At 41.7% G+C, this 56583-nt stretch overlaps 1 protein-coding gene and 1 long non-coding RNA gene across 3 annotated transcripts; one reads left to right on the top strand and one right to left on the bottom strand.

Annotated features, from left to right (window-relative positions):
• Window positions 1-1077: 1077 nt before the first annotated feature.
• On the bottom strand, window positions 1078-19269 carry LOC114806875. Its single transcript, XR_003754979.2, has 6 exons — window positions 19087-19269; window positions 13878-14001; window positions 13213-13388; window positions 9534-9686; window positions 8829-8894; window positions 1078-1137 (listed from the first exon to the last, which is right to left on the bottom strand). It is a non-coding gene; the product is annotated as an uncharacterized LOC114806875 (long non-coding RNA).
• On the top strand, window positions 19259-55635 carry FAM81B (family with sequence similarity 81 member B). 2 transcript variants are annotated; one of them, XM_039911165.1, is made up of 10 exons: window positions 19320-19420; window positions 23341-23405; window positions 26506-26519; window positions 31652-31895; window positions 34285-34403; window positions 37796-37925; window positions 40177-40283; window positions 45612-45747; window positions 51672-51867; window positions 55321-55635. In XM_039911165.1, exons 3-10 carry the CDS (start codon window positions 26506-26508, stop codon window positions 55452-55454), a joined length of 1080 nt encoding a protein of 359 aa, XP_039767099.1. In that variant the 5' UTR covers window positions 19320-19420; window positions 23341-23405; the 3' UTR covers window positions 55455-55635. The 2 variants fall into 2 exon arrangements, with proteins under 2 accessions (XP_007663049.3, XP_039767099.1); XM_007664859.4 differs by lacking the exon at window positions 26506-26519 and having other exon boundaries at window positions 19259-19420.
• The last annotated feature ends 948 nt before the right edge of the window (window positions 55636-56583 follow it).

The following is a 56583-nucleotide window of genomic DNA, read 5'->3' as shown; positions in this document are numbered from 1 at the left end:
CTCAGAACCTCTTTCAGAATTATGAACAGATGGATAATAATAATAATAATAACTGTAGTATTGGTTAAGTAGAGAAGCAGCGTGGCTCAGTGGAAAGAGCACGGGCTTTGGAGTCAGAGGTCATGGGTTCAAATCCCGGCTCGGCCATTTGTCAGCAGTGTGACTTTGGGCAAATCACTTAACTTCTCGGTGCCTCAGTTACCTCATCTGTAAAATGGGGATTAAGACTGTGAACCCCACGTGGGACAACCTGACTCCCTTGGGTCTACCCCAGCGCTTAGAACAGTGCTCGGCACATAGTAAGCGCTTAACAAATACCAACATTACTATTATTAAGTACTTCTAAGTGCCAGACAAGCAGCGTGACACAGTGGATAGAGCACAGGCCTGGGAGTCAAAAAGTCATGGGTTCAAATCCCAGCTCTACCACTTGTCTGCTATGAGGCCTTAGGTAAGTCACTTCACTTCACTTGTGGCTGTTTCCTCACCTGTAAAATGGGGATTGAGACTGTGTGCCCCATGCAGGGCAGGGACTGTGTCCAACCCAATTTGCTTGTATCTACCCCAGAGCTTGTGTAGTACCTGGCACAAAGTAAGTGCCTAATAAATACCATAATTATTTTTATTATTACTAATAAATATTGGAGTAGACACAAGGTAATTGGGTTGGACACAGTCCCTGACCCACATAGGGCTCACGATCTTCATCCCCATTTTCCAGATGAGGTAACCGAAGCACAGAAAAGTGAAGTGACTTGCCCAAGATCACACAGAGGACAAGTAGCAGAGCAGGGATTCAAACCCAAGTCCTTCTGAATCCCAGGCCTAAGCTCTATTCACTCAATCACATTACTTCCCTATTATGACCACAACACCCAGATGGAAGATATTTCACTGGACACTCTTTGTAAGCATTGCTTCTCTACACAAGTGAACGAACTGTATTCATCCATCTCCCAGTAGTTCTTTGGGCCAGTGAGTGCAGTAAGTCATTAATGAGACTTGGAGAGCCCAATCCCTTCCAAAAATCAGAAAAAACCCACATCGGCAACTATAACTTCATTGTTTCACTACATAACATTTGAATTATTTATCTGATGTCTTTTACTCAGCAGGCAAAAATCCAAAGCTCTTAACCTGTCAGGGCACAAAATACATAATTATAGTTTAGTGGCTTTTTTAGGGGGATATTTATCACAAAGGCATTGCTGCATCTTCTTTTTTTAGAGAAACCCCTCTAGTAATGCCTGATAATAATAATAATAATAATGTTGGTATCTGTTAAGCACTTACTTGTGCCAAGCACTGTTCTAAGCGCTGGAGACAGGTTGGGGTAGAGGAGGAGATGAGTGCAGAAAATCTGAAACTCTTTCCTATCCACAATCCCTCCTCCATCTCCACTCATTGCCTGCTTCCCCCCGCCCTTCCTCCTCATCTTTCCTTGGTACCCTAATTTTACGGGTGGTCGAGGGTATGGGACTGTGAGGTCTCAGCAGGGTCCATCATACTGGAGCTGTGGAAGGGAAAATGGAGGGATTGGAAGCTCCTTGTGGGCAGGGATCACATCTGTCAATTCTATTATACTCTCTCAAGCACTTCAGTATAGTTCATTCATTCAATAGTATTTACTGAGCGCTTACTATGTGCAGAGCACCGTACTAAGCGCTTGGAATGTACAAATCGGTAACAGATAGAGACGGTCCCTGCCTCTGATGGGCTTACAGTCTGATCGGGGGAGACGGACAGACAAGAACAATAGCAATAAGTAGAATCAAGGGAATGAACATCTCATTAAAACAATAGCAAATAAATAGAATCAAGTGTATAGTATAGTGTTCTGCGCACAGGAAGTCCTCAATATGAAACAGCATGGTGTAGTGGATAGAGCACAGGCCTGGGAGTCAGAAGGTCATGGATTCTAATGTCAGCTCTGCCACTTGTCTGCTGTGTGACTTTGGGCAACTCACTTCACTTCTTTGGACCTCAGTTACCTCATCTGTAAATGGGGATTGAGATTGTGAGCCCCATGTGAGACAGGGACTGTGTCCATCCCGATTTACTTGTATCCACCCCAGTGCTTAGCACAGTGGCAGTGCTTAACAAGAATCATAATTAATATTATTATTATTAGCAAGAGTAATAATAATAATAAATACCATTGGTTGAGGGATTGGGGTGGACAGGGTGCAGGGAAACTGGGAACAAACTTCACTCCTCTCAGGCTAACCTATGGAGTGCCTGCCTTCCCTTTTATATCCTCCAGTTCTCTCCAACTTCAAAGCCTTTACAAAATCACATATTTTTCCAGAGGCTTTCCCCAGATTAATTTCCCTTCTCTCTAGGTTCTATCTCTTCAACTACCACTTCAGCACCTACTGCCCCAACTATACATTTATACATGTACAAGTTCTTGTAACATTTCAATCAATTAATCAATTATTTTTTTTTTAGCACTACTGTGTACACAGCACTGTATTTAGTGCACAGGGAGGGTACAATATGTAAGTAGACGAGATTCTTGCTCTCAAGGAGTTTACAATCTAGCCAAGGAGATGGATATTAAAATAAATTATAGGTAGGGGAGGCAACCAGATATAAGAATATGTACATAAATTTTGTGGGGTTGTACCTAAATGCTTAGAGGATACAGACTCAAGTTCATAGATGACACAGAAAGGAGGAAAAATGGAATGGAAGAGGAGTAAGAGATTAGTAGGGGAAGGCTTCCTGTAGAAGATGTGATTTTAGTAGGGACTCTGAAGATGAGGAAAGTGTATTAATATTATTAGTAGTAATAATAATAATCGGCATTTTTAAGGCACTTACAATGTGCCAAGTACTGTTTGGAGCACTGAGGAAGATACAAGATAATAAGGTAATAACAAGATAATAACAAGATAATACAGTCCCTGTCCTACCGCAGGGCTCAAATTAAGTAAGAGGAGTTACAGCTATTGAATCCTCATTTTACAGATGAGGTAACTGAGGCACAAAGAATTAAATGACTTGCCAAGGTCACAAAGCAGTTATGTCGTAGATCTGAATTAGAACCCAGGCCCTCTAACTCCCATGATCTTTCTACTAGGTCATGTGCTATAAAGGAAGTAGAGCATGACCCGGGGATAGACGAAACGGGAGGGATGATGAGAGCAAGGTAGAGTGAGTAGGTTGGTATTAGGGGATTTAAGTTGGGTTTTAGTGGGAGAGAAGGAAGGATAGGTGGGAGGGAGGGAGCTGATGGAGTGACTTAAAGCTGATGGAGAAGCGTTTCTGCTTCTTCTTAGACAAATGGCAAACTTGCATATTATACCGATAGAAGGAAGAAAATTAGTGAGCAGGCAAAAGAAACAAGAACAAAACAAAGCCAGGAATTAGACTTGCTCCTGGTAACAGCCTGCAACAATGCAAATCAGCTTTCCTTCTGAAATATTTGCAGTCAAATCTGGGAAGGGAGGCAGAGTCAAGGAAGTGACAAGCTATACTTTATGTTTCAACAGACTTTCCTCAAGAGTTTCTGGTTTACCAAGGAGAAAACTGAAAATACTAAATTATAATGAATGAAGGAATGGGAATATTCTACTGCTATACATAGGGAATGCATACCAGTGGAAAATTCCCATTGGCGTGTTGGACCACCAAAGCATGAATAAAGGACATTAAGGAAATATTCATCAGTTCCATTTTATGCTTACATATCTAAAGCTATAATGATGTTTTTCATTATTCTATAACTGCTCAAATTATCTACACTTATGTTTCCATCTCTTTTTGGAATTTCACCTCAAAATTGTAATTACTGTTTCTTAATCCTTTGCCTGTTATGTGATTTTGAACGAGTCACTTAAATTCTCTGTGCCACAGTTTCCTCATTGGTAAAATGGGGATTCAATACCCATTCTCTTTCCTAATTAGGCTGTGTGCCCCATGTCAACAGAGACTGTGTCCAACCTGATTAATTTGTAACTACCCCAGAGCTAGTATAGTGCCTGGTACATAGTAATCCCTTAACAAATTCCACAATTATTGTTATTATTAGATCTCGTGACAAATGTTCAAGGTTCCAAATTCTTTGGGTCAGACCTGATCTAACCCAAATGAGATAATTTTATTTTTTCTCTTTCAATGTCTAATTTCAACATCTGAATCTTTTGTTTTTTTCCTTGGGAAAGTTATTAACTTTCCAGAACAAACTATGCAAGCTCTATGGTTGAGAGATCTCTTTTTTATGGTGTTTGTTAAGCACTTTCTATGTTTCAGACATTGTTCTAAGCACTGGAGCAGGCACAGGTCAATTAGATCGTTCACGGTCCCTGTCCCTCATAGGGCTCTCTGCCTAAGTGGAAAGAGCATGGGCTTTGGAGTCAGGGCTCATGAGTTCGAATCCCAGCTCTGCCACTTGTCGGCTGTGTGACTGTGGGCAAGTCACTTAACTTCTCTGTGCCTCAGTTCCCTCATCTGTAAAATGGGGATTAAGACTGTGAGCCCCATGTGGGACAACCTGATTCCCCTCTGTCTACCCCAGCGCTTAGAACAGTGCTCGGCACATAGTAAGCGCTTAACAAATACCAACATTATTATTATTAAGTAGGAGGGAGAACAGGTATTGAATCCCCATTTCACAGCTGAGGAAGCTGAGGCACAGAGAAGTCAAATGAGTTGCCCAAGGTCATACAGCAATATTGGCAAAGCCGGGATTAGAATCCAAGTCCTCTATCAGATCCATGCTCTTTCCACTAGATCAGGCTGCTTTCTCCTTTTTGGAAGACTAAAGTATTTGCCCACTTTGAGTTTCGCTTTCTTAACTGATATCTTGAAATGAGACCTGTCAGTCCAATTCCTACATTCTCAACTGTAAATTTTCTCTCAGATTAGTTTCAGTTAGGGTTTAGAAAACACTAAACCAATAAAATATAATGGACAAGAATTTCAGGGACTTGCTTCTCATTGCAATTCTGACCATTTCTGGAATTTTAATTCTTTTTGAGATGTACCTAGGTGGGATCCCATCTATTGCTACTTTCTTGTGGATCATTTGGAGAATTGGTTAGTGTTCTCTGGAAATGGCTGTTAGTTATTTAAATCTACCTACTCCAAAATTTGTGTCAAGGAAGACTGTTGGGTTAGAAAAGCAGCTCAGAGACAATGGAACGCAATGAAACCCGTTGTTGGGTAGGGATTGTCTTTTTTGCTGAATTGTACTTTCCAAGCGCTTAGTACAGTGCTCTGCACACAGTAAGTGATCAATAAACATGATTGAATGAATTGAAACTTGTCCCTTTCTTTGAGAAATCAGGTTTGGTGAGGGACCTATTTGTGCTATGGTTTGACTCAGCTGGCAAAGAAATTTGGTTGCCAATTTGATTGTTATTTTTTATTATTATTAGATTATCAAAGCAAATGAAGTGGCACAGCAAAAGAAAAGAGTGTCTTTTAGCAAGCAACCAGTCCTTTTCTCCACCACTGAGCACCTTGGCCAAGGTGATCATTAGAATCTGATGAAAGTCAGTGAGAAAGAAGGGTTGGAGGATGAATTATCCTCCAATGAAAGACTCCAGGAATGACGTTCTTCAGTTACATAGATCATTTTTACTGAGTGTTTACTATGTTCAGAAGTACTGTACTAAGTGCTTGGGAGAGTACAGTACTGCAGAATTAGCAGACATGTTCCCTTCCCACAGTGAGCTTAGAGTCTAAATGGTGAAACAGACATTAATATGAACAAATAAATAATTTACAGTATACAATTTAAAGGTATGAACAAAAGTGCTGTGGGATTGAAATGGGGAGAATATCAAATGTCCAAAGTTCACGGATTCAAGTGCATAGGCGATGCACAAGGGAGAGCGAGCCGGGAAAAAGAGGGCTTAGGGAAGGCCTCTTGGAGGAGATGTGACCTTAATAATGCTTTGAAGATGGAGAGTGTGGTGGTCAGGCAAATATGGAGGGGAAGGGAGTTTAGGGTAGGGGGAGGACATGGAAAGAGGTTAGCATTGAGATAGTTGAGATCAGGGTACAGTGAAAAAGCTGTGCTAGAGGAGCAGAGTGTGAGGGCTGTGCTGTAGAAGGAGAGTAGTGAGGTAAGGTAGGATGGGGCAAGCTGATTGACTGCTCTAAAGTGAATGATTCTGTAGTTCTTGAGTTTCAATTTTGGCCTTGGGTGCATAAACCAAGCTTTTCATTTTGAAGATACCAGTGGAAAAAGGACAGAGGGTTTGGAGAATAGAGCAAGCAGGATGGGATTTGGGTGGGGCAGACAGTCAGAAAGAACTGATTTGGGGGAGGTTTCAGTCCCACTTAGAAACAGTGAGCTTTTTTCAGCCCTACCCTGTGAGAATCAGTAACTTGGGATGAGTGAAGCGAGGTGAAAGGCTTCAACTCTACTGTTGGAAACACTTGAGGATAAAATAATTCTTCTAATCCTTGTAAAGTCGACTCCCAATTTTGGGTTCTTTTTCTAAGTAGAAGTCAAGAAGAAACTTTGGCTTTGCCCAGATTAGTATAGTCTTCTTTCACATGGAGACTATGGAAAGTATTTTTCAAGTAGGAACCCAAGTCCAGTGTCTTCTTGCTTAGCATCCACCAATCCTTCGTGACATTTTTTGTAATTCTGTGTCCTATTGTCCTATTTCCACTAACAAAAGTAGATTTATTTCCCTGTTTCCAACCCTATCAAATTTGACCCACCCTATATGTTACAGAAGTGTTTTATAAGAAGCCTAACAAATGTTTAAAGCTCAGTCAACTGAAACAAAAATAATCCTTTCTGTTTGTCAGTGTCTCTGCTTTCTGGTCTCTGCTAGCATTAAATTCAGTTAGTCAAAAGTCCTTCAATATGAAGTCCCTCAAAGGAAAGGACTAAATGTATTTCTCTCAATGTTCTCATGGCCTTTCTCTCAGGCTGTCATGAAGAAAGTTCATTTCTTTATTCCTTCAAGGCTAATAAACATTAAATGTCTCTGTGATGAACTGACTAAAAATGTTTTCCCTCTTTTCACCTTCCCAGAATACTGTTAGTTATTTATATTAATGCACCAATGCCAAGTTTCACAAGGTGGGGCAAATTGCATCTTCATCATGCTTGATCTTTGCCAATGATTATTCACAATTATTGAACAAAAAGAAAGCATTAATTACTCTACCGATGCACTATTAGCTGTGTTTTTAAAGAACTTTTATAATGAAAAGTACACTGAAAGTACCATGTACCATTTCCCTTGTTCTCTCCCAGCTCTTTATATTTAGCCAATGCACAAACTATCATTAAATTAGTTTTATGCTTTTCACATTTGGTGGAGGCTTTCCTGTAATCCAATATTTTAATTATGTTGAGGTTATGTCTTCACGCTTTTCAGGACACTAAGAAAACAATGAGTTAATTATTTAGTTTCTATTTTCTGCAGAGATCCCCAAGCACCCTTGGGAATGTGAGCTTATGACTCCCAAAGGGTCAGATGTGTTCCCAGAAAATGGCTGGCCTTATGTGTGAAAATGGCTGGCCCTGAAAATTAAACCTAAAGTTTCAAAGCTAGACAGCATTTTAAAAACAGGTACCTTATACCCGATCTAAAACATGTTGAAATCCTTTGAAATACAGTGTTCTCTTTTGTACCCCAGTGTTCTTTTGAGTAGTGTTTGTAAACTACCTCATAAAAAGGCTTCAAAGTAAAGACATGGGATTTTCTTTAAACAGATTTCTTTCTTGGAAAATTTAAACATTACAGACCCAAATAGGGTTTATCTTTAGAAGTCTCAAGTCACCTTCCGGCAAATTAATGACCTTATTTGAGGAGAACTCTTCATGTTTGTTAGCAGGAAGAATTGTAATTCTGTCACAATAAGGAACAGTAGTACTTGGAAAAATCATCCTGTTGTGTCAGGGCAAGCGCTGGCCACAAATAACTTTTCAGAAGCTCTTGTTGGTAAGAATTAAAAGCAGGAGACAATGGCCTACCCATTGAAGCCAGCAAAGACAAGGTCACCTAGAACCAAGAACCAATGATAAGCAATATAGCCAGGTGGAAAGAACTTGGGCCTGGAAGTCAGGACACCAGATTTCTAATCCCATATCTCCCAGAAAGGCAGCATGACATAGTGGATAAGGCAGGGGGCTGGGAGTCAAAAGGTCAAGGGTTCTAATCCCGGCCCCACCATTTGTCTGCTGGATGACCTGGGGCAAGTCACTTCTCTGTGCCTCAGTTGCCTCATCTGAAAATGGAGATTGAAACAGTGAGCCCCATGTGGGGCAGGGAATGTGCTGTGGGGCAGGGACTGTGTCCAACCTGATTTGCTGTATCCACCCCAATGCTTAGTACACTTAACAAATACCATAATTATTATTGTTATTACTATTAATTATTATTATTTACCTGCTGTGTAATCTTGGGCAGGCTACTTAACTCTATACTTCCATTCCTCATCTGTTAAATAGGGATTAAATACCTGTTTTCTCTCTCTCCCTTAGACTGCAAGCCCCATGTGGGACAGGGACTGTTTCCTTCTTGATTATCTTGTACCTAACCCAGTGCATAGCACACTGTTTGGAACATAGCAAGAATTTAACAAATGCCACAATTATCACTGTAGAAACCTGAATGAAAAGAAAGCAAGAAAAGATGATATCACAGAAGAGTTTGCTGAATAATGTTTCTCTTGAACACTGAACATTGAAAAAGAGAAAATCCTCAAAACTTCCTTTAAACCTCTTCCAATCTGAATACCGTCAAAGGTCATGTTTGGGGAGAATTATTGAACGAACGCTGTTTTCAAGGTCATCATGCCCCAGACCAATTACAAACATCAAAAGAAATGCTGGAAGGTTATACACTGACCTTGTCCTTCCTCATGTCAGTAGTTGGAGTTTTCTCTCAGTTCTTTTTATCATTCTTTGATGTATTCTAAGATATATCAATGTGCCATAATTATTATTCTCTCAGAGCTTTATTGTGGTTGTTTGAGACCAATATTAAAGACCTCTAGAGAGAAAAAAACCCTCTTTGTGGTCTTTTAGGCCCATATCGGACATCCTAGCTCTATAGTTAAGCATCGCTGGTGGGTCCATTGGCTATATTAAATAGATTGATCTGTAGTTTTCTCCAAGTAGCGTTCTTTTGTAGAGAAGGCTAGCCAATGCTCTGTCTGAGATGGTTTATTAGAAGTTCTGGAGCTGGGCGGCAGCTTCCGTTCGAAGTAGAGCTGGAGAAGGTGGACCCAAAAGCCCCATAATGTCCAACACCTCTCAGTTACCCTGTATGTTGTAGACAGTGTAAATTCCCAACCTGAGAAAGCTCGCAGAAATGTGGTCTCCCAGCTGAATGAACAGTATTGACCAAACAGTGCCAAAGAAGCAGAAAACTAAGCATTAGCATGTTCCAAATCCAGTGGAACAGTGTTGAGATTCACAACCCATCAGCTGCCTTCATTGGAATATTGCCCAAGTAGTAGGTTTAAAAGCCCAATATAAGTTTCCCCCTCTATTTTACCAAATATCCAATACATCCACACAGACTCTGAAGCCCAGGACTCTAGAGACTTACTTAAGAAACACAAAAGCCTTGCCTAGATGAGCCATGGCACCAAGGCATTGGGTGATGTTGAGAGCACATGAATTATCTTGTTAGAAGATCTCTTCATATCATATTTAGCACCGTAGGTGAGGCCAGGATAATGTTCAAACAGACTTCTCCATGCTAAAAGAATTACAGCCCAGATTAAAACCAATTTTTTTTAAAAAAAACCTTATTATCTGCTCAGTTTGCCGAAACCTGAAATGACCTCCAGGGAGGGAAGAGTTCCTCCCTAATCAGGCTCTTGCCTGCCAATACTAAGGGGTGAATCCATTTTGATGGACAGTTTCTTGGCACACATGCTTGGCTGCTATGAAATAGACTGGGGCTTCCAAGCTCATTTCACCATGTGAACTGAAAAGCAGCCTTCCAATAAATCTCTCAGCAAGGTCTGAGCCACCATTTTCTTACTTATTTCTCATGATTCTTTGAGGAGACTCCATTCTAGGGAAAGCAAAGTAGTCCACCTAACTAATCATGAAGGGTATGTGACCCATCCTCTTTTCTCCAAATCACAGTGAATAGAACCAGATATCCAAGGATTACTTTCCTTCATTTTATCTGTCAAAATGATGTAGGTGATTAATTACAATTACTCTATCTCCTGGTCACTAGGACATGAGAAATAGTGTGGTCTAGTGGCTAGAGAACAGGATTGTGATTAAAGAGAGGTGAGTTCTAATTGGGGCTCTGCTACTTTGAGAGTGATAATGATTGCAGTATTTTTTAAGTGCTTACTTATGTGCCAGGCATTGTACTAAGCACTGGAATGGGTACCAGCAAATCAGGTTAGATACAGTCCCTATCCCATGTGGGACTCACAGTCTCAATCCACATTTTACATATGAGGTAAATGAAGCACAGAGAAGTAAAGTGACTTGCCCAAGGTCACAGAGCAGATAAGTGGCAGAGCCGGGATTAGAACCCATGACCTTCTGACTCTCAGGCCCATGCTCCATCCACTACACAACACACGTGACTATCAAATCTGTCATATTGTACTCTCCCAAGCAGTTAGTACAATTCTCTGCATATAGTAAGCACTCAATAAATATGATTGACTAATTGATTGCTATGCAGTTTTGGACAAGTCATTTAGCTTTACTATGCCGCAGTTTCCTCATCCAGAAAATAGGGATTCAATACCCGATCTCCCTCCCCCTTAAAGTGAGCCCCGTGTAGGACCGGGAATGTGTCCAATCTGATTATCTCTTATCTATCCCAGCACTTTGCACAGAGTAACAGTTTTCATAGATACCACAATTATTATATTATTATTCTTATTCTTAATAATTACAATTACAATAATAATGACTTATTGCACCTATGATTTGAGAGGTCCTGAAGGCCACTTCAGTTGATTAATTTACAGCTGACATGTATTTGCCATACTGAGTGTTCACTGCAGGAACAAAACCGTGCCCCCCAGAATGAAGCGACTTGGAAAATCCATTCCACATTTGGAGTCACCCAATTTCCATGTCACTCTCCTAATGCCCTAGGAAATGGAAAAAAGGCTCTGATATCTCTAGTCTTGGAAAACTCTCTCTCCAGTTCCTTGGGACCCTGAGAATACTGCAAATAGATGGGGAAGCAGCATGGCTCAGTGGAAAAGAGCCTGGGCTTCGGAGTCAGAGGTCATGAGTTCGACTCCCGGCTCTGCCACTTGTCAGCTGTGTGACTGTGGGCAAGTCACTTAACTTCTCTGTGCCTCAGTTACCTCATCTGTAAAATGGGGATTAACTGTGAGCCTCACATGGGACAACCTGATTCCCCTGTATCTACCCCAGCGCTTAGAACAGTGCTCTGCACATAGTAAGCGCTTAACAAATACCAACATTATTATGGGGTGTCTTTGTATGAGAATAAATGTACCCCCACTTCCTTTCCCTTTCCATTGCTAGCCCAAAGAAGACAGGACATACTGTATGTCTGGCAGACACCAGACTATATTCCAAAAGGTCAGCCCTTTGTTCATTTCAGGAAGGAAAACTTAATCAAGATAAATGTCTTTGGTCAGATTTCTCTTGTAGGTCAGTACATCTTATTATCTGTCTCACTTTTTCAAGCGATAACCATCTTTCTTTTCCTCTCTCTCTTCCCCCATCTCTCTATTCAGCTCTCTGAAGAGATCCTATATCTTCTATTAGAGCAAGAAAGCATCCTTAAATGATGATGGATGTTCATTTAAAGCATATGAAAATTAGAGTATCTTGCTGGCTGCTAATCTAGAAGTGTATGTTTGGCCTATTGAGCTAAAATGTACTGCAGCTCTAAATTATGCATAAGGGATGTTTCCTATGTTTTTGTCTTTCCAATAATCCTTCAATTACAAGACTGATTTTATGAAAATTTTCTTCCATTCAGCTAAGTTGGAAAGTGAAGACATCATCTTTCCCGATATGTCCATTAACTAAACATAATCTGAGCCTTCTGTTCTTTATTTAGTTCCTATCTCGGAAAGTGTTTCTGTCCTTTGCTTTGAGGCATAAAGTTTTTTTGACCTAGAGGAAGTCCAGACCTTTAAATAGGAATTTTTACTTTCATATTTGCTTACCTTGTCTTTTCCAAGTTCAATCAATTGATCAATGGTGAGTGCTTACTATGTGCAGAGCACTGTGCTAAGTGCTTGGGAGAGTGCAACAGAGCAGAATTAGCAGACATGGTCCTTGCCCATTTTGAGATTTAGAATGCTCAGCTGGGTTTTGGAGGTTTTGAATTTTTTTCCCATTAAGACTCTTCATGAAGACCAAACCATGCGGAGCTCCCGCTTCAGTGTGCCTGCTTCTAATCAGGCTATTTCCTTTTGTGGAGTCCTTCAGCAGCAAAAACTGGCATTTAAAATCTTAGTCTCCAATGATGAAATCAGAAAAACAGTCTAGAAGTTCTAGAATCAGATCTGAGCAATCCATCCATCATCAATCAATCATATCTATTGAACACTTACTGTGTGCAGAGAAATGCATTAAGCACTTGGGAGAGTAAAATATCAGAGTTGGTAGACACATTCCCTACCCACAGAGAGCTTACAGTTTAGAGGGAGAGCTTACAGCACAATATAACCGAGTTGGTAGACATGTTCCCTGCCTACAAGGAGTTTACACTCTAGAGGTGGAGAAAACATTAAAATAAATTAGAGATATGAACATAAGTGCTGTGGGACTGAAGGTGGGGGCAAATAAGGATACAAATCCAAATTCAAGGCACAAGTGTTCCATTGCATAATTTCCCCACCCTGATTTTTGATGTGGAAATTAAAGATTATATTTTGAACCACATAATTGTAAGAAGTGATAATGGCACCTGCTGGGGTAGGAAGAGGAGGATTGTCAGAACTTAATAATGCAGCTTAAACAGGCTAGTGCTAGAGGATGGGGAGTTTCTTTGTGTAAATGGGCATGCTCAAGGGGAAGAAGAGGAGAGTAGAGTGGGGATAAATTTATTGAATAACTATTCTACACAACTGAGAATGCAATAGATGTAAGAGAAGCATTCTCAAGTAGGCTCTCACCTTTCTCTTACTTCTCCTGCTCTCCTTATTGCTATACTTAATTCGTATATGACCCACATAATTGTCCTACCCATGCTTTGATGTAGTAAAACTTAGTAAAGAAAGTGGGGAAATTATTCAAATAAAAACGGTACTCACCTTTCTCCAAAGAAGGGTTCAGCCTAGAGTGGCCCAGGCATCTCCAGATTTGACTAATTTGGGAACATGCAGAATTCACCCCTCAAAAACCATTCTCTGATGCAGATCCTCTTAAGTTTGAAAGCTTCCTTTCCTTTCTCTTCAGCAACCTTCTTATGTCACATCAATTCTAACATCTTGGTGGTCCGGCATATCGAAGAATAAAATAAATTAATTGGGAGGTGCGATTTGAGATTCTGAGGAAAAAGTTCATTCTTTTCCATGTATCCCCCAGTCATCTCCTACCTATCAATAATGCATAAAACACTGTTTTTCAGGGCTCCTGCTTTTTAATGAAATCTCGGGTCTAGCCGAGTCAGGAACCATCATCGGACTTCAAAATCTTAAATCGCATCATCAATCTCTGTCCGATAAAATCCGTTAACTTCAAGAATGATCGGATGCTTTACTCTGGTCTGCTCTCTCTAAAGGAAGTCTGTGGTTAGCAAGACCCTTGTGACATGGCTGAAGATATTTTAGGAATAGCCCACAAGATGTTGGAGAGAGGTGAAGTAGCTAGAGTCACCTCCAAAAAGAAAAGTATGGAATCCACTGATATTTGTAGCAGGATTAGGAGCCCTAAAAATCCCAATTGCCTACTTAAGAAAATAGAGAATAGGAAATACCTGAGTTCTTTCTTGAGCTCTTACTGCCGGTTTTAACCTTACTTCAAACATTCAAGTATCTTGATATTTCATGATGGAAATAGATATGACTTTCTCCTTTTCCACATGGAGGCCACACTAGAACCTTAATAAATCACTCAGTCAGTGGCATTTATTGAGGGCTTATTTTGGACAGAACCCTGTAATAAGCACTTGGGAGACTATAATAGAGTTGGTAGACACAGTCCCTGTCCTTGATGAGCTTACAGTCTATGGGGGAAATCAGACATTAAAATAAATTACAGGTAAGGGAAGAAACCCAATATAAGGCTATATACATAAACACTTTGGGAGAGGAGGTGGGGTGACTCCCTTAGGGGATGGACTGAGTGCGTGGATGAGGTAGTAGAGAGGGAAAATAGGGTGGGGGGATGATACTTTAGCAGGGTTATCTGGAGGAGATAAGATTTCAGCTGGACTTGGAAGACTGGGGCAGAGTCCTGGATATGGCTAAAACCAAACATCTTATCTTTTCTCTTAAACCCTCCTCCTAGTTTCCCCAGCACAGATGAGGACACCACCATCCTCCCTCTCTTAAAGCTTACAACTCAACTCCTTGTTACCTCTAAGAAGCAAGCTATTGAACCCGAGGTTAGACCTATGGAAAGTAAAAAGATGCTATTTAACTCTTTGGCTCAAAATTCAGAGGGGAGATCTAAAAATATTCTCCATTATTGATTTCTGCATTAAAAATTACATCCTTTCTGAAAAGAGAGATCTCCATTTACCTCGAAGCTTTGATGCTGACATTGGGCAGGATATCTGAGGGCATCGCTCTTCCCATGACACAAAAACAATATGGAGCATTATACTTTTAAGGAAGTCTCCATCCGAAAGGAAGAGCTGAGCTGGGATGGTTGGCCGAGACCCAGTTGGCTTGGGCTTTGGCATGGTCTGATGTATTAAGTCAGTGATTGCCCAACTATGGTGTTGAGATCACCCTGGTCTATGAAAGGCTCACTGGTAGAGCACAGAGATGCATGAGATTGGTTATTCAGATTCCAAGGCTGAAGGGGAAGGGTGTTAGAATAATGGCACAAATAATAATGACACTTGTGGTAATTATAATATTAATTGAGGTATTTGTTAAATGCTTACTATGTGCCAGGCACTGTACTAAGCACTGGGGTGGATACAAGTTAACCAAGTTGGACACAGTCCCCTTGTCCCATATGGGGCTCACAATGTGGTTTTGTGGAAAGAGCAAGGGCCTAGGAATCAGAGGACTTGGATTTGAAATTCTGGCACCACCTTTTGTGGTACTCTGCTGTGTGACCTTGGGTGAGTCACTTATCTTATCTATGCCTCAATGAACTCATCTGCAAAACAGAGATTAAGACTGTGAGCCCCATGTGGTTCATGGATTGTGTCTATCTCAGGGTTTAGTAAAGTGCCTGGCACATATTAAGAGCTTAACAAAAGCCATTTCAAAAAGAAAGTTCAAGTAAGAGGGAGAAAAAAGATTGAAAAGTTTATAGGCCTGGAAGTCAGGAGTCCTGAGTTCTAGTTCTGGATCTGCCACTTGCCTGCTGTGTGACCTTGTGCATACCTATCTTCTTGTCCTCTAGATTGTGAACCCCTTTTGGGGTAGGGACTGTGTCCAATCTAATTATCTTATACTTACTCCAGTGCTTAGCTCAGTGCCTGTCACATAGTAAATGCTTAACGGTACCACAGTTTGTATTATCATTTTGAAATTAAACCAATAGAGTTGTCCACAATAAGGAGTTGGACTCAGCTAAACAGAAATGTAAAATCCATCTGGCCCCATGAAAGGTTATAGTTCTTGAACACGATTGTGTAGCAGAGTAAGCACCTAACAAATACCACAGCTGTCATTATCACCATTATTATTATTATTACTATTATTAACTTCCTCTGCCAACATGGGAGCAGCTTGCCAGCCTACCTTTCTTTCGATGTCACTGCCTGTGAAGACTTGTGATTAGTGATCTCTGGTCCCCTCTGGCCCTCCTTTGACATTTGATGCTGCTTTGAGTGGAGGTCAGTGATTGGTTTTGTTTGTTTATTTGGCTGGAGGGATCAGCTCTTTATTAGGAGCAGCAAGAGGGAAAGAGGTGGAAGTTTCAGGCAGGAAATTCCCAGAGGGTCTAGAGAGATGTAAATTTCCTGCTGGAGTCGGCTTGCAAGTAGGAGCCAAGGGGAAGGATTTTTGTTTGTTGGAAAGGGCCCTGGGAAGATGTGACAGCAGGAAACCAGAGATGGGGGGAGGAGAAAAGACTGGCAGGTGGAGAAGGAGGAGCTCTTGAGGGAAACAATTCTCATAGCCTGTACCTCAGGGGAGGCTGGATGTCAAGAAACTTGGTAAGAGATGTGTGTTCAGACCTCATGCCTAGGGAAATGCTGACAGCGATTAAGACGTGGAGAAATATTTGGGGGTTGGGGGTGAGGGCTGTACATCTGGGGTTAATAGAACAAGGAGAAATGCCTGTCTGAATTAAAGTAGTCAATAGTATTTATTGAGTGATTACTCTAAGCAGAGAACAGAACACTTGGAAATTTACAATTTACTAAGCAGTTATAATTTCTGTCCTGGAGGAGCTTACCATCTAGTGGATTGTTGTTCAGTGGGTACACTTGGACGGGGGGGTTTAGTATTAAGGATAATAAACAACCTGAGGATCAGAGTGATTTCATTAATGCTCTAATCAATCAATCATTTGTATTTCCTGCAAGCTTACGCTGGGGAGAACACTATACTAAGCTAGAGAAGCAGCTGGAGAAGAATCATGGACTAGGAATATAGCACGGTCCTGGGAGTCAGAAGGACCTGGGTTCTAAACGTGACTCCGCCACTTGTCTGCTGTGTGACCTTGGACAAGTCACTTCATTTCTCTGTGCCTCAGGTACCTCATCTGTAAAACGAAGATTAAGACTGGGAGCCCTATGTGCGACAGGGACTATGTCGAACCTGATTACCTTGTATCTACTACAGTGCTTAGTAAGGTCTAGAGGAGAAGCAGCATGGCCTTGTGGAAAGAGTATGGGCCTGGGAGTCAGCGGATCTGGGTTCTAATCCTGGCTCTGCCAAGTGCTTGCTGTAAGACCATGAGCAAGTCACTTAACTTCTCTGTGCCTCCGTTTCCTCAACTACACAATGGACATTCAATACCTGTTCTTCTTCCTTCTTAAGACTGTGAAGCCCATGTGGGACAGGGACTGAGTCTGACCTAATTAACTTGTTCCCCAGCACTTAGAACACTGTGTGACACATAGTAAGAGCTTAACAAATACCATTAAAAAGGTTAAAGTCTAGAGGAGGCGTTTAAGTCAAGAGGAGGAGTTTATAGTCTAGAGATTAATTTATTAACTGTGGTTCATCCGGACAGAGGGTAGTACAGCTTTCATTAGATTGGAGATGATTTCTTTTGTTGTTTCCAAGTCCCATAGCAGCATTTTACCTTCCAGTTTCTGGAGAAAGCAAGGGGAGGGTTTGTTTGTTTTTAAGCCTCTAATTACTTCAGAGCAAAGATTATATCTTGGACTTCCACATGTCCCTCAAGTATCTAGTACAGGACTCTGCACAGCATAAAGCTAATAAACTGTGGATGAATGGCTGATGAATAAATGTAAGAATATTGTTTACAGATTATCAGTGAGAGAGAGAAAACATGGGGAACATTAAAACTTTCTCACATGATTTCCCTCAATAAAAGGGCTAAATCAGGGCCTTAGTGGAATGAACACAGGCCTGAGAGCCTGACATTTGTCTGCTGTGTGTGTTGGGCAAGTCAAAACTTCCCTGTGGCTCAGTTACCTCATCTTTAAAATGGAGAGTAAAGACGTGAGATCCATGTGGGACATGCACTATGTAATTTTGTATCTCCCCCCAGTGCTTAGTTCAGTGCCTGGCACATAGTAAGTGCTTAACAAATACCATAAAAAGTCCCTTAACTTCTCTATGCCTCAGTTTTTCATCTGTAAAATGGGGATTAAATATGTGTGCTTCTTTCTACTTAGCTTGCCAACTCCATGTGAGATAGGAACTGTGTCCAACCTTAACTTGTATTTACCCCCATATTTAGTACAGTGCTTGACACATAATTATTATTACTATTATCATTGTCACTAATTTTTGTTATGTGCTTATTATGTGTCAAGCACTGTTCTAAGCACAGGGGTAGGGATAAGTCAATCAGATTGGACACAGTTGTCTGTCCCACATGGGACTCACAGTCTAAGTAGGAGGGAGAACAGACATTTAATCCCCATTTTACAGTTGAGAAACTGAGGCACAGAGAAGTTAAACATCTTGCCCAGGATCATACAGCAATTGGCAGATCCAGAATTAGAATCCAGGTCCCCCGACTCCCAGTTCAACGCTCTTTCCACTAGGTCATGCTGCTTCATAATAAGCCCTAAACAAATACTATTATTATTACTATTACTGTTGATTCAATCACCAAAATCCCCTTCCTGACTCCTTATATTCCATATTAACTCTGAAATAAAGACACCAGTCCCCACCAAATAGGACTCATGGAGAAAGCCCTGAACTGGGACAAATGCAGGTTGTGACCATGACTTCTGATCGAGCAATCAATCAATTAATAATATTTACTGAGTTTTTACTGTATGTAGGACACTGAAGTAAGAATTTGGGAAAATATAGTATATAATATAATACAGTTGGTAGACACAAACCCTGACTACAAGGAACTTATATTCTACAGGAGGGAAAGGAAATGACTAAAGGGGTCTGGCAGCTCCCAAATCCTGATTTAATGGACCAAATCGACTGACATCACTGGTCTAGGAAACAGGAGCGTGAAAGCATCACTTGTCACCTGGACAGCAAGATACCACCGAAATTGGGAGAAACTGGTCAATAAGCCATTCCGAGAACAATTGGGTGGGACATAGGTCCCTCTAGACAGCTACCCAAGCTTAATGAGTTCAGATATTTGCTCCTGTTCTCTCTACACTTCTTCCATTCACCGTCGCATATACTCTCCTTAGGGCCATCTTTAGAAAACCTAAAGGCCCGAGCATCCTGAAACAAAACGGGCTGAAAATGTATTCATTATTAAAATAATTTTCATTTCCTTGACCCTGTGCTAACCCTGCAGAGTGGCCTTGAAAAGCATATCCTGGAGTCAACTGGTAAACCGATAATAACTTATCCCCTCAGGATGGAGCTGGAGCTGACCTCAGAGAAGCGTGTCCTAGGGGTGTCACAGTCAGTCGTTTGAGATTAATCAACGGCAGGGTCCGCAGGAAGCTGTCTTTGGGGAACACTGCGGGAGAAAAAAACAACATTAAAACCCCCACCTCTGTAACAGAGTTGTTACTGGACAGCTTAGAAGGCGCATTAAAAAAAAACCAAACAAAACCACTTAACCCAAGCCCAGTGGCCTTTATCTGATCAGACATTCTGGTAACCTAGAAACGCAAGTAAACAAAAGTCGCTCTGTGACAGCAGAGGGGAGACCTCTCGATGCCATGGCTCTGTTCCTGCCCCAGTCAACCACACAGGAAAGAAAGCAAGTACCAAAGGGTTTGGGGGGCTATGGGGCACTCTTGTTTTCACTTTTCAAGCAAGTGGCCCTTGAGAAATTCTAGAAAACAGTTTGTTTTCATGTTCTCCTGCCTTCCTCCACTGGGAGATGATTCATTTCCTCTATTTGAAAGGCCCAGAAAAATCAGGGTGCTTTTAATGAGGGTGTCAAATTGGGGGCTCACATCCAGGATCAGGTTTTCATGTTGGCACTGTGAGGTCTAGGAGAGGGAAGAAAAGGAGGCAGAGGAGGCCCAGAGAAAAAGGAGAGTCAGCGGAATGGGCAGTGACCACCCACAGTTGGGTGGCTTGGCTCCAATTTTGTCCCTTTTAGTTTAACTTTTGTCCCCGAGTTGGTTCCAGCGGTATCTAGGGACATCTTCTCTCTAAATTGGGAACACCTCTCCCAAGCCTGTCCCAGCTAGGAACCCAACCCAATTCCCAGAGTAACATCTGCGGTATTTGGTAAGCACTTACTATGTCCCAACCACTGTTCTAAGCGCTGGGGTAGATACAAAATAATCAGGTTGGACTAGTCCCTGTCCCACACAGGGCTCGGAGTCTAAGTAGGAGAGACAACAGGTATTGACTCCCCAATGAACAGATGAGGAAACTGAGGCACAAGGTCACACAGCAGGCAAGTGACAGAACCCGTCTTCTGAATTCCAGGCCCATACTCAGTCCACTAGACCTTGCCGCTTTGACATACATGTCTTTTTATATCTTATATTCACAGTCTCCATGTGGTGCTCACCCTTTATTAAGCTGCTTCGGTGGTAAAGATGTATACCGGAAATGCAGGTCTTAACCCCAGTGCGTATGTGGAATGCAAGCTGGGTTTGAGCAATTGCTCTTTCTCGGACGTTTCTAGTTTCAGTAATTAATCAATATCCAGCCTTAATGCATTAATATAAATTCATGAATAAAAATGGATCATCCAGTAAAATATACAACTAATGAAAATAGTAGCACCTCATATTTTAATAAAAAGTTGCTATGATTCTAGCCTTTCCTTCCCAGTTGGCCGAGAATTTGGCAATCTTCCTCACTAATTCTTGCCAATGCCTAGAGATTAGGAAGCAACCATGACTAATCACATTTCCAGACCCTGGGATTGGTCTCTAGTCTTGAAACGAGTAAGGGATAGAGCCAGTCAACCTGGCCCTCAACCCTGGCTAAGACTTGATATTCTAGTTCATGAGTCCGCTTACTTACTAAGAGTGTTGTTTCCATGGCGGGACCCGAAAGAACACTGAGGGACATTCATTGATGGGGTTATTGAAATAAGATTTTTCCGGAATTTGTTAGTGCAAATCCATAGCTTTCCTGCTAGGATTTGGGCAAATCCATTTCTCTTCTTCTCTGTCCTTATTTATTAAGGCAGATTAGACTATTCTTATTTTCTTACCTACAGGCAATTGTGGGAATGATGGGCTTTAGTATAAATACTCCCTCTAGCCTGGAACTCTCTCCTAATTCACATACAACAGACAGCTAGTCTCTCCACCTTCAAAGACTTCAAAGTCCTCCAAGAATCCTTCCACAACTAAGCCCTTAATTCCCTTACTCCCTCTCTCTTCCACATCACCTACGCACTTGGATCTGTGCCCTTTAAGCACTTGATATTCTCTCACCCTCAGCCCCACAGCATTTATGTACATATCTGTATTTTATTTCAATGCCTGTCTCACCTGTCTAGTCTGTATGCTCCTTGTGAGCAGGGAATGTGTGGTGTACCCTCCCAAACGCTTAGCACAGTGTTCTGCACACAGTAAGTGTTCCATAAACACCACTGTTTGGAATATTATTAGGACATTCTGAGTCTATTGTGAGTTATTTTTGATGAATACACAGCTCGGTATAGAGGCTTTCTGGTCTGGTGTCATTTCAGTAAAGTACATGTTGTCATTCAAAATTTTAATGATTTGTTATTCTTTAATGAGATTTATTTATAGAAAGGACTGTGTATTCGTTTCAAATCAGCCATAATGATCTATGACTTGAATTCATTCTTTTTCTTCTCAGTTTGCTAGGAAAAGGTTAATTGGAGATGTAATGCAGCCTTTCAAATAATTCCAAAAAATGTTTAATTCTTTGTGTCAGCCTTCGAAGATAGCCAAGTGAATGAAATCAGTATTTTCACTAGTCAGCTGGTATAAACATTCACCTTTGGCAAATGGCTTTTTGTAAAGCAGATTTCATCTAATACATCCACAAATTTTTAGGGTTTTTTTGAAGATATTAACTTATTTGCTGAACTGCATATGCATGTGTGTATATTCATATATATGCATTTTCGGCCTTTAAAGAAGAAATGATAATACATTTCAGGTCTCCCATGATTGTGTTTTCACTAAACCTGCTGGCTTGAATTCCCTTGAGTAATTGGGAAGCATTTTTCAATCAATGATATTTATTTAGTCCTGATTGGGCACAGAAGACTACAGTAAGCACTTGAGAAAGTACAATATAATCGAGCTGGTAGACACATTCCCTACCCACAAGGAGCTGTGGGTCTAACTGGATAGAGCTTGTGTGATGTTGGAAGAACTGGTGATAATGATAATAACTACAATATTTAATTGCTTACTATGTGCTAAACTCTGGGATAGATACAATACAATCAGATTAGACACAGTTCTTATCTCACACAAGGCTCACAGTCAAAAGGGGAAGAACTGGTATTTAATCCCCTTTCTACAGATAAGGCACAGAGAAGCTAAATGAGGCACAGAGAAGTTAAATGACTTACCCAAGGTTACTCAGCAGGCAAGGGGCTGGGTTAGGATTAGGATTAGGATTCAGTTTTCCTGATGCCCAGTCCTGTTCTTTTTCCACTAAGCCATGCATGCATATGAGCACGGTATCGCACGAGGCGTAAGTACCACAGTGCGAGGTTCTTCAATGCTCCTGGACCATGGATGTGGTCTATACAAAAGAAAAGCCCTGCGTTTGTATTATGGCAGTCTCGGCCTGTAGATAGAATGTAACGTTTCCACGTGCTGTGCTTTTCTCTTCAGAGGACTTCAGCAAGAAGACAGTGCTTTGAAAAAAGTAATGGATCAAATATCTCTCTTATCTTCTATCCTAATTTAGCATTAGAAATTGGTAAGGAACCCAAAAGCAAACCCAAATTACAAGTGGCACCAGGTGGAAAGCTACAATTTCAGAATGCGACTCCAAGTCTTCTCTCAGACACCTAGCCCCTTCCTTGGCCGTAACTCACAACTGCTACTGCTTAATACACTATGGATGCTGTCACTTACTGCTATTTCTGCTGCTGCTGTTTACTACTAAACCTGTGGGTCACTTCAGGCCTACCCCAGTTGGACCAAAGAGAGGAGGCAGAGAGAGAGAAAGAGAAAGAGGAATAGTCAAGCAGCAATCTCCCCTGTGGGGGGGCGGGCGGGGACTCAAATGACCAGGACCCCGGGGCAGCAATAATGCAACTCTAATGGAAGTTCTATCCATTCAAGATAAGCAAGTGAACCCCAATCCACAATCTACTCTCCAAGGAGCATGAATAACTCACTGGATGCTGCTTGGGATGAAAGGTTTCAATCCATCTCCAGGCAGGGAAGCTTTGATTCGCCTAAGATCCCAAAGTATTATGAGCTAGGAATCATCTGTGGGGTTTGCTTCTGCATTCAAAAATCAATACATGACTGTCATGTCCCAGCCTCCTATTCAAACGGTTTTAATAACTTCCAAGAACGTGAGCTGTGCTCTATTCATTATTGATAGAAACAGGCCCTGTGCAGGCGAGGTTCTCTAGGGCACAATGATGCAGTGAACAGGACTCTTTATATTTCATATCTGTGTGTCGGGTGCCACGATAGGTATATTGTGTGTCAGTGTAGAACCGACTGCTATTAATGTGTTCCGAATTCTTGACTTTTGTTTTAGGTGACAATTTCTCCAGGTAAAATGTCATCCAAGAATGCCACCGAGCTAGCCCAATTGACGGACAAGTAAGTCTGCAGCGATGAACAGTGATAGTTTTTTAGCCCGAACTAAGCGCTACAATCATATTTCCCTGGGGCTGAAAGACCCCCTCAGAAGCAACTACAGGTATCCATCCCCCCAGCCTCCAACCAGGGTTGTCTTTCCCAAAAAGATGGTGGTCTTCCTCTGAGGGAGGGAGATTCCTGCCCACCTCTCTCTCTCTGGGACCCTGCTGATGAGTTTCACGGCTTGGATGAAAATTCCAAGATCAGAGCTGCTAACTATGAGCTTCAGAGATGAAAAGGACAGGTAAACCCTTGCAATAAAAATTGGAGGAAAAAAGAGAAATATTACCTGGTTCTTATTCATATCTTGCTGGGACTGAGTGTTACTACATTGGCCATTTTTTAAGCAGTGGTCCACGCAAGAGCGGGCTCAGAATGCACAAGGATGAAAATGGTTGGATTTAGGTATTCAGGTGACAGTGTTCTAGAAAAGTGGAACTGTCTTGATAGGTCCAGGAAAACAGAATATATAATTTCAAGATACACAGTCTGAGTCATTTTATTCAGCGTGGCTCAGTGGACAGAGTCTGGGCTTGAGAGTCAGAGGTCATGGGTTTGAATCCCAGCTCTACCACTTGTCAGCTGTATGACTGTGGGCAAGTCACTTCACTTCTCTGTGCCTCAGTTACCTCATCTGTAAAATGGGGATGAAGACCGTGAGCCTCACGTGGGACAACCTGATTACCTTGTATCTTCCCCAGCGCTTAGAACAGTGCTCTGCACATAGTAAGCGCTTTACAAATACCAACATTATTATTATTATTATTCAGAATAAGGTTCTTTTGGATGAAACAAATGCTTCATTAGACCATTATCCTAGCCTATGTTTGCAGACAAGAGTTAGTTTGTTGTTCACTGAATTCTTGTACCTCACGCATATATTAAACAATGCCTATTATAAAGAGGATGAGACAGCTGGGAAAAAAATAACTTCTTTTTTCCTTGAATTTCCAAAACTACCCCAACTCGAAGAGTGGAAGAGTAATATTTGCTCAGTGACAAGGACTCCTGCATTCCAAGAATGATGTCTATGGAAAAGGGGGGAAAGGGAGGATGTAAACAAAAGGGAAAAACCCAGACAGAGAGGGTGCCATCTCTTCTTTCTGCCCCCAGTTCCCCAGGATTATAGTGGAAATATTTGAGTGGAAAACAATTAAGTAGGAGTGATTCTTCAGTGAGAAGGGATGGAGACAATGCTTTCCTCTAGGGACCAAGCCCCGCTCTATTTCCCTTACTAATGCCTTTCCAACAATTATGCATCATCTAGGCACTTAGGTTCTTACCTCCCCCCCACCCGCTTTAGCAAATCTCTTTAATCTCTGTTGCTTCCCTCTACCCATAATTTATTTACCCCCATTAGACTATAAGATCCTTGAGGGTAGGGATCGCGTCCACCAACTCTATTGTCCTCCTCCAAGGAGGACTTAATAAATTCTATTAATTGCATAGTCTAGTGGAAAGAGTGTGGGTCTGGAAGTCAGAGGACCTGGGTTCCAATCCCAGCTCTGCCACTTGTTTGCTGGGTGACCTTGGGCAAATCAGTTAGCTTCCCTGTGCCTCAGTTATCTCATCTGTAAAATGGAGATTAAGACTGTGAGCCCCATTTGGGACAGGGTCTGTGTCTAATCTTTTTACCTTGTATGTACTCCAGGGTTTAGTATAGTGCCTGGCACAGATTAAGTGCTTAACAAATTCCACAATTACTATTATTAGTTATTATTATGATTAGATCCAAGGTTTTTGGATTGGGGATTCGGGCACTGGCCCTAACCAAGCGCATACAATTGAGCAAAGTAAAGGAACCTGTGTGATTCTCACAATGACATGGCTCCAGCAGCAAAACATGAGGGTGAAGGGGAAGCAACAGAGAAACCCACTGGCCTTCCTCCTGTGGGAACAGAAAAGGGGAAATCAACATTTCCAGGAGAAGCAGAGTTGAATCTGAGACTCTTCAGAGAGAGGGAGCCCAACTTCTTCGTAGAAGGCAATGATGATGGGGCATTAGAACCATAATAACTGTGGCATTTGGTGGGGTTTTTCATGGTATTTGTTCAGGGCTTACTATACAGAGAAGCAGCATAGTATAGTGGATCGAGCATGGACCCGGGAATCAGAAGGTCATGGGTTCTAATTCCGGCTCCACCATTTGTCTGCTGTGTGATCACAACTTCTCTGTGCCTCAGTTACCTCCTCTATAAAATGGGGATTGAGACTGTGGGACAAGGGACTGTGTCCAATCCGATTTGCTTGTATCCACCACAGCACTTAGTAGAGTGCCTAGCACATACTAAGTGCTTAACAAATACAATAATAATTCATTATTACTATTATTTCAATGTGCCAGACATTGTACTAAGTGCTGGGGTAGATACAAGCTTCTCAGGTTGGTGTGAGAAGAGCATGTGTCTGTTATATTGTTATTATTGTACTCTTCCTAAGGCTTAGCAGAATGCTCTGCACATCGTAAGCGCTCAATAACTGCGATTAACTGGCACAGACCCTTTCCCACATGGGGTTCACAGCTTTTTAATCACATTTTTCAAATGAGATAACCGAGGTCCAGAGATGATAAGTGACTTAACCAAGGTTACACAACAGACAAGAAGCTGAACTGGGATTAGAACCCAGGTCCTTCTGACTCCCAGGCCCATGCTCTTTCCACTTGGCCATGCTGCTTCTCTTGGGTTTACATGGTGCCAAGCACTGAACTAAGCACTAAAATAGAAATGAGATTATCAAGTCAGGCACTGTCCCTCTCCCCACCAGGGCTCACAGTCTAAGGAGGAGGGAAAAGAAGCAGCATGGCTTAGTGGAAAGAGCACGGGCTTGGGACTCAGAGGTTGTGGGTTCTAATCCCGGCTTTGCCACTTGTCAGCCATGTGACTTTGGGGAAGTCACTTAACTTCTCTGTACTCAGTTACCTCATCTGTAAAATGGGGATTAAAAGTGTGAGCCCCATATGGAACAACTTGATTACCCCGTATCTACCCCAGGGCTTAGAACAGTGTCTGGCATATAGTAAGCACTTCACAAATACCATCCTCATTATCTTTTTTTACAGATGAAGAAACTGAGGTACACAGCAGGTAAATGACAGAGCTGGGATTAAAACTCAGGTCCAACCAGTTATGCTGCTCCTCACCCTAATGGTTTGATGCTGCTGCTACTAGATTTTAAGGCAGCTCCTCCTTTTCCCTTGATAAAATGTGAGCCAACAGACTCCTACTGAATCAACACTGAGTTTGTCTTGAACTGATATTACACTGAATCCTTATAACAGTTATTGAAACAAGTTGGATTTTTTTGCCAGCCTTTTGTTTCCCAAGAAGTATGGTTTGCATTTACTATATAATCAATATGCTGGCTAAAAAATGTCATTATCTAATTCTATTAAACTTCTGGGATGCATATTATCTGATCCCTGCGATTCTGTCTTTTGCACCCATTCGGTATCTTCTTTATGATTCGTAGTTGATGCTAAATTGGACCAAGGCACAGGAGTTATTATTCTGCGGTTGGGGCTTTGGTTACATGAGAGAGACGGGACCCTTTGCTAAAGATAGCAAACAGAATTGTATTAGAAGGAGGCCGTGAACCTAATTCTGGGTTTTGTTAGCCCCTTCCATATAGTTAGTGCTTGGTAATGATGAAGCATGCTAACGAAATTAAAGAGTCTACAGTAATGAATGACAGATGAGTCTTGGCCCTGAAATAGTTAACCAGAGGTAAGTGGAATGTCATGAAGTTCCTTAAAACTCACATGGCTAGAAAGCAAATGAAATCCATCTCTCTTGCTTTCTGCAAAAACTTTCTGGTGGACTCTGATTTTGCAGCTCACTCCCACTTAAATGAATCAGATGGATTCATTGATGGCCTGAGAGTCAGAGGACCTGGGTTCTAATCCCAGCACTGCCAATTCCTTGCTATATGATCTTAGACAAGTCACTTAACTTCTCTGTGCCTCAGTTTTCCTGTTTTTCCTCCTGTCTAGACTGTGAGGCCCATGCGGTACAGAGACGGTGTCCAGGCTAAATAACTCGTACCTACCCCAGTGCTTAGAACAGTGTTCGAAGCATAGTAAGCACTTAAAAAATACCATAAAAAATGGTTGAGAGCACAGTGAAGACATTTCTTCCTTAAACAAGAAGGTGTCCCTCTTCAGATAGAAATAGGATGGATTCTATAGGTATCAAACCCAACCTGAAACCAATCTGACTGGGTTCTAAAACAGAGAGCCTTCGTTCAATCCCAAAATGGCTGAACAACCCTGGTTACAGGCATTTATGGTAATGGTGTTTGCCGTGAAAATGTATCCCACTGAAGAAGAGCACGCCGGCTGCTAACAAATATACACACTGCATGATTTTCCCCCAGGAGAACATTTGAGAGAGGGCAAGGATTCACATTTAAAATCTGGGCACATAAAAGTTTCAGTAAGTCAAATGGGTAAGCCGGTAAATGATTTATGATTAGGCCTTGCAAGTGGGTTTAAGCTTCAAGGTCTGATGGTACAGTATTGTTTTTCAGGGACTATTTTAGCTGCACATTAGTCTTTTGTTATTCTGAGATGTTTCATTTGGTGTGGCTCCATGGTGAAGATTGATATTTTCCCATGTCACTTCAATGAGGGAAGATGAAATACGTCTTTTAGGTGATTGGTATTGGCTAGTTAGATCTGCTTCTTTCCATCCTGCTTCCTGAGAATTTGGCTTCCGTTTTGGACATTAAGTGGCTGGCCATGGGAACACACTTTTCTCTCCAGGAGTGGACTGCTATATAACTCTCAACAATAAGAGGGAGAGTCACTTTTAGAGGGCAATCCTAGTGGAAAATGCAGGGCCTGGAAGTCACAGGACCTGGGTTCCAGTCCAGCCTCTGGAACACTTGCTATATGACCCTGGGCAGGTCACTTAACTTCTCTGTGCTCATTTTTCTCAACTGTAAAATGGGGGTTAAATATCTTTCTCCCTCCATTTTAGGCCTATGAGCCCCTATGGGACAGGGGCTGTATTAACTTGTATCTACTCCAGCACTTAGAATAGTGCTTGACACATAGTAAGCACTTAACATCTTTACCACCTGTGGTATTTACTGAGTGCTTTCTGCACAAAGCCACTGTACTCAACACTTGAAGCTATATAGGAATGGCAAAAGCAGTTTTATAAAAATAAAAAGAGTTTTGTAGATTAAAGGAAGCAAATAGAAGCCAAGTAAAAAAAAATAAACAGTGAGATGTTAGGTCATTCAATCAATCAGTGGTATTTATTGAGCACTTACTTTGTGCAGAGCACTTGGGAGAGTCCAGTACAACAGAATTAGCAGACAGCTAAATGATCTTGTTAATAGGATGGAAGCTTGAACTCTGGAAAAGAGGAGACTTACCTCTTTGAGAAAGATATAGAGGGAAAATGAAGTAATGACTATGCATGGAAATTTGGAGAGAACATTCTAATTAGAAATTAGACAAGACGCATGGCAAGTGGATAGAGCATGGGCCTAGGAGTCAGAAGGTCATGGGTTCTAATCCTGGCTCTGCCACTTGTCTGCTGTGTGACCTTGGAGAATTCACTTCACTTCTCTGTGCCTGTTACCTCATCTATAAAACGGGGGTTGAGACTGCAAGCCCCGTGTAAGACAGAGACTGTGTCCAACATGATTTGCTTTTATGCACCCCAGAGCTTAGTAAAGTGCCTGGAACATAGTAAGTGCTTAACAAATACTATTAGTATTAATTAGGAAAAAATATTTGACTCCCTCTTATTTTCTGAAATGGTTTCATTTACTCTTGAAAGAGATTTGCCTGAAATCAAAACGTCTACATCCCTGCATTCTGTCTGTTTTTCTTATTCCAAAGACTCCAATGAAACCACATAATCTCCTAATGCAAAGGATGTTGACCAGTTGTACTCTGTGTCCAAAAAAACCCAAAGAAGAAATGGAGTTAAACATGTTTTGGTAAAAACAGATACAGCAATTATGAGTCAAATGGGGGAGAAATTGCAGAAAACAGACCCACTAATAGGGTAAATCAAATTCTGATTTCAGCAAATGTCTTCAGTAATGAAATGGGCAAAATTGCAGGAATTACTCTTCTACATAAACACAAAATTATGAAACTGCTAGGTATCTCAAGAAGACATCCAGTTCTGCCCTTGCCTCATATCTGAGACGGATAACTGTCTATTCTTTCCTCACAGATTCCCAGACACTCTTTCGCCCAGCTTGGCAACCTGTTTCAGAGTTTTATCACCTTGGCTGTCTTGAAGTTCTGCTTTATGTCCAATCAAAATCTCTTCTGCTTTCAATTAAGTCCATTTCCTCTTTAATGTTCTGTGGACTTGAACAATAACTGGCCAACAACATCACTCGTAAAAACTTTTCAGAGTCTTGAAGGCTTCTCCAGAGGTGCCAAGTTTTCATTTTGAACTTGGTGGTGAATTTGAGGAGGGACTTCAGGATGGTGCATCAAGTGGGTAGGCCTTTGAGAGTAGGAGTAAGAAAAAAAAGGGAGAGAGAGGAAATGAGAAAAGGGGGTAAGAGAGTTGGAGGTGCTAAAAGGCAGGGGAAGGTAGGAGAGGAGTAAGAGGTTTTCCCCTCTAGTCTGTAAACTCATTTTTTGTTGTGAGAAGGAAATAAGTCTACTAACTCCATTATATCGTACTCTCCCAAGCACTTGGTTCAGTGCTCTGCACAGTGTAAACACTCAATAAATACCGTTGATCGGCTGGTTGATAGAGGGAAGAAGCGGAGAAAGGGAAGCAAGGGAAGGGAAGGGGGAGGGAAGGAAAGAGAAAAAGAAGGGAAATAGGAGATTTGATTCATGTCATGGCTACTGAGGATTGTCTTACCCTCACCGGGCTCTAGGCAAGCCGCCTGCATGGCATAGTGGATAGAGCACAGGCCTGTGAGTCAGAAAGTCATGGGTTCTAATCCCGGCTCCACCACTTGCCTGCTGTGTGACCTTGGGAAAATCAGTTCACTTCTCTGTGCTTCAGTTACCTCGTCTGTAAAATGGGGATTAAGACTGTGAGCCCCACGTGGGACAACCTGATTCCCCTGTGTTTACCCCAGCGCTTAGAACAGTGCTCTGCACATAGTAAGCGCTTAACAAATACCAACATTATTATTATTACAACAGAGTACACACAATCCCTGACCTCAAGGGAATCTAGCAGGAGAGACGGACATAATGATGGGTGTCCAGTTCAATAGGAACTTCTATTAGGCAAGTCTCTTAACCTTCTTATGCCTCAGTGGTCTCGTCCATAAAATGGGGATAATAATACCTGCCTTGCCTTACCTCATGAGGACTTTGTATGGAAAGATTGAGATCATTGACAGGAAAGCACTTTGGAAAAATGAGAGTATTACATAAATTCAAAACATAATTAAATGGAAGCAAGAGCAAACTGCAGGTTGGGCGATATGTAAAGTTGAGGAAACGCTGAGTAAAAATATGCCAAATTTGCAAAATCAAATACCATCCATCAGAGGCAACCTAATTGACTTGAAAAAATATATAATAGTCTGGGATACTTAGAGCCCATGATCCAGTTGCTTCTGGGACAGTATATTTAATTTGGAATTACTGTGGGCACATGACCGCCAACAGCTGTCTCTCAGTAAGAAAATGATTCAGAATTTTCCCCTGATGCAATCCTTGTTGTCCCGCAGCCTGAAATGACTGCAACATAACGTGTTAGGGGTCTGTATGAGGAAATCATAAAATATTGATGGAATGATAAGAAGACTGTAAAGCAGAAATGATTAAAAAAAACAAACCTGGCTTTTAGATGAAGCACAAAACCACATCTGTGACCTCTGGGGCTCCAGAAAATCCCAGTTATCTTCCTTTCCGGACAGAGCCTGTGACTTCCTAAGCTGTGGGGTTCAGTGACTAGGATGATAAAGAAAAGGGAAGATGTTGAGTGGGAAGCAGCATGGCCTGGAAGTCAGAGGGAACTGGGTTCTAATCCTGGCGCTGCCACTTGTCTGCAGTGTGATCTCGGGCAAGTCATTTCACTTCTCCGTAGCTGATTTACCTCATCTGTAAAATAGGGATTGTCGAATTCCCTCCTACTTAAACTTTAAATCCTTTGTGGGACAGGGACTATCCAACCTGAATATCTCCTATCTACCTTGGCACTTAGTACCGCATCAAGTACCATAAAAAACTCAGTGACCCAGATGTTTTCTTTTCCTTGCAGGGACCAGTCTTTCCTTCCCGCCATTCCCATAAACCGAAGTCATCAACTGGAAGTCCGACTCTCCAACCAAGAGAGGACCATTGCAGTCCTCTTGGAACAGGCCTTCCGCATCAAAGAAGATATCACTTCGTGCCTTCGGGGAAGTCAAGGATTTCACAGGGAGGAATCTCTGACCCGGAAGCTCCTGGAAAACCACATTCAGACCATCACAAGCATAGTAAAAAAACTCAACCAGAACATGGAGGTAGCTCTCTGTTTCTTTCGGAGGGTGCGGGGTGCCGGGAGACTCGGTATTATTCTTGTCTGAAGACTTTGTAGTTAACTGTAAAGAAATGTTTCCTTTGATTTATAGCTTTGCTGTTAAACTGGAAAGAGAGCGCTTCTATTCCTTAGCTGCTCAAATCTGTCAGAGGGGAGATCACATACTCAGACCTAGAACCCAGATCTCTCTACTCCTAGTCCCATTCACGTTGCACTAAGCCAGCCTGCCTCCTTTCCCCAGAAAAGGGCCGCTGTGGGCCATAATGCCGAAGGCATTGGAGGGGCACAGTGCTAGGCCCCAAGGGATCTGGCACAAGTCCCAGAAACACCCGGCGCGAAGGACCTGGAGGTGGCATCGCCAGGGAGTTGTAAAATCAAGACTTGGGTGTCCACCGGCATCACCCACACTGGTTTCCAGGGAGCAGGCCTAGTGCAATGGGAGATTTAACAGCAGTGATGGAGGGGTGAGGTCTGGTTCAAAGAGACTGAGGGTACCGCTCTTCAATCAGGCCTGACGCAAAGAGATACGAAGGCCCCTAAAACTGTCTACCCTGCAGGGCAGTGTTCGAAGGGCATCTGATAGAGAAGCGGTGTGGCTTAGTGGAAAGAGCATGGGCTTGGGAGTCAGAGGACTTGGGTTCTAATCCCGCCTCCACCACTCGTCTGAAGTATGACTTTGATCAAGTTACTTAACTTCTCTGTGCCTCATTTACCTCATCTGTAAAATGGGGATTGAAAGTGTGAGCCCCACGTGGGACAACTTGATTACACTGTATCTACCCCAGCGCTTAGAACAGTGCTCGACACATAGAGAGCTCTTAACAAGTACCGTAATAATAATTATTATTATTATTATCTGATCATGTCTAGTCCGAATACTGCTGCATTTTATGTTTTTGCTAGTTTACAGACATGAGCCAGGGTTCTCTAGTAGCTTGTTGTACTTCCTGGGAGAAAGCTTGGAAGCTTCCATCACATTTTCAGTCACTCATTTTGAAGTCTCCAAGAGTAAGAATTTAGTAAAGTCCTAAATCAGGGAAGCTGCTTTCCCCATTGGACAGAAGATGAGACGCCATATTGGCACAGGGATAGATACACTTTCGGATTCAAATTTTTTGCCACTGAAGTAGAAATGAAATTCCTAAAGGAATACAAAGGCTTTCATCATCGTCATCATCACGAGTGCTTGCTGTACGCAGAACACTGTCCTAAGCATTTGGAGAGTACAAGAGAGTCGGTAGACATATTTCCTGCTCAAGACGAGCTCACAGTCTAGACCGTAATAATAATGTTGGCATTTGTTAAGCGCTTACTATGTGCAGAGCACTGTTCTAAGCGCTGGGGGAGATACAGGGTAATCAGGTCGTCCCACGTGAGGCTCACAGTTAATTCCCATTTTACAGATGAGGTAACTGAGACAGAGAGAAGTTAAGTGACTGGCCCACAGTCACACAGCAGACAAGTGGCAGAGCCGGGAATCAAACCCATGAGCTCTAGTCCAAAGCCCAGGCTCTTTCCACTGAGCCACGCTGCTTCTTTTTAATTGGCAGGGAATGTGCTTGCTAATTCTGTTGTGTTGCACTGTCCCGAGAGTTTAGTACAGTGCTCTGCACATAGAAAGTGCTCAATAAATACCAGTGATTGATTGGACGGGGAGACAGACATTAATATAAATAATTTATGACATACAATTTATAGATATATACATATATCTGTGGGGTGACTATTAAATGCTTTATGTAATCAATCAATTGTATTTATTGAGTGCTTACTGTGTGCAAAACACTGTACTAAGCACTTCAGAGAGTTCAACAGATCCTTGCCCTCGAAATTGTGTATTAGCATTGTTGAAGACAGTGCTAATAAATCCATTTACCTGTCTCTCAGGGCTTCTCGGCAGAGAAGCAGCATAGTGCAGTGGTTAGAGCACAGGCCTGGGAGTCAGAAGGTCCTTGGTTCTAATCCCAGCTCTGCCACTCTGCTGTAGGACCTTGGGAAAGTCATTTAACTTTTCTGTGCCTCAGTTACCTCATCTGTAAAATGGGGATTAAGACTGTGAACCCCAAGTGGGACATGGACTGTGTCCAATCTGATTAGCTTGTATCTACCCTAGTACTTGGTACAGTGGCTGGCACATAGTGAGCACTTAAATATGATTTATACAAAAATTTAAAAGAGAGGAGAGAAATCTAGACCTCTCAGTCCTCTGCAATTTCCAATTGTCTTTGTTCCTGCTTTTTCCCAGCTCTTGATTCACCTTGCTCCTCTTTATGCAATTGCCAAAGCCCAGATGGGCACTGTTTGCCATTAGAAACCACTAACTAAGGCTTTTTCAGAGGTACACTAAATGGGATTTGAACACCAACTTGTAGATTTTGCAAGAGCAAATAAGAGCTAGAGATGGCGTGACTACGGAAACTAATCTTGCCCTGCAAAACCTGAACCAGAAGCTTATTCAAGAAGTTGGGGACTTACGTGGAAGGGTGGCCAGGTGAGTGGAAAAATTAACTCTGTTTTCTATAACGGTGCCTACCGTCCCTTACCAAATGTTTCCTCCCTTTTCACTTCCAAACTCTCCCCGTTGGCAATTTATACAGTGCACAGATCAAATTCTCATCTGGCATTGAAAAGCCAGTTTTGTGGAAAGTTTGGGACTCTGAATTCTATCAATCAATTGGTGGTATTTATTAAGCTCTGTCCTTAGAGTGCTGTTCTAGAACCAGCGTTGCTGGTGATTTTCTTCATGACCCTGGATTGTGTACCTCTTTTCCTTGACTGGAAATTGGGGGGATAGAGGTCCCTTAGTCAAGCCCAATAACTTGGGCAACTGCCTCGTACCCATTTTATTCCCTGCCTTTGCAGTACACCTCTCCTTCCCACTTAGACTTTGAGTTCCACGTGGGCAAGGTCTTTATCCAACCTGAATATCTTGTATCTACCGCACTGCTTAGTAAAGTGCTCGTCACATAGTATGTGCTTAATGAATACCACGATTATTATTATCATTACAATGATTATCATTATTATTAGGATCTTGTTTGAGGAGTGAATGGTAGGTCTGTCCTTTGTTAAGTGAGAATTTCTACAGAAATATAAGCTATAATTAAGATTCTAAAACGTTTAGATGTTAGCTTTATAAGGAAATCCTTTCTAGGATGTTAAGAAGTTTAACCATGGTGGTGATAGTCTGTATGTATCTTATACATCCTGCAAAACATTACTTATCAGTACTTGTGCAGATTGCAAGAAGCAAAATCGCTGCTAATCTTCAAATAAATCCAAAGCGTGGGTGTGATTTTACTGGCCCCCTTTTCACTGTAAATAAACGGCGATTGGGAAGCAGAGACCATTATCCTAATAATTTGGTTTTGCTTCAGAATTGAACTGAACCCACCCCATTGGTGTCTACCTTGTACCTTCATGGATTTGGGGATTCATTGTCCAAGAGCTCGTCTGCAGGGCAAGATGACACATTATGCATTTGGAATTTAACATCCGTGTTGCATTTTCTAGCCACCATGATGTGTTTTTGCAAACTGAGTCCACAGTCAGTGGTAAGCAGGAAGCTGGGGTAGCATGGAAGCTCAAATAATAGGATAGGAATGTGGGAGCTCTTTCTGTTCCTTTAACTTGTCAAAGGACAATTATCTCAGACAAGTTTAACCATCCTGTTCTGTCCCTAGGTGCTCCCCACAGGCATTTAGCTCTAACTTTTTGTTTAGGGCTAACGTTTTTCCTAAGTACTTTCTCACTCATTCATTCATTTAATCGTATTTATTGAGCGCTTACTATGTGCAGAGCATTGTACTAAGTGCTTGGAAAGGACATACGGCAACAAATAGAGACTCATGTCCACTTAACATGTGAGGGAGGGGGCATTCTTTGTGGTGACACTTGTGGGCGGGGAATATGTCTACCAACTCTGTTATTTTGTACCCTCCCAAGATCTTAGTCCAGTGTTCTGCACACAGTAACTATTCAATAATTATGATTGATTGACTGACTAACACTGTCCTACCTGGGAACAATAACACCCACAGTTTTATCAGTTCTTTCTCCTCCTCCTCCTCCCTCCCATTCCTTTTTTTCTGGGAACCTTCATCATCACCATAATTTCTAAATATATTTATTGAACGCACGTTCCCTTGCCACAACGTGCTTACAGTCTAGAGGGGGAGACGGATTATTATATTATTAATATAAACAAATAAATTCAATTATAGATAGGCATAAAGATAGAGAGGAAGGACTGGATCCAGGAGATATTATGTGGTAAGAATTGGCAGGACGTAGAAACAGATTGAATGTGGGGGTTGAATGATAGAGAAGTCAAAGATGACAACAAATTTGCAAGCTTGAGGGAGAGAGAGAATGGTAGAGCTATTGACAATGACAGGAAAGTTGGGAACAGAAGATCAGGGCACCAGGAGAGATAGACAAGGGAGGGAATCTAAGAAGAAAAAGAGCAAGGAAATTTGTGTTACAAGGACACATCAGTTGGATATGTTGATGATTTGGTTGATTTGGATTGTTCTGGGCTTCTGAAATACGATTCTCCCAACCGGTGTTTGGTGCCCTGAGCTTTCTCTCTCTCACCATAAGTGTATAGATCACAAAGAAATTGTCAATTGGGAAAATCCACTTCTGAACACAAGCTTGCCTCATGCACAGGGGCTCACTCTGTCTTGAGCTAGATGGGTGTTATGGATAATGATACATAAATTTTATTTGTACTGTGGCCCGTCAAAGTTTTCAGGGACTAATAAGTATTTTTGTATCTACTGGGGAAGGAAATTCGTCTTGCATCATCATCGCTTTTTTCCAGCCACCAAATAATTATTAAGTGCCTGCTAAAATGAAGTTGCCAACAGTTTGAACTAGGGATGTGAAGAGGCCAGAGATTTTATGGGGGATGAGGGTTGGGAGGGGACAGGCTTCAGAGAAGTAACAGATGACCTTTTGGGATCTTTTGGGTCTTTTCCACTCTGACTAGAAATATCTCAGCTGTTGTGGGAGACTTGAGATGAGCAAGTTAATTGTTATTTCTACTCTCAGAGAGTTGATTCCGAGACTCTCCTCCAGCAGAACACCATTTTAGGACTTTCTAAATGAAGGACTTTTCAAAGACTGAATGTCCCCTGGGGGTGTTGAGTAGCTGTGACTTTTCTGGAAATAAGTAGTCCCTGTGAGGAATCATATCACATGTTCTCACTAGAGTGGGCATCGTGAAGGCTGGCCCACACTTTCCCTGAGAAGGCTGTGTGGGTGGGTACAGCCCAGTTCAGTTCTTTAGCCATTTAGGCCATCCTTGTAGGGCTTCTTGCTTCTTGTTTTGTTTCTAATCCAGCCCTTAAATCCTGATTGACAACATCCCATGAATGGCCCCCTTAATCTCGGGCAGGGTCAGCATAATAATAATAATTGTAGTTTTTTGTTAATAATAACGTTACTATATGCCGTACACTGTCCTGAGCGCTGGGGAGGATACAAGCAAATAGGGTTGAACACAGTCCCTGTCCCACAAGGCACTCACAGTACTAATCCCCAGTTTACAGATGATGTAACTGAGGCCCAGAGAAATGAAGTAACTTGCCAAAGGTCATACAGCAAATGGTGGAGCCAGGATTAGAACCCATGACCTTCTGCCTCCCAGGCCCATGCTCTATCCACTACACCATACTGCTTCCATGATCACCCCCCACATACCCAATATCAACCAGTCATCCAAAGTAAGTAGTCCATCTCAGGATAGTTGAGGTACCTGGGATTCAACACTGCTACCCTGGCATACCACGGGTGCCAGGGTGTCTGCCGAAATAACTGTAGGATTACTTTGTCTCTGGACTAAATTCACCATCCATTATATCTCCATTTTGCCTGTAGGTGTGATGCGAACATTGCCAAGCTCTCCGGAGACCTGAACGTCATCAGACATGACTTCCGAGGCCTTGAGAAAGAGGTTCAAGAAATCAAGTCCACCTTGGAAGCCTATTCCAATAAAGTTGAGCTAAAGGTGAGGAACTGAGAAAGAGCTCAGAGAAAATTGTTCACTTGATACTGCTGCCAGAAACAGTAGTTTAATATCTGGCTCCCCCAGTGTTCAGTCAGGAGCTATGAAACAATACAGTGATTGTTATAAAAGACTTTCAGCCCCTAGACTGGGTTAGAGTGAGACAGTGTGGTCGTTAAAGACTCAAATAAAGGAAGTGTAAGTAAATGTATAACTTCACTTTGCAGTCTTTCCTGTGCTCCCTCGTACCCCTTCTCAAAGACCACGGAATCAGGGACTTTTCCGGACTGTAAGCTTGTTGTGGGCAGGGAACGTGTCTACCAACTCTGTCTCCCAAGAACTTAGTATAGTGTTCTGCACACAGTGAGTGCTCAATAAGTACCATTGATTGATTGATTTAGTAAAAGTATTTTCACAAGAAATGGACATAATGGTCATTTTATAGAAGAACTAAAGAGCATATAACATTCCATTACTGAAACACATAAGTGATCCAACCAACAGCATCCCAAGGATATTTGAAGAAATAAGTCTAATAGTTGTGCTTTTTGGCATCCATTCTAATGGCTGGACATAGGCCACCTAGTACTCATTATTTTTCCCTCTAGGAACTCATTATGAACCCAAACCCCTCTTGAACTTACTGCCATTTTCAGTCAGTCAAAGGAGTTTGGGGGGTTTGGGTGCCTAGAGACCCTAGAAAAAGTACTGCAAATAATTCCCTTGTGGAATCCTTGCCTGCGGATTTGGGTAGAAAATCCTCAGCCTGTTGTTAAATGGTCAGCAATTTCACCATCATCATCATCATCATCAGTGGTATTTATTGAGTGCTTACTGTGTACAGAGCACTATACTAAGTGCTTCGGAGAGTACAGTACATCAGAATTGGTGGACACATCCCCCGGCCCCAACGAACATATAGTCTAGAGAGGGATTCAGACATTAATATAAATAATTTACATCCATGGCTATTTATTTCATTAGTTTAGACTCGGCATTTTAAAATGCAAAATATTCTACAAATGAGACAATCTCCCCATCAATCTGTTCCAAAGCATCTTATAAGAGCATCCAGAAGATTTTTATAAATCTGCTCTTCTCATTCAAACAATGACCAGAAAATGGAACTCGCAGAGTCCCCAGAAGCTTGGTCTCCAGGAAAGCAGGACTCAGCCAATCCAGGAAAGCATTAAACAGGGAATTAAAAAAAAAGTATCCTCACCTTAAAATAGCTCTTTCCAAAGAGAGAACCTAGAAGAAACCAACTTAATGAGTGTAAGAATGACCTAGGATTAAAATAAATTAACATGGGATTTATTATTAAATTAAATTCTTGGTTGAGTCACAGCAAATGTTACAATTGGCCACAATATTTGAAATAGACTTCCCTGTGGATAGGAGCAACAGTGAATCCTGTTGCTGGTTATCTGAATAAGAAACATACACATCTCTTTTTTCCCCACCAACCCTGAGGCTGGCCCCCAGAAGAAGTGGGGGAGAAATCGACACAGAGAATGAGGACCCAGGGAGCTGGAGGCTCTGGGGCCAATGGGGCAAGGAAGATGGAAGCTGAGGGATATAGGAAACTCTCCATATTGAGGGAACCCCAGAAGTGGTAGCCTCAGTAGTTTCAGGTCTCACACCCTCAATCTTGCCAGCAACAAAGCTCATTGGCATCAAATTCACTGGATATCCAGGCTATTTCCTGTTCCAGCTTTCTTGTGTTTTTTTTTTAAAGTTATTTGTTAAGCACTTACTATATGCCAGGCACTGTACTAAGTGCAGGGCTAGATACAAGCTAATCAGGTCGGACTCAATCCCAGTCCCACATGGGACACACAGTCTTAATCCCCATTTTACAGATGAGGTAACTGAGGCACAGAGAAGATAGGTGACTTGCCCAAGGTCACCCAGCAGCATATAAGTGGAGGGATTAGAACCCAGGTCCTTCTGACTCTTAAGCCTGTGGTCTATCCACTAGGTCACACTGTCTCATTTTCTTAATCAGCTGATCCCAAAATGGCAGCTGTGAGGTCAGGACTGAAGGTAAGTGATCCTGAAAATGCTTCAGTTCACCATCTCTCTGTCTCTCTCCCAAGTCAAATGGCCAGGGAAGGATGAGGAGCTCAGGACTGACTTTTTGGTAAATTTGCCTTAAATTCAAGCTTGTTTCTTGGCTCCTGAGAAACAAATGTAGTTCATAGAAATGTTGATGGCCAGGTTCACCACAGAGCTCCCGTTGTATTCTCATTAGGTAATGCAGCTATTAGGTAAGATTGAAATTTCCACCTCGGAGCAAACCTCAAATTTAAAGACTATCTATGGGGATCATCACCATGAATTGCAACTTCTGGATTTCAAGTAAGTGAATGAGATATTTTTATTTACATTAATTATCTTCCAAAAGGACTGGCCTTTGAATAAAACAACTAAAACAGGAACCTGCAGGTAGCCAGGAAATAGAAGCACTTTAACACAGAACTCACTGTGCAAGTCCACAAATCAGTAAGCCCTTATGAGAAAAAGCACAGCCATTTGAATGGTGGTGTCCTTTGTCCCTGATTTTCACTGGGGCCCTAGATCCATGCTACACTACTGTTTCTTTCTCTAATTAATGGAAATCCCTCCACATTTGTCTGACTAGGATGTTGAATGTTTGGAGATCTTTTGTTTGAAGCTACTTTCAAAAATAGGAAGCTTTCAACTCCTGGAACTTTCTCCCATCACTGCTTCTTGTTTCTTTACCCAAGAGTTTTCTGGTTATGATTCCATCTAAACTCCTGGTTCCTCACTTCTCTGGGATCACAGTATAAGTCTAAGAGACTCCCAGCTAGTGGGATGGGGAGACCAGGATGCTTTTCCTGCATCCTTTTCCCTGTCTTCTTATTCTCCTTCCGTCCTTTACAGGGCCAATTGGAGTGGTGGGGATAGGGAGACTGGTGGGAACTGTCAAATCCAGCACTCCATCTGCTTTCTGCTGCCTTCCTCTTCTCGTCTTAGCAATCGAAAGTGTGGAATCCTGCTGAATGTAGAATCTTCATGGACAAACACTAGTGTAGTTAACCCCTCTCAGGATCACACCTGGAGAGTTTCCAGTCCTCTACCAGTCTCGACTACGGGAGGGAGAGTCAAGCAGAGGCATACCAAAACCATTCCTAGTTTGGGCAGCGACTAGCAAGTGGAAGGCAATACACTTCAAGTCAAAACTCACCTGTGCTGGGCAGCAGCGGCATGGGAGAGAGTCGAGGGCGGAGACTCAAATTTACTGGGTGGAAGGAGGCAACGGTAAACCACTCCAAACCCAAGGTCACACTGTAGACAAGTGGATAAGTGATGAGATCAGTGATGTGAAAATGCTTTGGAAAAATGAAAGTGCTATGCAAAAAGCAAGGTATCATTATAAATACAATATGACTAATTGAACAGTAGACACTATCCAGACCTTGAAACCAACAAAAATGTATGCAGACTAATATGAACTTATGCCCACAACTCAGAGAACTGGCCACCAGCAACACAGGGGAGTGAAGTCAAGTTTTCAAATTACCTTAGCCCTGTGAGTTGGAAGTTCAGTAGAGGAAAAGATAGACCATATTTAATGAATTTACCATCTGGATGAATTCCCTGGAAAACCCAGACTCAAAGGAACTGGTTTAAAGAGGTGGAGTGCTCAACTGAGGAGCCGCTCAGAGGTGTGTCTGTGTGTGTGACAGAAGAGGAGGCAGATACATACAGTGTGAATCCTTGTTGAAAAGCCTTTGATTCATTTGAGGGCAAATAAGGAGAGAAAATAGCAGCATTTTAACAATAAAGGGGGTGAGAACAAAGGAGCAAACTTCTTTTAAGGGACCAAACAGCTTTCAATACCCAGCCTACCTGGAGGCCAAATGCCTATGACCCAAAAAAAATTTACTAAAAATTTCGAATTGTAATTTCAAATGATTTCATCCATCTCTACTTCATAATTTAATTTATAATTTATTACATCAATATTTAAGCAGTCATTTAATAACAATTCAGTTGCTTAATTTCCAGACGGCCTTAATTTCCAGACCTGGGCTGTGGGTTCTGACAAAGATTTACTCATATTAAATGTAAGTCCCCACTGTGTTCCAGACTTCCTGTCCCAGAAGCAGTGTGGTCTAATGGAAAGTTGCATTAGCCTGGGAATAAGAGGACCTGGGTTCTAATCCCAGCTCCACAACTTGCCTATTGAGTGACCTTGGGAAAGTCACAACTTTTCTGTGCCTCAGCTACCTCATCTGTAAAATGGGGATTCAATACCTGTTCTCCCTCCTACTTAGACTAGGATTTCCATGTGGATCCTGATGATCTTGTGTCTACCCCAGGGCTTAGAACAGTGTCTTGCACATAGTAAACCCTAAATACCACTCTTATTAGGGTTCCTCTAGGAAATTTTTAAGATTTTGGCACTGACTATCAAATGTGCCGAGAAAATACCATGATCCATTTCCCCTTGGTCCTATCGACCCTCAATCCTGTTTGCAGGCCACCCCAAATGATCTTGCCCCCAGACCCAAAAGACTTACATCTTCGATAAAGAATATAATATCTTAGAGGAATATAAGGAATTAAACTGCAATCATGATCTGGAAAAGGCAGCTGACTCGGTACCTCTTCCTGCTGTAGCTAGTTAATTGGCAGTAACTTATACAGAAGTTGAAATCCATACAGCCAGGGAAATACATGCACAGAGATCTTATAGGGAGAGAATCTTGTAACAACAGTAAGATAGTAGGAATGTGTCATCCTTGTTACAAATGAGAGATTGACTTTTCACTGCTCTCATTAAAAACCTTGGAAATTTATAGAACTAACAAGTCCAGTCTGGAGGTATGAGGGAACTTGATAGCATGCTTTAGCTTTAATAACAAATTATTCCAGATGGCAAATACTGAAGTTCCTCACTGGTAAAACCTGGGGCAACCATTTTAGTCATTTATTTAATAGAAATCAGACTACGGTGATGTCCTAACATTGCATTTCCTCCAGCCCCAATTCCACCTCTAAGTAGACGATAGCCATAACCTGATGCTCCTGCTTCTGAATATTTTAGGAAAAATGGAAGCAGTGGAAAGAGTACGGGACTGGGAGTCAAAGAACCTGAGTTCTAATCCTATCTCCATTTACCTGCTTTTGTGACTCCGGGCAAGTTACTTAATTTCTCTATGCTTCGATTCCCTCATCCACAAAATGGAGGTTCAATATCTGTTCTCCCTCCTACTTAGATTGTGAGCTCCATGTGGAACCTGATTGTCTCATATCTAGCCCAGCGGGTCATGGGTTCGAATCCCGACTCTGCCACTTGTCAGCTGTGTGACTGTGGGCAAGTCACTTAACTTCTCTGTGCCTCAGTTACCTCATCCGTAAAATGGGGATTAAGACTGTGAGCCCCACGTGGCACAACCCGATTCCCATGTCTACCCCAGCGCTTAGAACAGTGCTCTGCACATAGTAAGCACTTAACAAATACCAACATTAACATTGTCACTCAGTTCAGTGCTTGGCACATAATAAGGACTTAGATTAATTTCCCTCCACAGCAGGCTTTAGCAAAATTAATGATTTGGATGGCATTTATATCATATTTTGGCATTTGGTTTCAAATTCTTCCATCTTTCTACTTGTGAACTTTTTCTTCAGCTCGGAGACCACTGGTAAAGTTCTCATTATCTAATAGCAAGAATTCTGGTATTTCTAAGTGCTTTCATGAGCAGAAAACTTCCTTCTTTTAAAATGAATTACTGCCATTAAACAGGGGGAAATGATTATGAAAGAGACATCTTGTTTTCAAACTTTTCACTGATTGTTGGGGTTGAATTTTTTTAAACCTAAAAAGTATGCTTAGAAAATGTTTGGTTTAATAAAGCACAAACTGATAGTGCCTCAACTTGAGCAGTAAGGAGAACGGCAGGAGCTTGCAATAAAAATATCACAAATGATAGCCTTCTTTACTGCTCAGTTTTATTTCTGGAACTTCAATTATCAATCATGACGTTTTTCTCTTTTGGAGGCTAAAGAAAGAAATGTTGCAAAGTAGCCGCATGTTTTCAGGGAACAATAATACCTTTCCATTTAGAAGAGAGGACTTTTCTGATTGACTTATATCTAAAAAGTTCAACTTTCAGTCACTTTCACAGACAACATGATAATCCAGAGACTGACTCTCTCCTTTCCTGCTGTCTGCCATTTGGCCACGATTCTGCTCATCTCCATGTGGGAGAAGGAAAAGGAAGTGAAATTCAGAAGAGACAATTCTATTAGCTGCTCTAATTACAGGCATGTGAGGGAACTTAAATGAACCATTGGCAAAAATGAGTTTTCCAGATGCCAATTTATTTATAACCAGACTCCATTCATGGCTATCAGAAGGGCAGTTCCAACTGTTGGCAGGATTGACGCCCACACTGGGCATAGTTTCTGCATGATAAAATCAGGCCAGGTAGGGTGAAGACCCTTCCTATACCCCTTGCAATTTGCCTAAAGTACAACAGAGTCAAAAGATATTCTTTTGTGTTGGGAATGCTTCTCTGTCTCTCCCCCCACCTTTCTCTTTCTCTCTCTCTCTCTCTCGTTCCCCCCTCCTCTTTTATGATCTTTGTTAAGCACTTTCTATGTACCTGGCACTGTACTAAGCACTATGGTAGATACAAGCTAATCAGGTTGGACACGGTCCCTGTCCTGCATAGGATTCGCTGACTTAATCTCCATTTCACAGATAAGGTTACTGAGGCACAGTGAAGTTAATTGATTTGCCCAAGGTTACACACAGCAGACACTTGGCAGAGCTGGAATTAGAACCCAGGTCCTTCTGACTCCCAGGACTGTGCTCTATCCAGTAGACCGTGTGACTTCTCTTGCAAAAGTCTTTTAATCAATCACTGGTATTTACTGACCGTTTACGGTACTACACTAGGCACCTGGTAGAGAGAACAATATAGTGGAGCATAGGTACGTTCTCTTTCAGCAAGGAGCTCACAGTCTAATTGTCTTGAATTTCCTTACTCTTCCCTTAATCTTATAGACGGTTCCCATAGGCTCCAATTATTCCAGTATCCATCTCAGTTAATCAATCAGTGGTACTTACTGAGCACTTACAGTCTTCAGAGTACTGTACTACCTTCTGGGGAGAGAAGAATACAAACAGAGTTGGTAGACACGTTCCCTGCCCATGACGAATTTTGAGTCTAGATCTTATCCATCCAATCCTCCCAATGAATATATATTTATGGGTATATCTCCGTGAATAGCTAGAGATGAATATGGGTAACTGTTTTCAGATTTCTGTTACTTGGGTTTACCTACATGTATTTCTCTTCTTTCCCCCAGTTAATGCATTCAATAGTATTTATTGAGCGCTTACTATGTGCAGAGCACTGTACTAAGCTCTTGGAATGTACAAATCGGTAACAGCTAGAGACAGTCCCTGCCCTTTGACGGGCTTACAGTGTAATCGGGGGAGACGGACAGACAAGAACAATGGCAATAAATAGAATCAATAATTGACCAAGCACGTTCTAAAATGCCTCGGCTTTTTAAACTACAGTGACGAGAGACTTTCCAGAGCCTTGCTTGAGCCTCTGTTTTATCTCACTATATGAACCAAAAGAAAGACATTTCACCTGCTATTTTTAACACTGCTAATCAAACTAAACTTCTTATCCTTAGAGTAAACAAGCTTCTAGGCGAGCTCTGTGAACAGATTCAGAAGGAGCGCAAGTGGACGGAAAGCCAGTTTACCAAATCTGAAAATGAACAGTTCTTCCACATAAATCAACTCCTCATCACAGTGAGAAACAGCCTGGTAAGGCATTCTGAGTCATCAAAAGGACAACGATCCGGGGTGCAGTTTTACAAGAAGCAGTTGTTGTGGCCTAATGGAAAGAACACAGGCCTCGGAGGGAGATCTGGGTTCTAATCCCACCTCTGCCACTTGTCTGCTGTGTGATCTTGGGCAAGTTACTTAACTTCTTTTATGCCTCTATTTTCTCATCTGTAAAATGGGGATAAAATACCTGTTCCCCTCCTTACTAGACTGTGAGTTCTGTATGGCACAGGGACTATATCCAAACTGAACTGATTATACTGTACCTCTTCCGGAACTTAATACAGCACTTGGAACATAGTAAGAGCTTAAATACCATAATTACTATTATTATTACCCAGTGATAGGATGAATTGATTAGTGATTCTAGAAGCTTTGGTTTTGAAAAATGTCTTTGAGATTGAGAACAGTAGAGTAATTGAGAAATGTTTCACACAGTAGGTGGCAGAGATCTTTCCGCTGTATAATTCCTTTCAGATTCATCACATAACTAGCTAGAAATTTCCCCTGTGCACCTAAGAAACAAAACACTTTCGGCTCAAACTGCAGCTCTATTTCAACCCAAATCTTTATCTCCCAAAGGACCCAGAATCAAAGAAAATAGCTTAAGGAATGTTCCCGAGAACAAGGGAAATCAAAAGAGACGTAAAATGGAAATTCAGAGGGCCAGAACAGATGGGAAAGGGAAAAAAAAAACACCAGAAAAGGTTACCTCATCCCAGGGAGCTTATCATATGACAGTGGTCAATATTTCATGGTCTTTGAGTCTTTTAAGCATTTGTGCATCAGAGTTCATCAGTGGGGCCTTAGAGAGCTGCAGTACGGAATGAATTTCACTAAATGGAAATGTTAAGCTGATGAAGACGCCAGGCATTTGACATTTTCTGTTCCTTTTGGATGCCACCCATGGGCAAATCAATCATCTACTAGGTGGACTACTGCCCATGGAACATTCAGATATTTGCCAGGTGGCCTGTGAGGGAAGCCATCATTACTGGTGTGGGGAGGGGGGGAGAAAAAAGGGGCAATTACTTTTCCTCAGCCCCAATTCCATTCCCTAGTGATGTCACAGATGAGAGCATCAACCCTAAATATCCTCCCTCTGGACCCTCTGGCCAGTGGCCTGGTGATGGGGATCTTGTTCTGGCCCTTTACTTAGATGACTCCTCCGATATGCTTCAAGTGGAAGTAAACATATCACCTTTAATTAGGCAACCCACTCTGGATTTACTGGCTGTCTGGAAATCCCACGGGGGACTTATGAGAATGTATCCAGGCTTGAAAGTTAGCCTCAGGATATTTCAGCTACCAAACCAGGAATGGGAAATAAAGTCATCCTTAGGGGTTTTTTTAATAAATGAGAATCTGAAAATATTTTGAGAGGTCCAGTCATGGAATTTGGAGGTAATTCTATCTACATCAATTAAATGTAATAGTTCTAGCTTAAAGACTAGGGTTAGGATTAGAGCCTCTAAAATGATCAAGCCAAAGAAACCATATGGGAACTCAATTTAAACAAATGATGTTTGTTGATAATGATGATGGTCATTGTGATTATGATGATGGATCAGAAGACCCAGTAGGACAGTTGGGAGTATAAAGCAGCGTGGCTCAGTGGAAAGAGCCCGGGCTTGGGAGTCAGAGGTCATGGGTTCGAATCCTGGCTTCGCTGCTTGTCAGCTGTGTGACTTTGGGCAAGTCACTTCACTTTTCTGTGCCTGAGTTACGTCATCTGTAAAATGGGGATTAAAACTGTGAGCCCCACGTGGGACAACCTGATCACCTTGTATCCCCCCAGCGCTTAGAACAGTGCTTTGCACATAGTAAGCGCTTAACAAATACCACTATTATTATTATTATTTTACAGTGCATATCAACAACAAGCAATTGAATCCACCTTTAATTGGAGGTACGGCTATATCAATAGTTTGGTTCGTTTTGGAAGTTGGTGCTCATAAATAGCTTCTCATGGAGTCAGCCTCTCTGTCCACATAAGTAGTTTTGAAGTTTTAAAACCTGATGAAAAATATACCAAGGTAACGGATGGAGGGGGCAAAAATCATGGAATCAAAAGACTAAAGACCTTAGAGGATCAAATTCCTCAAATAGCTTCCTTAGTTACCCAGTCAAACCGTTTATGCTTCCCATCAAATTGGAATGCTTCTTTTGCACTGGGTTACCTTTTGGCAAAACTTTATTACAACAGGAGTTTATAACATTTTAAAAATGAGCATACGTCATATATAGTTGTCTTTCACATATCAAGGTGGCACTACTGACTATGGAGGTAGATATGTCTGACAAGATGCATTGACAAATGATTCCAACCTTATGTATCTGCAACACCTGGGGCTATTTTCTAATCTACCTCTTAGTACCATGGTACTTTTGCTTCTCTCATCTACTCCAAATATATTGCTCTGTCCACAGTAGGTGTAAAATAAATGCCTCCGCTGCTGGTGAAGAAAATGATGACCGTCTGGGGTGTGTGTTTTTGGGCATGTGCTTCGAGAACAATTGTAAGCAAAAGGAGTTCCTGGGTGATTGTCCAAAAGGTTTTTGATGATGTTCAGAGTCTTTTGAGTTGGAAGAGTTTTCCAGGAGATTGGAAGCATATCCATGTTCTCTAATCGCAACCTCAAGCATAGTGGCATAAAATAAACTGGACTGAATCTATCATCAATCCCAATTTAACTCCAATGGTGTGCCAGGGAAAGGAGGCAGGCACCTTCAATTCTAATTCCATTCTTTGTTTTTAAATGGTGCGGTTAAGTGCTTACTATGTGCCCGGTACCGTACTCAGCACTGGGCTAGAAACAAGTTAATCAGGTTGGACACAATGTCCCACGTGGGATTCACAGTCTTAATCCCCATTTTACAGATGTGGCAGTTGAGGCACAGAGAAATTAAGTGACCTGTCTGTGGTCAAATGGCAGACAAGTGGCAGAGCTGGGATTAGTATCCAGGCCCTCTGATGGCCAGGCCTGTGCCCTTTTGCTATGCCATGCTGTTCCTTCAGTTGACCGAGCCATTGTGAAATAGTTTTGGATGTTGCTAATCTCTTCTAGGCACTGCACTGGTGGCATTGAATCCTTTTGGAAGGACCGCAATTTCTGGATTTAATCCATGAGAATCTCATAGTCACATAGTAAAAAAAAAAGATGGTATTAGTTAAGTGCTTACTATGTGCCAGGCTCTGGACTGAGTGCTGAATTCCTATGGTGCCTGATGGTCCTCTTGTTACTATGAGGGTCTGACCTCAGATCACACTTGGTATAGCAATTTTCCACCGGCCTGCATACTGTGTACACTCAATATTGACTGAAGAATGAGCCATCTTTTGATTACATAAATGATTATATCATTTCTCTCCCTCCTGCCCTTGTATCCATACCCTTTGAGCACTTGATATTCATGCCACTCTCGTGGCTCAGTGGAAAGAGCCCGGGCTTGGGAGTCAGAGGCCATGAGTTTGAATCCCAGCTCTGCCACTTGTCAGCTGTGTGACTGTGGGCAAGTCACTTCACTTCTCTGTGCCTCAGTTCCCTCGTCTGTAAAATGGGGATTAAGCCTGTGAGCCCCTCGTGGGACAACCTGATTATCCTGTATCTACCCCAGTGCTTAGAACAGTGCTCTGCACATAGTAAGTGCTTAACAAATACCAACATTATTATTATTATTACCTATGCACATGTGCATGATTTATTTGTTTTAATGTCCATCTCACCTTCTAAACTGTAAGTTCCTTCGGGGCATGGAACGTCTTTACCGACTCTGCTGTATTATACTCCACCAAAGTGCTCAGCACAGTGTTCTGCACATAGTAAAGCACCCAATAAATACGACTGATTGGCTGATTCCCACAGTTTGGGGCACCAAGTAACAATTGAATCCTTCCAACGGATTGTATGAGTAAAGGAGATATCTGGGTCTCCTCAGACAGACAACCACGTACTTTGAATTAACCAGTCTAGTTTGTCTTATCATGGATGCTTCAGAAAAAAAGAGCTATGGATACAGTTTTCAGGCTGGGAATCAGGAATATTGAAAGCTATCCGAGTTGCAGCCATAATAGTAGCAGTAAAATAGTTTTCTCTAGCAGATCAGTGTCTACAGCCTGACGGATTCTGCCTCTACATCCCTAAAGCATTTTGGGGGAATGGAACGGCATCTTCTTGCCTCAAGGGAGACTTGATCTAAGGGAGACGGCTAAAAAAGATTCCCAAAGAAAAGTCACATTAGCAGAGTGAATTCGGTACTAGGTTTCTATTCACAGACATCTGTTCAAATATAGTCCAGCTGTGTGAAAAATATCTCCTTGTTTAAAGTTGAATATTTCCAAAGTATTCTATAAAAGCTAAATTTGGCCCTGCCTCAATCCCACCCTTTCTCACATCTTCTCTGGAAATTAACTCACTTTAAGTTTGGCAATATAAGAAGCTGTTTTGCTCCACACTTATACTTTCTGGATGGGGTGCTAAGTAGCTTGAAACCTCTGCCATAGGCTGACAAGTGAGATATTTAGAAAAATTGGATCAGTTTCCTAGATAATGGCATTCTATAAGCAGTGAATGCGATTGTGCAGGATATGTCTTCTGGCTGCATTTATCCACGTTATTTTATTCAAGTAGACAGTAAGAAGGCTTCTTTTGTGTTGTTATTCAATTAATATGGCCCCAGAAGTCAAGTCTCGAGCAGAGCTGACTTGTAGTTTGAGTGTGCTAATGACACTTTAGCGACTTCTGGTACCTACACTATTTCTCGTGTGCTAGGCCCCCAAGAGATGAACCTACATTTGAATGTCAAGGAAACAAAGATCATGACAACTGGAAGTTTTAACACATTTGTAGTGGATGGAGAGAAGATTGAAATAGTTGACAATTTTGCTCTCCTGGAATCGATAATCAATAATAAAGGAACTAGTAGTCAAGGAATACGCCAAAGATTAACGTTAAGACGACTTGCTATGAGGAACCTGGAAAAAGTCATGAAACGTGCCGAAGTGACAATTGCCACAAAAATACAAACTGTCAATTCTATAGTGTTTCCAGTGAAAATATATGGATCTGAAAGCCGGACAATGAAAAAACAGGATAGAAAGAACGTCGATTCTTTTGAAATGTGGGGTTGGAGAAGGATTGTGCAAATACCATGCACTGCCCGAAAAATAAACAAATGGATGTTAGAGCAAATCAAGCCAAAGTGGTCTTTGGAAGGCTAAATAACAACTTAGATTAGCATATTTTGAACATATAATCAGGAGGACTAATTTCTAGAGACTACACTACTGCTAAGAAAAGTTCAGGGAAAATGAGGAAGAGGCAGATCAGCCACTAAATGGATAGAGAGCATAACAACGATAACAGAAGAACCGTTAGAAAAGTTGTGGGTTATGGCATAGGACAGGACGTTCTGGAGAAATATATCCATGGAGTTGCTATGAATCAGAAATCACTCTTTGGCAATTAATAATAATAAGCCCCGATGAGAGAATTCAGACCGCTCAATGTAGGCATTAATATAAATCAATAGCATTCATTGATATATATTCAAAGTAATAATAATTGACCATTTATATTAGTACTTAAATGGATGAATAAAATAAAATGTGTTCATACGAATACTTTCATATATCTACCACATTTCTCTACCTTACTATCAGGTGAAGTGAAGGCTGAATTACTTTTCCTCCTGAAGCTTCATGTTTTAAAGAGATATGTAGAGCCTAGAGTCAACTCAGAACAACATGGTAATTCTCACACTGTTGAAAATCATTTCAGAAAAAAAAAGAAATTCAGTTAGAACTTATGTTTACTATGTGAAGTGACTGCAGTGAGCAACACATTTTTCTTGGTTGGGATGTAAAGCTCCTGCAGATTGTTCACGAATTGTATCTTTCACAGGAAGAAGCCGAGAATAAAATGGAAGAAAAAATGAATCAGCAGCAGCTAAAGATAGAAAATTTAACTAACCCACAGAAATATGAAGCAGAGCTGAACCAAATGAAGAATGCCAAAAATACACTGTTTGCAAGAATAAATAGGATGGAAAAGCAGATGTGGGAGGAGCTGGAGAAAATACAGGATGATTACAAATCAGGTGAGAAATATTAATTGAAGACAATATCCCATTTCCTATTCAGTGACTTGGATAAGAGACACATTTCCTTCTGCCAGCTCTAGTTACTAACTGTCACGGTCATCGTCTAACAGGGTGCAACCTATATATAAATGGCTAAAGACCAAGTTAAGCCAGTGATTTGCACTTAGCCTAGTTGAGTGATTTGTTCAACAGAGCTATGGACACACAAGATCAATCTGTGGGTTTTAAAATATGAGGGAAGACAGGAAACCCAAAGCATCAGACAAGCAGGGCTTCATTTGCTGAACTAAGCCAACATTTATTGAGTTGTACCTGCACAGCATTCTCATTGGTGCGAGCAGTCTCAGTCAATTTGTGTGCTATTGTGCTGTGACTCCTTGAATTTCTTCTAAGATTCTGCCATCATCTGGAAAGGATAACTTGGAACCATCTCCCTCTCTCCCTTTCTGATAGTGTGACATCTTTTTTTTTTTCTTTTTTTAGTGGTATTTGTCAAGCATTTATTATGTGCAAGGCACGGTATCAAGTGCTGGGGTAGGTAGCGGCTGATCAGTTGGACACAGTCCATGTCCACATGGGGGTCTTAATCTCCATTTTACAGATAACTGAGACACAGAGAAGTGAAGTGACTTGTCTAAGGTCACAAAGCAGACAAATGATGGAGCCGGGATTAGGACCCAGGTCTTTCTGACACCCAGGCCCATGATCTATTCACAAGGCCGTGCTGTAAGATCATCCTCTAGACTGTAAGCTTGTTGTGGGCAGGGAATGTTTTTTTTTCTTGTTATATTGTACTCTCTCAAGCACTTAGTACAGTGCTTTGCACACAGTGTGTTCAATAAATTCATTCATTCAATAGTACTTATTGAGCTCTTACTATGTGCAGAGCACTGTACTAAGCGCTTGGAATGTACAAATCGGCAATAAATATGATTGAATGAATGAGTGAATTGCCTTCGACCATCCAGGGGACTTGGAGTTTTCTTCCTCTCCGTCCCGAGACGATAGGTTTGTAAATTCAGGAAGGGGGATTTTTAATCAAATTGAGCTTCTTATTCGGTTGAAGGTAATCAGTCCAGTCATATGCTAGTTTGCCAGCCTGACCTTTAAATACACACCCACACAAAGGAAATGTATTAACAGAAGTCCAGTCGGATTTTCTTGCCAATTAGACAACAGCACTGTTGTCAAGCTGGGCTAACATCAAGACAGATTAGTGTGAAAGCTCCTCATTTGAGAGCCAAGAAGGCAACCAAATAGATGCTGATGAACACCACCATCTGTCTCTTGCAATATTGAAACCATCACAAGAAATCTCGTCAATTCCTTCACTTCAGAAGGTTGGAGATGGGCCCGGCCATCTCTGTCGCTTTAGAATTCTCCCGCTCTTCCTTCTATCCTACTTCCCCAAACCTCTAGCAACAGCAAAGAGACGACCCCCTCATTCTAGTCTTCCAATCTAGACTGTAAACTTGCTGTGGGCAGGGAACAGGTCTACCAACTCTGTTATAGTGTTGTCTCCCAGGTGCTTAGTACAGCGTTCTGCGTACAGTAAGCGTTCCATAAATACCACTGATGACTGATGATGATGTAGAATTTTCCTGGCGAGGGGTCCATTGCTTAACGAGAGCATATGAGAAGCAGCACGGCACAGTGGATAGAACATGGGCCTGGAAGTCAGAAAGTCATGGGTTCTAATTCTGGCTCCGCCACTTGTCTGCTGAGTGACCTTGGCCAAGTCACTTCACTTCTCTGTGCCTCCGTTATCTCATCTGTTAAATGGGCATTGAGACTGTGAACCCCACTTGGGACAGGGACTGTGTCCAAGCTGATTTGCTTATACCCATCTCAGTGCTTAGTACAGTGTCTGGTACATAGTAAGCACTTAATAAATACCAATATTATTATTAATAGCCCACCCAAGGAAGATAACGAATTGCTGCCCAAATCCAATGCATCCTCCATCACCTTTGATTTCATTCACAGCCAGATTTTAGTATTCCAACTCCATGGTCACAATGCAGCATCTTGTCTGGTTCTGCAAGGGGCAAGTGTGAGCTGAGAAGCAGAGTGGTCTAGCAGATAGAGCAAGGGCCTGGGAGCCAGAGGACCTGGGTTCTAAACCTGCCTCCACCACTCTATGTGACCTTGAACAAGTCATTTCACATCTCTGCGCCTCAGTTACCTCATCTGTAAAATGAGGATTAAGACTAAAATGAGGATTAAGATTATTAGCCCCATATGGGACAGGGACTGTGTCCAGCCTGATCAGCTTGTAACTATCTCAGCGCTTAGTACAGTGCCTGGCACATAGTAAGCCCTTAACAACCACCATTTAAAAAAATTCCAGCCGAAAGGAATTTGAATATTGTACGCAAGGGGTGTCTCCCCCAGAGACATGTGCCTATTGTGATCCAGCACATTCCTTTGGGACAGTAGCGGCCGGAAAAAGGAATCAGTGATTCGAAGTCCCTTCTGCTGTCTATGCACCCTTTCCTCGGGGGCAGTGTCAAAGCTGCCAGTTGAATGGCAGCAGGGGCCTGGGATCACCAAAGCCTCCTTCTAAAAGCAATGCCCGAGTTGTTTTGACTGCCATTAAGTTATTGCCCCCTCCCCATCACCATAAGTTTGGCATGGCAGTGCCACAGCTTAGCCCAGGCTGAAATAGTTGATCAGTCAATCAATCAGTGGTATTTATCGGGCCTTACTATGTGTAGAGCACTGAACTAAGCAGAAACTCTGAAACTACTTTGGGTCCCCTTAGAGAGTAACTCTAGATTTGTAAGCAGTTGTGTTAAAAAAAGCAAAAAAAACCAACTTCCCCTCACTTATATAGTAATGGCAATGAAAATAGCTCAGTGGGAAGAGCCCGGGCTTGGGAGTCAGAGGTCATGGGTTTGAATCCCCGCTCTGTCACTTGTCAGCTGTGTGACTGCGGGCAAGTCACTTCACTTCTCTGTGCCTCAGTTCCCTCATCTGTAAAATGGGGATTAAGCCTGTAAGCCCCACGTGGGACAACCTGATTACCCTGTATCTACCCCAGCGCTTAGAACAGTGCTCTGCACATAGTGAGCGCTTAACAAATATCAACGTTATTATTATTAATAATAAAGGATTAGGAGAGAAGAAAAGAACTGCAAGATGTCTTCGAATGATACTGTAGAGCAATTTATATGTTTTGGGGAACAGGACAAATTCAAATTTCATCCTGGAACTAGAGGTGAGTTTTGCCCAGATATAGTGCATCTTCGTGACATGGTAAAATAGAGCTTTAGATTTGCTGAAATGAAATTGAAGGGGTTTGGATTAAAGTATAATCATTCTGGGCTGCTGGATTAGGAGGTTTTGTTCAATCCATCATATTTATTGAGCGCTTACTGTGTGCAGAGCAAAACGAGCTTACTTTTTCCATTCTGTTGTTTAAATGAAACATCCCTTTTCGTATACTAGGATTCCAATTGGTCCATGAGTCTCTTGAGTCCCTTCAACAAATACAGACATCAAAGATGCGACTAGAGAAAAAGAGATTCAAGAAGGACATAAACAAGTTACAGCGCAAGATAACGGAAGCCAAAGGTGCATAAGATCTCAGAACAGTCATCTCGTCATTACCTGCCAGCTAAGCTAATCTGCTTTCAAGGTTCGAATTAAGCTATCTCCATGTCTCTGTCCCAACTTGGTTGCTTTTACATCACTCACCTTTCACAGTTTGCTTTCAAAAGCAGTGAAACGTACTAAACAATAAAACAAAAACAAAAAAAACAACTTTAGCAAGCTTTTTAATTAGTTCATCATTTACACAAAATTGCTGTTCGGTTTGGTCGTTTCCTGTATTCTATTTACTGACATGAGAAAATTCTTATTAAATTGGAACTCTAGCATGATGAGCGCTAACTCGTTTGGAATGTGGAAAGACAATCTCCACTAAATAAAATATCTGTAAATAAAATTTAGTTTGGATGGCCAGCATTAACTAGAAAGTAAAAGGCTAGAAACGTGACAGAAATTTCCCAAGTAAACAAAATGTTATATTTTCATTGCAGAGCTAATAATTTTATCCACTGATAGAAGATAAAATTATGGAAAATAAAAATGAAACCTACTAAAAACGCAAGTTTATATTTGTCAGGGGTGCATGGTAGTAATTGTCATTAATTTAACATTTTTGTTTTGACATTTCTTTAGGCCTCTCCCTAATTTACTGTAACCCCTTAGACTGTGTAGCCCATGTGGGAACAGGGCCTATGTCTTATCTGATTATTTTTCTTTCTATTCCAGAGGATTAGTGGAAAGTGGAAAGAGCAAGGGTCTGGGAGTCTGAAGGAACTGGGTTCTATTTCCGGCTCTGGCACTAGTCTGTTATATGACCTTGGACAAGTCATTTAACTTCTCTGTGCCTCAGTTACCTTATCTGTAAAATGGGGATTAAGTCTCTGAACGCTATGTGGGACAGTGGCTCAGTGGAAAGAGCATGGTCTTGGGAGTCAGAGGTCATGGGTTCTAATCTTGGCTCCGCCACTTGTCAGCTGTGTGACTTTGGGCAAGTGGCTTCACTTCTCTGTGCCTCAGTTACCTCATTTGTAAAATGGGGATTAAGACTGTGAGCCCCACGTGGGACAACCTGATCACCTTCTATCCCCCCCAGTGCTTAGACAAGTGCTTTGCACATAGTAAGCGCTTAACAAATACCATCATCATTAATACTATTATTAA

This window comes from Ornithorhynchus anatinus, chromosome 1 (assembly GCF_004115215.2).
Source record: "Ornithorhynchus anatinus isolate Pmale09 chromosome 1, mOrnAna1.pri.v4, whole genome shotgun sequence".
Classification (NCBI taxonomy): Eukaryota; Metazoa; Chordata; class Mammalia; order Monotremata; family Ornithorhynchidae; genus Ornithorhynchus; species Ornithorhynchus anatinus.
Note: the sequence above shows the minus strand (reverse complement) of the source record. Positions and strands in the feature narration are given on the sequence as shown.

What these genes read in the sequence shown, in the direction of transcription:
- FAM81B (XM_007664859.4), top strand. Translation starts at nt 23,362, where the DNA reads ATGTCATCCAAGAATGCCACCGAGCTAGCCCAATTGACGGACAA. An exon ending in CTAGCCCAATTGACGGACAA is followed by an intron (nt 23,406 to 31,651) that starts GTAAGTCTGCAG and finishes TTTTCCTTGCAG; the next exon opens with GGACCAGTCTTTCCTTCCCG. An exon ending in AACTCAACCAGAACATGGAG is followed by an intron (nt 31,896 to 34,284) that starts GTAGCTCTCTGT and finishes ACCAACTTGTAG; the next exon opens with ATTTTGCAAGAGCAAATAAG.